General features: G+C 37.4%; 3 protein-coding genes across 3 annotated transcripts; 2 read left to right on the top strand and 1 right to left on the bottom strand.

Annotated features, from left to right (window-relative positions):
* The first annotated feature begins 13803 nt into the window (after window positions 1–13803).
* On the top strand, window positions 13804–14831 carry LOC131604278 (uncharacterized). Its single transcript, XM_058876731.1, has 4 exons — window positions 13804–13863; window positions 13978–14190; window positions 14361–14654; window positions 14754–14831. Exons 1-4 carry the CDS (start codon window positions 13804–13806, stop codon window positions 14829–14831), a joined length of 645 nt encoding a protein of 214 aa, XP_058732714.1.
* A 2792-nt stretch (window positions 14832–17623) lies between these two features.
* Window positions 17624–19441, bottom strand: LOC131606343 (uncharacterized). Its single transcript, XM_058878591.1, has 5 exons — window positions 19156–19441; window positions 18833–19075; window positions 18464–18755; window positions 18263–18370; window positions 17624–18161 (listed from the first exon to the last, which is right to left on the bottom strand). Exons 1-5 carry the CDS (start codon window positions 19363–19365, stop codon window positions 18046–18048), a joined length of 969 nt encoding a protein of 322 aa, XP_058734574.1. The 5' UTR covers window positions 19366–19441; the 3' UTR covers window positions 17624–18045.
* Window positions 19442–50650: 31209 nt separating this feature from the next.
* On the top strand, window positions 50651–51328 carry LOC131604277 (uncharacterized). The gene has a single exon (XM_058876730.1). It carries the CDS (start codon window positions 50651–50653, stop codon window positions 51326–51328), a length of 678 nt encoding a protein of 225 aa, XP_058732713.1.
* Window positions 51329–72089: the final 20761 nt, after the last annotated feature.

Genomic DNA, 72089 nt, shown 5'->3' with positions numbered 1-72089 from the left:
CATCATGCTCATTTCAAACTCAGCCTGCATAGACTCAGCAAACTCCTTTCCAAGTGTAGCATTAGATGTTCCAAAAATAATATCATCTACATATATTTGACAAATTAAAATATCCTTTTCAAAGGTTTTACAAAAGAGAGTAGTGTCCACTTTTCCTCTAGTGAAACCATTATCTAGAAGGAAAGAACTTAAGCGTTCATACCAAGCTCTGGGAGCTTGCTTCAATCCATATAATGATTTCTTTAGTTTAAACACATGATTCGGAGACATAGAGTCTTCAAAACCAGGAGGTTGATGGACATAAACTTCTTCATCTATATAACCATTTAAGAAGGCACTCTTAACATCCATTTGATAGAGAGTGATGTTATGTTGAGTGGCAAAAGAAATTAATAGACGAATAGATTCTAACCTGGCCACTGGTGCAAAGGTTTCTGTATAATCAATCCCTTCTTGCTGACTATAACCCTGAGCCACCAGTCTGGCTTTGTTTCTTACCACTTCACCTTTCTCACTGAGCTTGTTTCTGAAGACCCATTTTGTACCAATTATATTGAATCCATCTGGTCTAGGAACAAGATCCCAAACATCATTCCTTGTAAACTGATTCAGTTCTTCTTGCATAGCAATTATCCAGTCTGGATCTTCTAGAGCATGATCAACAGAAGTTGGCTCGATCAAAGATACAAGACCTAATTGACAGTCTGCATTGTTCCTAAGGAATGCTCTTGTTCTGATTGGATCATCCTTCTTTCCAAGAATGACATCTTCTGAATGACCAGAGATGAGTCTGGATGATCTTCTGACAGATGGTTCTTCAGAAATACTTAGATCCTCCAGAGAAGCTGATACTTGATCTTCTGGTTCTTTGCTTCTGAGGAGCTCTGCTTCTGATGCGTTGCTTCTTGGCTCAACAACTTCTGATATATCAATATCACAATCTGCAAAATTATCAGACTGCTTTGGTTTTTCAGAACCAAGCTTATCATCAAACCTGATATTGATTGATTCTTCTACAACCAATGTTTCAGTATTGTATACTCTGTAGCCTTTTGAGCGTTCAGAATATCCAAGAAGGAAACACTTTTGAGCTTTGGAATCAAACTTACCAAGATGATCTTTAGTGTTCAGAATAAAGCATACACATCCAAAAGGATGGAAATATGAAATGTTGGGCTATCTATTCTTCCACAATTCATAAGGAGTCTTATTTAGAATAGGTCTGATAGAGATTCTATTCTGAATATAGCATGCAGTGTTTATAGCTTCTGCCCAGAAATGCTTAGCCATATTGGTTTCATTGATCATGGTTCTGGCCATTTCTTGCAGAGTCCTATTCTTTCGTTCTACAACCCCATTTTGCTGTGGAGTTCTAGGACAAGAGAAATCATGGGCAATACCATTCTCTTTGAAGAATTCTTCAAAGGATCCGTTCTCAAATTCACCACCATGATCACTTCTGACCTTTATGATTTTACACTCTTTTTCAGATTGAATCTGAATGCAGAAATCAAAGAACACTGAATGAGTCTCATCCTTGTGTTTTAAGAATTTTACCCAAGTCCAGCGGCTATAATCATCTACAATGACTAATCCATATTTCTTTCCTCTGACAGATGCTGTTTTGACTGGTCCAAACAGATCAATGTGCAAGAGTTCTAATGGCCTTGAGGTAGAAACAACATTCTTAGACTTGAATGCAGGTTTGGAGAACTTGCCCTTCTGACATGCTTCACAAAGAGCATCTGATTTGAATTTCAGATTAGGAAGTCCTCTGACCAGATTCAGTTTGTTAATCTGAGAAATCTTTCTCAAACTAGCATGACCTAATCTTCTGTGCCAGACCCACTGCTCTTCAGAAACAGACATAAGACAGGTCACCTTCTGACTCATAAGATCTTGCAGATCTGTCTTATAAATGTTGTTCTTCCTCTTGCGTGTAAATAGGATTGAGCCATCCTTCTGATTTACAGCCTTGCAAGACTTTTGATTAAAGATTATATCATAACCATTGTCACTTAATTGACTGATAGATAAGAGGTTATGAGCTAATCCTTCTACAAGAAGTACATTAGAAATGGAAGGAGAGTTACCAGACTTTATAGTTCCAGAGCCAATTATCTTGCCCTTCTGATCTCCTCCAAACTTGACTTCTCCTCCTGACTTAAGCACCAGGTCTTGGAACATAGACCTTCTTCCTGTCATGTGTCGCGAGCATCCAGAGTCCAGGTACCATGACATGTTGTGCTTTGTCCTTCTTGCAGCCAAGGATATCTGCAATAGGAATAATCTTATCCTTAGGTACCCACATTTTCTTGGGTCCTTTCTTGTTAGATTTTCTCAAGTTCTGATTGAACTTGGGTTTAACATTATAAGCAATAGGAGGAACAGCATGATAATTTTTAATGTGAGTTTCATGATATTTCCTAGGTTGTGTCACATGCTTCTTGGTGTGTGTTATGTGAAAACTTTGAGCATGTGAAGTGTGCCTAATATCATGAGAGTGGCCATACTTGAACTGATCATACAATGGCTTGTATGTAATTTTCATTTCATCAACAGGTTCAAGTTTGTATGGGGTTTCACCCTCAAAACCAATGCCAACTCTTTTGTTTCCAGATACGGCATATATCATAGAAGCTAGCTGACTTCTGCCAATACTTCTAGATAAGAACTTCCTGAAACTTAAATCATATTCTTTCAGAATATGGTTTAGACTAGGAGTGGATTTTTCTGAATCAGAAGGAGATCCAACATTATTGGATAATTTTAAAAGTTTTTCTTTTAATTCAGAATTCTCCAACTCAAGCTTCTTTGTTTCAAATTCAAATTGCTTTTTCAGCTTTTTGTATTTGAGACTAATCTGAGACTTGAGTTCCAGAAGTTCAGTTAGACCGGAAACTAACTCATCTCTAGTAAGTTCAGAAAATACCTCTTCAGAATCTGATTCTGATGTAGATTCTGATCCGTCATCTTCTGTCGCCATCAGCGCACAGTTGGCCTGCTCATCTTCTGAATCATCTTCTGACTCATCCCAGGTTGCCATAAGACCTTTCTTCTTATGAAACTTTTTCTTGGGACTTTCCTTCTGAAGATTTGGACATTCATTCTTGTAGTGTCCAGGCTCATTGCATTCATAGCACATGACCTTCTTCTTGTCAAATCTTCTTTCATCAGAAGATTCTCCACGTTCAAATTTCCTTGAACTTCTGAAGCCTCTGAACTTCCTTTGCTTGGTCTTCCAGAGTTGATTTAGCCTTCTGGAGATCAGGGACAGTTCATCTTCTTCTTCAGATTCTGATTCTTCAGGATCTTCTTCTCTGGCCTGAAAAGCGTTAGTGCATTTCTTGATATTTGATTTTAATGCAATAGACTTACCTTTCTTTTGAGGCTCATTTGCGTCCAGCTCTATTTCATGACTTCTCAAGGCGCTGATAAGCTCTTCCAGAGAAACTTCATTCAGATTCTTTGCAATCTTGAATGCAGTCACCATAGGACCCCATCTTCTGGGTAAGCTTCTGATGATCTTCTTTACGTGATCAGCCTTGGTGTATCCCTTGTCAAGAACTCTCAATCCAGCAGTAAGAGTTTGAAATCTTGAAAACATCTTTTCAATGTCTTCATCATCCTCCATCTTGAAGGCTTCATACTTCTGGATTAAAGCTAGAGCTTTAGTCTCCTTGACTTGAGCATTTCCTTCATGAGTCATTTTCAAGGACTCATATATGTCATAGGCCGTTTCCCTGTTAGATATCTTCTCATACTCAGCATGAGAGATAGCATTCAGCAAAACAGTTCTACATTTATGATGATTCCTGAAAAGCTTCTTTTGATCATCATTCATTTCTTGCCTTGACAGCTTCACGCCACTGGCATTTACTGGATGTTTGTAACCATCCATTAGAAGATCCCATAGATCACCATCTAGACCCAGAAAGTAACTTTCCAGTTTATCTTTCCAGTATTCAAAGTTTTCACCATCAAATACCGGCGGTCTAGTATAACCATTGTTACCGTTGTATTGCTCAGCAGAGCCAGATGTAGATGCAGGTGGATTTGTCGGAGTTTCACCAGCCATCTTTTAGATGAAGCGTTTTTCTCTTCCTGAATCTTTTCTAAACACGGTTAAGTGCTCGCACCTTAGAACCGGCGCTCTGATGCCAATTGAAGGATAGAAAAAACACTTAGAAAGGGGGGGGATTGAATAAGTGTGACTTTAAATCTTGGACGATAAAAATAAATTGCACGATTATTTTTATCCTGGTTCGCTGTTAACGAAGCTACTCCAGTCCACCCCCGCAGAGATGATTTACCTCAACCTGAGGATTTAATCCACTAATCGCACGGATTACAATGGTTTTCCACTTAGTCCGCAACTAAGTCTTCCAGAGTCTTCTGATCACACACTGATCACTCCAGGAACAACTGCTTAGATACCCTCTAAGACTTTTCTAGAGTCTACTGATCAACACGATCACTCTAGGCTTAGTTCACTCCTAAGACTTCCCTAGAGTATTCTGATCAACACGATCACTCTAGTTACAAACTGCTCAGCCAACTGCTAAGACTTCCTAGAGTATACTGATCACACTGATCACTCTAGTTCCTTACAACTTAATGTAATTCTAAGAGTATTACAAATGCTTCTTAAAAGCGATAATCACAACTGTGATATTTCTCTTAACGTTTAAGCTTAATCTCACTAAAATATTACAACAGCAATGTAGTGAGCTTTGATGAAGATTCTGAGTTTTGATTTGAACAGCGTTTCAGCAAGTTTGATATAAGTTGTTTTGGTGCAGAATCGTTAACCTTGCTTCTCATCAGAACTTCATATTTATAGGCGTTGAGAAGATGACCGTTGAATGCATTTAATGCTTTGCGTGTTCCGTACAGCATTGCACTTAATGTTATACGCTTTTGTCAACTACCTCGAGCCTTGTTCACGCTGTGTCTACTGACGTAGCCTTTAGTAGCTTTTAACGTTCCTTTTGTCAGTCAGCGTAGTCTGCCACCTGTACTTCCTTCTGATCTGATGTTTGTGAATACGACGTTTGAATATCATCAGAGTCAAAACAGCTTGGTGCATAGCATCTTCTGATCTTCTGACCTTGAAGTGCTTCTGAGCGTGATACCATCTTCTGATCTTCAGTGCTTCTGATCTCATGTTCTTCTGATGCTTCCATAGACCCATGTTCTGATTCTGCTTCGACCATCTTCTGATGTCTTGCCAGACCATGTTCTGATGTTGCATGCTGAACCATTTGAGATACAACTTCTGAGCGCTGAATTATGCGTACTCTTTATATATATTTCCTGAAAGGGAAATTGCATTGGATTAGAGTACCATATTATCTTAAGCAAAATTCATATTATTGTTATCATCAAAACTAAGATAATTGATAAGAATAAATCTTGTTCTAACAAGGTGGTGTATTTCGGAAGTGCATTTCCGAACTGACGCAGTTTCTTTAACAACAAATTAGTATCAATACAGTGGAATAAGAGATGAAATAAGGAAATTTTACCTCAAATTATAGCTTTCTATGCTCTTTGGTATGATGAACCACTTGATTGAAACTTGATTTGGAAAAAAAATGGATTAAAAATGATTGAGGTTTTGGAGAGGGTTTGGGTTTTGTTTGGAGGAAAATGAGTGAAATAGTGAAGGAGGGAAAATGATATGTGAAGGGTTTTTTCGGAGATGCAACTCAGAAAAAATACCTGACATTTTAAATCCAATGTTTAAACTGAAATATAGGTGCTTTCAGAGATGCATATCCGAAAAAACCCAAAAATTGGTGTTTTCGAATATGCATCTCCGAAATAATTGAAAATGTGAGAATGGTGATTTCGGAGATGCATCTCCAAAATATAGGGGTATTTTGGGGTTTCCAGCAGGGATTTTCACCTCATGGGGGTCTATAAAGAAATTTTCTATATCAAATTACTCTCACATCTAATACATTGTTCACATCAACTCTTATTCCAACGGATACTTCCTAAAACGGCCCAATCAAGCAGATTTACATATCAAGGTTATCAGTGGAAAAAAGAAATTTTTCCCTTAGTGAATTGAACCTGAGAGAAGAACTTTTAAGAACAAACTTTTGAGAACAAACACTACTCAAATAAAAAAAATAGAGCTGTCAAAATGGGCTCGGCCCTTCGGGCCGGCCCATAAGCCCAACGATTTAGTCGGACCGGGCCGCAAAATACCTTAAAAAACACGATCCTGTCTTTTTGGACCAACCCATCTGGCCTATGTTTTTCATGGGCCGGGCAAAGCGGGCTTCGGGCTGGCCCATTAAAAAAAATTGGTAAATTTTTTGGAAAATGGATTGAGATAAGATATGATTTCATAAATGTGTTTTCAAGTGATAAAGAAAAGTTAACGAGGATGAAGATATATTTTCAAGATGATGTGATCAAGGAAATTGTTGTGAGATGAAGAGAAAATTTGATAAGTATTCACTACGCCAAATTTGGCTTTTAGCAGCACAGCTACGAAAGAGCTTTTAGGCAAAAGCGCTGCTATAGGATTCGCTAAAAACAAAATTAAAAAACAAGGGAAAAAAGCGCTGGTATAGGGGATCCTACGAAAGCGCTTTTGAAAAGCGCTTTCTAAGGCTACCTTAAGAAAGTGCTTTATAAAAGAGTTGCTATAGGTAAGATATGAAAGAGCTTTTAAAAGCGCTGGTATAGCCGTATAGGGGTAGGATACGAAAGCGTTTTTATTCTAAAAAGCACTAGTATAGGTCTGGTTACAAAGGCGCTTTTGAAAAATGCTCTCGTAGCTTATTTAAAATTAAAATTTTTAAAACAAAATTAACAAATCTCGCGTTTTGCCTTCACAGTTCCTCTTCCCTACAACGACCACACGCGAAGAAACCATATCTCCCTCTCGCCAAAAACGTCGTTCACCCTTGCAACCATCTCCTTCTCTCCCTCTTGCCAAAAACCCCGTTCACCCTTGCAACCATCTCCTTCTCTTTCTTCTCTAATGAAAATCCCTTCAGCGAATTCGAAAAACCCTAATCTGACCCGCGGTTGCGATTTTCTTCTTCTACAAAACGAAATCTCTTTCATTTGGGTTTATATCATTCTTCTTTGGTATTATAGGTATGAATTTACTTTGGCATTATTTATAGAATTTCAATACAAGCTCGTAGCATAAGTGCTTAACAAAATAAGTTCAATAAGCTTATAACATAAGTGCTTAACACTTTTCTGGAACCTGAAATCAGAATTAACTCTAATCGTTTTTTTATTTTTTGCTGCTAGATCTTCTGACAAAGGACTACAACTCCGATCAGAAACTCACCGTTAAATCTTACAGCGCCACCGGAGTGGTAAGCTATTCGAATTTCCATTATATTTATTCACATGTTAATTGCATTATTATATGTTAGGTTTTTGAATTTTAGAAGGTTGCTTTAAGTCAATTATATCATATGTATATGTGTAATTCAGAATTTTTCCTTTTATTGTTGTTTAATTTTGTTGTCGGTGATTCATTTTCTCGAGTCTATTTGACTCTCTATCCTTTTGCTATGATATATGCCTTAAACATGGTTTAGGGTTTGAGAATGACTAGTTTTGTATATTGAGATGTTTGTTTTGAATTTTGAGTTATCAATTGGAATCACAACTAATTGGAAATAAAGTTGTGACAGTATCAATGGTCGAACGGGATCAAGTGCATTTGTATGTTCTGCACAATGTGATTGAGGTTGAGTCGTATGTTGAAATGCACAAGGGTGTTCTCCGAGGTTTAAATCCGAATAGAAATGAGAATAGGATAGTACGAGAGCACAATCGAAGTTTCATACCGTGGTTTAAGGAACATATTTATTCAAAGTATCATTCAGATCATGCTTCAGTAACAGAAAGGTTGAGATGTTTTGCATATGGTCCAAGTATAATTGTGTTTTCTTATAGCGCATACGCAATTAATGGATACACATTTTATACCAAAGAACATGATAATAAAAGTACTATGCAAAATAGTGGTGTTGCCTTGGTAGCTGAAGCAATGCACATATCAAGTGCGAATGACTTAAACCCAAAATTTGCAAATTTGTCATATTTTGGGGTTATCGAGCGCATTTTGGTGTTTGATTGCGCGAAGTTTCAGATTCCTGTATTTGGTTGCAAATGGGTTGAAAATAATAATGGCATACAAATGGATAAGTCAGAATTTTTGCAAGTGGATCTCAAAAGGGTGGGGTACAAAGATGAGCCTTTCATTCTAGCCTCTCAAGCTAAACAAGTGTTATATGTCAATGACCTGACTAGTATGAAATGGTCTATAGTGCTTTTATCTAACAAAGTAATTGATGAAAACATTGGAGATCAAGGTGATATTGGTGTTGACATAGAATCTTGTACAAGAAACGATTAAAATGAGAATGAATCTTGTACTAGAAATGATCATAATGAGGGTATTTGGATCAATCCAACCGTCCGCGTTGTTAAGAGACGCGTAGAACATATTCCTACCAAAAAAAGAAAGAGACGTTATTGAAAAAGGTAATAGTATAATTATAGCCTATATCATTAAATAATATATATATATATATATATATATATATATATATATATATATATATATATTCAATTTGTATAGTTTTTTTTCAATTTTGCGCCGATTGTTACAATACTTGTCATTTGAGGTTTATGTTATGTACCGACGAGTTCAAGATAGTTGCTAAACCATTTCCAAACATCAATACTCGAGCTAATCGGAAAATGACACAAATATCCGATTTTGGTACATATTCTCATTTTGTACATAACTTTTGAACCATGTATCCGTTTGTCGACTTCTTTACATGTAACTATACTATTTAGACGATTCTGGAGCTGCTCATGCACTTATCATTGCATTTCGGGACTGTTTTTTTTTATCGGTTTTGCTTCTGTCCATAATCAAAAGTCGGGCTTAGGGTCTGAATTTCGAAAAACTGACTTCATTTTTGAGTCTGTGAGGACGTTTTACCATAGCCATGTAAATTTCGTTCAATTCCGACAACTTTCTTTTTTTGACACTTATTTCAATTTCATCGATTTCGGTTCCAATTTACTTGTACATAGTTACTTTGACTTCCATTTGACTTGTATACATGTTTAAATAGTAATAATGTACTAATGTGCTTTAGTTTGTTTGATTTGGATATCATTTGTGCATACTTCGTTAATTTGACATCGTTGTTGTTAATCGTTAAGTGATGAACTTACTAACATTGTGAATTTGTATAGATTTTTATATTTGTCATTTCATTTCATTTTTATATCCATTTTTATTTTTATACAGGTCAAATGGCTAGTAATCAAGAAAACTCACAAGATAGAGAAGCTCCAGATACAAATTCTCTAGCTGATACTTCAGCAAGAGAAGTTGCACGAGGCATCACCATTATGAAGGGAATCATTCGTGATAGAGACAAAGGATTAATATATAATTTAGAATGGGATCTTGATAACCAAGCAATTGGGACTAATGCTGCAAAGTTGACAAGCTACATTGGTACACTTGTTCGTATGCATGTTCCAATCTCCGTATCTAAATGGAATATGGAAAGTAAAGAGTTGGATGAAAAAAAAGATATGTTTTGGGCTGAGCTTAAGGTATCATATATGGTTGTTGTTATTATCTTGACGATAATGTGTTTAAATTACTTATACTAACACACTCTATGCGTATGTTTTTTCGTAGAGGTCTTTTAACATACCAGATGAGTGTAAACGCTAAATATTTGGTTTGGCCGGAAAAAGACATAGAGGGTGAATTTTTTTTTAACAAACACCTATCTTACGGATAAAGAAGGAAATTTTGTTGAAGAGGCCCCGGGACGTCCAGAAAAGTATGCGATCTTCATTAAAGATGAAGATTGGGTTGAGTTTGTAAATCAAAGAGATGAAGATTTCCGGAAAAGGAATGCCAAAAATAGGACGAGAGCATCAAAACCCGCGTATCCATACAGAAAAGGGCGTTTGTGATATGCACGCTTAGAGGAAAAAATTGTAAGTAAATAGAAATGCTACGTTCTTATTAATTATCTAAATGTGTTGTAATTGACGATCTTATCATTTGTGTCAACGCATAGTTAGAGGAGACGAAAAATGAGGAAACCTCACTTTCAGTACATGTGTTGTGGAAGGAAGGTCGTGTGAGCAAGAATCGAGCTGTTGATCCCGATGTTCAAAAAGTTTATGATGAATGTGTAAGTATAACATTGTGTCTTTAATTAAATTAAATGTTTATTAATATATAATTGATTTTTTTATCTCCACTAATAATTTTCGAAATGTAAATGAATTACAAGAGACCATGTCGCAATCGGTATCCACCGGTGAGGACCAGGATAATAGGAGCGTACTTAGTAGAGCACTAGATGTTCCTGAGTATCCCGGTCGGGTGAGGGGTAAAGGTCATGGTGTGACTCCAACCTCTTTCTATAAGCATCCTAGGAGAAGAAATCTTACCAATGAAGAAGTGATGCAAAAATTGCAGGATTTACAAGCACAAGTCTCTGAATTGCAAAGAGATAAAGAGATATATATGAGGGAAAAGTGCAATACTTCATCGGTGAAAGAAACTAGTGATAAAGCTAGTATCAACTATCAAAATAAATTTCCCGAGGTAATTATAAATTCTTTTTTCTTATAATTGTTCTATTTCTATAATGATAATGACTCTATATTGTTCAAATTTCTCTTTTTTTCCCACCTCTTTCTATTATTGAATTAACAGTAACATATTTATTATTGGTTTAGGGCATTTCATCTTGCCAAATATACTTCTCGTCACCGGATTATCGCCTAGTTGGCAAGGAAAAAGTGCACAACACTTTGGGAGATTTACTTCACCATAGAGTTCCCGGATGGAGACCTGAAAGTATCGGTTGATGTTGTATTAGATCACGATGTGTTGCTACCGGTACCTGACATGGTCTCAGACACAACATTGCTGCGAGATGCAATAGGGTCATTTGTTGCATGGCCCTCGGAACTCATTTTCATTGATGATGAGATATGTTGAAAACCATTATGAATCATTTAGTTTTCAAATGTCAATTTTGAACCGTTACGTTAATTATTTTTTAACATGATAATTTTAGACTCCTACGAAACCTGCAATTAAGGGTAAAGGAATTTTGCTGCACGATGAGTCTGTTGCATCACTAAAAGAGGTACATTTAAAGTGTTAATTATATGATCTGAATCTAAAACTGCATGACTTTATAATTTACCTAAATTATATGATTTTTAGGTATCTTCTCAAGGGTCACAACAAGTGAGCCAGCAAATTCGTAGCGTACCACCCAAGGAAAAAGAAAAGGGTCCTCCGAAGGCCGTGGCAAAAAGAGGTGCTTTTGTGCCACAATACTGGCAGGCGCTTGGAACACTTGTGGATATGTCAAATTTAACGACAGGTGCTATTCATGAAATTAATATGGGTGAAGCTATCTTTGGTTTTGAATTCAATGTAAGAGTTGCATTAAAGGACATGGAAGAGATTTTTAAGCATAAAGAATTAGGCGTCAGTAATATTCACGCATACATCCGGTAATCCGATCAATATATTATTTAATTAGTTGAACAATTTATTTACACATTTCAATAAAAATAGTCTCATGTTTATTATGTTTTTATTTAAGGTTGTTGTATGACAAAATAGTGTGCGGGACTGAATTGTCAAACAGATTCCATTTCGTGTCTTCCTACCATGTCAGCGGAGCGACAATTGATAGGGAACCGGATTCAGTTAGATAGCACTTAGTCAAGAGATTCATGGCCACCGCCAATACAGAAAGCTTGTATCTTTGGGCGTATAATACTCAACCAATAGGGTTAGTTTTTCATTCTTGGTTCATCTAATCTTTGTTTCTTTTGCGTAGAAAAATTTTCATATAAACTTTTGTTTTAATTTATAGAGCACACTGGTTGTTGCTTGCTATCGATCCTATAAAAGAAATGGTCTATTATCTGAATTTGGTAGATGGTGAGTGGACCAATTATCCGGATATGAAGTCAATGATTGATAGGTAAGTGAGATTGTTCTAAATATTCGTGTATATTTATATATTTAATTATTTATGTGAGATTGATCTAAATATATGTTTTTATTTTGTTAGATCAATACAAGTATTCCAAAGTCAAAGAAACGCACAAGTATCACTGACTAAATCAAACAACATTACTTGGATCAAAGTGCAGGTACATTAATTTTCACAATTTTGCTTATAATAGTTATGCTACTTGATAAAACAAGACAACTATAAAATCTTATTTGTTTTTCTATGTAGTGTCCGCGACAGCAAAACGATACAGATTGCTGATACTTTGTTTTGAGGTTTTTGAAAGAAATCCTTCAAATGAATCAATTAGAGATTCCAATCACGGTATGGATTTATAACTTAGGATAATTTCTTATAATTTATTACATTTAACTAAATCATGCATGTTATGTTTTTGTTATGTAGTACTTTGATGAATTCTATTCTGCTTCTTACACGAAACTTAAGTTGGAAGAAATCAAAGAGGAATTGTGTCAATTTTATTTTCAGCAAAGAATCTTATAGGTATGAATACATTATTGTGTGAAAAGTGTTATGAATACATTATTGAGTGACGGATTTTGATAATGACTTTGTGTTGGAGCCTTTAATTGTGTTTGAGCAAAGTTAGTTTAATTGATCGTGTTGTTCTGTTCATACTTTGCAGGACCAGGACCGTCCACTCGTCGAATTTTGAGAATTTCGGACTTATTCTGATTTAGTTATTGTTAGAGATGATTTAGTTATATGTATCTGTTGCAAACATGTGAATTGAACTATAATGGTGTATATGTTTTTATTTTGGATTGTAATGGTATTATATTGGTATATAATGGTATATAATGTCCTACATACGGGTTTTTGTTGAAATAATGGTATATATATATATGTAAGGCTTGAATTACAGGTTTAGGGATTATTTCCAAAAATATTACAGGTTGAAAATAAAAATAAATTACAGGTCGAACTGGGAGGCTTAAATTACAGGTTGCACTTTAAAATATTGCGTTTAGCAACGAAAGCGCTTTTAAAAATGCTTTTAAAGGCCTACCTACGAAAGCGCTTTTTAATAAAAAAGTGTTGCCTAAGATGATAAAAGAAAGCATAAAAGCTGGAGAAAAAGCGCTGCTAAAGGCTACTTTAGAAACTGCTTTTTCTAGAAAAAGCGCTGCTACAGACCCACCTCTAGAAACTGCTTCTTCCTCAATTCTCTTTGCGCGTTGTGATTGGTGATAATATTAAGTTACTTTGTACTTTTACATGGACGTTTTTGTGGTATTCATATATATTTATCCCTCATTTTTGTGAAGATATAATTGATTTTATCTTTAGAATCGAACTTAAACGTGATTTTTACATTTTAATTTGTTGTTCAACTCACTTTACATAAATATATTCTAATATAAATCCCTTCAATTCACTTTTAATAAGAATTAATTCTACAAAATTAATTAACTTAAAAATCAATTCTCCTCTCCAGCTATGCAGAATCAGACATTACTCAAAGATATATAAAAATAAAATAATGATAAGGGATTCCTGATGCCATGTGAGTTGGTCTAAATTTTAAAGCGGCCAATTTAAATTAAAAATGTGTGTTTTAATCAATTATTTGTAATTTGCTTTTGGAAAACATTTATTAAATATTATTGACTATTTTTTATGAATGGCGGAAACAATAGCTTGAAACACAAAGCTTTCAGTATTTGATGGAAAGAACTGGAAGTGGTGGATAATTCAGATGTGTGTGTTGTTTGACGCTCAAGATATTCTTGATCTCGTCAATGACGGTTACACGCCGGTTGTAGTGGATGCGACAGAAGCACAAAGAAACGCGCAAAGAGAATTGAGGAAGAAAGATCATAAGGCGTTGTTTTATATCCATTAGTGTGTGGATACGAATGTGTTTGAGAAGATCGTTGATTCAACAACGACGAAGGTTGCGTGGGACACATTGGTATGGTGCTACGACGGTGACGCATCCGTGAAGAAGGTGAAACTTCCGAGTCTACGTAAGCAATATGAGAATCTCAACATGAAGAACAATGATAAGGTACCAGATTACATCTCTAGTGTGATTATGGTCACCAATCAGATGAAAGCTTATGAAGAAACACTCTTTGAACAAGTTATTATTTAAAAGGAACTCAGATCCCTTACACCTCAATTTGATTACATTGTTGTAGCAATTGAACATTCTAAGAACTAGAGCACCATGAGAATTGAAGACTGTATAGTAGTCAAGAGGCACAAGAGTTGCGTTTGAATGAGAAAAACTATGAAAGAGAGGTGGAGTAGGATCTGAAAGCGTCTTCTGGTAAGAATCAAAAGTTGTCTTGGTCAGAGACCAAGAAGAGACATGGTGGTTCTCAGAAGTTGGAAGCCTCCAACTCTGATAAGAAGAAACATCATAAGGGAAATGAGAAGTTTGCAAGAGAAAGATTCAGAAAGAGGAAAAAGATCGGATGTGCTAATGATAAGTACCTTAATGCTGAAGGAATGGGAAATGTCAAAGTCAGAGTGAAGAATGGAAAAATTGTTCTAATCAAGGATGTTTGTTATATTCTTGGTATGAAGGGCAATCTGATGAGTGTAGGTCAGCTAATTGAGAAAGGTTTCCCATTAACTATGAAGAACAATCTCTTGAAGTTGTATGATTCCGATCAGAAGTTGATTATGCAATCTAAATAGGGAAATAAGAGAACATTCAAGGTGAATGTAGGGACAACTGAAACTAAATGCCTTAGTGGACAAGGTGATGAAAGGTGACAGTGAGTTATGGCACAAGATATTGAGGCATCTGAACTTCAAAATCTTAGGGTATATGAGTTATATAAAGTTGGTACATGGCATTCCTAAACTGGTACCAGTCATCACATCTGTTCCAATCACCTCAACCGTTCTAATATCTATTTTTGAACCTAGAGTTTCAACCTCGTCCACCTCAACAATCTTTGATCATGTCTCCTTGATAATGGCATTTGCTTCCGCTTCAAACAATCCAAAACCAATTTCACTTCCACCCTTAACTCTTCTCATTCCATCAACACCTCTTCAACCCTATACTTCACTGGTTCTCGCCCTTGTTTCGAAAGTATTCCACTCTACCACTCAATCTGAACCAATCGATATTGCATCACCCATTTCCATACACTTTGATCCTTAATCACGACAATCTGAGAATTCTTTTGAAGTTCTCGATGAGGAACCCCTTGTTACGATTCTTGCTGAACAAACTCATTCAACTACATCTACACCAAGTCAGTCTATTCCATTTGAAATACCAACAATTGAAACCTACAATGTTTCTGACCTTCTTGATCTAACCGAACAACATGCTGAAATTTTTCTTCTTGATAAGGATCTACCTCTGGCCCTTTATCAACCATCTGCTCCCAAACTTCCCATTAACCTGGATAATTTTATTAATAATTTTAGTAAAAAGGCTAAGAATCAGGTGGCCATGTTAAAAGAAGAAGCTGGTATAAGCTCTGATCACCGGGCTCTGGTCGCCTCTTGGGATAACATTAAAAGATGGATGTATACTGAATTTGAAAGGCTGATGAGCTTTTGGGATGCCTTAAAAGTAGCTGCTATTCAAAAAGTTGCTGACAGAGAAGAAGAAAGGAAAGAAAGAATTAGACGCTTCACTCTTCTTGCTACTCAGCTAAGAGAAGCTGAAGCTAGAGCACTTCAGGAAGCTGAAGATGCTAAGGTTAGAGTTGATGAAGAAGCAAAGCTCAAGAAAGAAGAAGAAGAAGACGACAGAATCACCAGAGAGGCTGAAGTAAAGGCAAAGGAAGCTGAAGCTGCTGCAATTGTTGTCTCTTCTACTAATCATGTCATCATGCGCTTGGAACAAGCTATTGGTGAAATCAGAGAAGAGTAAACTGAATTCAGAAAAAGGTGAGTGTAGTAAAAAGTAGAGATCAAGAATTATATCTTGCTCTTAATGTTTGAACTATTTTTATAACTTACATCAAGTAACGTGGATTTAAGATAAATTGAGTCTTGGTCATCGTACCGGTCTAAAACAAAACTTTTTATTTTTCGAGATAAATTATAGTATTAATAAGAACATTGTCATAAAAAATATTTTAAAATTTATTGAAAATCTTAATTAGAGAATAAATCAAAGTTTTTGAAAAATCTTATAATCATTAATAGAAAGCTACTTTATTTTGGTACATAAGAATAAACTACTTTATTTTGGTATTGAAGAATGAACTATTTAAGTTGAATTTAAAATAAAATATTAAACTCTCATCATACACGATGAATCAAAATTTGAATCTCAATTAAAAATCATCTACATTTAATATTCAAAATGCTTAGAATATGATATGATGCAGATGAAGTACTATTCCTAATCAGAAGGAAAATGGAAGGCACGAATTGGGAAAAAAAGCACAACACAACAGTTTTGGGTAGCGAGTGTCCCACAGACACAAACTGAGCGAGTCAAATACACTTTACACCTAATCCAATGTCACACATCGTTTCACACAGCACGTTCACATCACTCTCCTCACCAAAGCATTGAACCCCTCCCCTCATCTCAATTCTCAACCATCATCCTTAATGCGCGTGAGATAAAACCAAAACACTTTTTTTTACAAATAATCTAAAATAACTTTCTTTTTAATCAAAGTATAAGATTTCACCATAAAATTTTATATATATATAAAAGTTTCACATCGGATAATATATCATCAATAATATACAGTCAATTTTGTAAAATTGAATTGAGCCAAAACATTTTTCTTTAACATAGTATTAAAAATCTCGTTTAAGTTCCGATGAGTCCACCATTTATTTTCATATTTCAGTTGTCTAATCTTGAACGTGAGAAGTATTTTAAAAGATTAACAATTAAGTTGGCTTAATTATAAAATTATAAAATAATTAAATTTAATCTAAAAAAAATATTTAAATTTATACTCACTTCCACCATTCTGGATGTTGTAGAGCATTGTTTAAAATTTATGCCGTCTGTCATGTACTATTTGCATCTCTTCCCTAATGGCTGTGTGTCTTTGTCTTGAAAACAGAGGACACAGCGCAGGCATTGGCAACATGGATAGTAGATAGCTACATTTCATTTCAAATCCATTTTTAGCCACCGCTCAGTAATGAGTGTTGCAGAGTGGATTTGTTTTGCCATAAATAAAAAGCATGATCTCAAATTTATTTCGTAAATTTATTTTATTTTAAGAGAAAAAAATAAAGAACATACATTATCTGAATTACACGTGTTAGTTATGGCCCACTAGAAATGAAGATCTACATGGCCCACAATTAACAAATTTTTGAAAGAAACTTCTTTGATAAGTAAAGTTGGAAAAAAAGTTGGAAAAAGAAAAGGGAGTAATTGCCCTATAAAAATAGTTCTCATTGCTCTACACAAAGTGTTTAAAACATTTTTATCAACTCTAAAATATCAATTAAGGCTATTAATTGAGCATAAAAAACCTAAATACAATTAACAAGATCAATTAACTTCACCACAAGGCACAAAAAAACATGATTAAAATCGCTAAACAAAATTTAAGAGGTAATCATTGAAATACAATTGTTACTCCATTCATTTATTGTAATTTGGGTGGGACAGGTTGCAACATTATGATCTTTACACAAAATGTAATTCCCCAGAAATGATTACATCAAACTGTAATTACATCTTCACCAAATCATCTCCAACCTCATTATGCTTCTTCATCTTCCCAATTTTGCATCAATATTTATTTCTCCTAAATCTAATCCACCTCCCAAACATAGTGACTATAATAACATCACCCATTTCCCAAAATACCCCCCAAAAAGCCATACTAGACCCTTCCCTTACCCTAATTCTTCTTCTGTACTACAATTTTCCTGAATAATGAACCTAAACATTTATTCACCCAGTGTTTTAAAAACCAAACTGAACCGGGTTCGGTTCGGTTCAATTTTCAAAACATCGGTCCCGGTCCCACCTAATATATCAATAAGTCCATTCTTGAGGTAGCTGAATCTCACTGTTCACCACCTCTGTCTGCTGTGCTTTCACGTTCCGCTTTTGCTGAAAAAAACCATCATCACTCCCATTCCTTGCAACACCTAAATAATAAATATAATAAATTATTAAAAATAATAAAGATAATAAATTAATAGATCAATAAATTAAAAAAATAATAATAATAAAGAAAAACTTTACCAACCATTTTCAAAGCGATTCTTCTGCTGCATGTAACCTCTAATCACACCTTCATCAACCTTACGATTCAATTCATGAACAACTCTATCAGGAACAACCACATTTCTACTCACTGCATACACAATAACAAAATCATAAAAACAATAAAAATAAACAAATGAAGCAAATTTAATTAAAATTAATTATTAATTATTTTATTTTTTACCTGGTTTTTTTCTTGATGACTCGGTATCAACAACCCGAGGCAAAAAAACTCCGGTTCCGTTTCTTTCCTTTTTCAAATTAGGGTTTCCAGGAAAAACGGGTTTATTGTTGTTTCCAATCTTTTGCACAGAAGGCCATGCAGATGGCGACAAACCAACTTTTCCCGGAAAAACCGTTTCACTGTTCGTTCCTCTTCCAAGGACATTTTGGTAATTACACCTCTGAGGAAAAATGCTACAACCACGAGCGAGTTCATCTCGTTCCTTCAGCCACTGCTTCTTCAACATCTCAAACTAAAACAAAAATAAATTAATTTCAATAAATAAAAATTAATATACAAATTTCATAATATTTTATGTTTGTTATTTACTTGTGCTATTTGAAGCTGTAACTGTAACTGTTTCTGAGAGTTCGAGAGTGGATAATTCTGAGAGTGAAATACAGAGGGCTTTTTCGGGAGAAAGCCGTAAAAAGCTTCATCGTTGTTAACTCGATGAACCTTATCGACTTCTCCTGCATCCGCATGCAGCAGATCATTCCTTGCTCTCTGTGAGTTCGAGTAGGAGTTGAAGTTCAAAACGGCGTCGTTTTGCCTTGATTGTGGTGAAGATCCCTAAAAGAAGAAGAAAAACGGTTATAAATATTTTTAATGGTGAAAATGATGTAATATAACTTTTTGCATGTTTTGGTTACCTTGAAAGAATTGTTGTTGAGAGCGAGTTGGTGATGGATAGATGAGTTGGCCATGCGACGAGTCAACTCGTTGATGTAGTCTTTCTCATTGGTTGAAAAGGAGTTGAAAACGTCGTCGTTTTCGGAGGGAGTGAAGAGGTGATCGACGAACCGTTTTTCGTCGTCGGTGAGAAACTGAGGCGGGAGGAAGAACTCAGAGTTTTGAGCCATTTGGGTTTTTTGAAAGAGTGATTTGAATTTGAATTTGATTTCGGGTTTACGAAGAGGTTACGGTTTATAATAGTGTAAAAAAATGGGACCCAAATATATATATATAGGAAAAAAAAGAGAAAGGTAAAGTAGAATGAGTTTTAAGAATTCACTTTTTGTGTGAAGTTTTTTAATTTTAAAATGAAAAGAAAATAATTTAAAATCTTTTATTTAATTTTTTTGAGAAAAAAGAGTGGGAAGAGATTTTGAGAAGGTGGTACTAGTACAAAGAACGATAAGAGGCGGTGCTGCTTTTTATGTAACGCTCACGCGCGTTGTTTTTGTTTTGTACCCACGCGTTTTCTCATATATTTTTTATATTTATTTTTTATTATAGATATGATCATCAATAATGTGATTATATTATCCAAGAACAATCCTTTGAGATAACACAGAATCTCTTTCCGTTTAATTAAAGATTTTAGCTTCGAATTTAGTCTTAAATTTGAGATATTATTAAATTTTTCAATTTACCATTTATTATAATTTTATATGGTTCGAAGAATTAGTTTATACAGTTGGCGCGCAGATGAAAGTAACTTTATAAAAAATAGTAAATGTAATTATTATATTAATTAAAATACTATTAAAATTTTTAAATTTTTTTATATTATTCATTATAATTTTATATGGTTCGAAGAATTAGTTTATTCAGTTGCCGCGCAGAAAACGGTAAGTTTATAAAATATAGTAATGCAATTGTTATATTAATTGATATATGGATTTTTGAAAGATATGGAAGGTGTGATACACTGTATGGAAGGTGTGATACACTGTATGGAAGGTGTGAAGGTGACAGGTATGTATGGAATGTATTGAAAAGGAGTGACTGGGAAGCACGACGTGACTGATGATGGAGTTGCGTTGCACTTGCGTTGCACCCCTTCACCCCATTCCTTGTTTTGCTTGGCGGTTGAAGCATTGTTTGTTGCAAACAGTAGTAGTATATTACTGATTTATGGGTCCCATCAAAAAGTTTTGTCAATTGTTTTAAAATTGATCTAGAATGAATTTGAATGTCAATTAATTATAAAATTTACTTTGATTAAAAGTTTATTAAAAGAGAAATACATGTTAGAATTAATCTTTAAAAAAATTGGGAAATTATTAAAAATAATTCTAATACTACTATTAAGAGAAATTATTTACAAATTAGTTAATGGCATTAGTCTAAGATATTTTCAACAAGATAAAATTGTCTCTATTTTTATATAACCTAAAAATAGAATAATTGCTAATTTCAAAAATAATAGATAAATGTTATTGGTTTGATACATTATAGAAACAAATTAATATAGTATAATATATTAATATTTCTTTATAATAAAAATATGTACACGTTTAACGCGGGAAATGGCTAAGATCAATGTTTTTTCTTATATGGTTAACGCGGGAAATGACTAAGATCAATGTTTTTTCTTATATGGTTAACGCGGGAAATGGCTAAGATCAATGTTTTTTCTTATATGGTTAACGCGGGAAATGGCTAAGATCAATGTTTTTTTCTGAATAATCATTTCTATAACATTTCAGAGAAATATTCAAACGTAGAACTATCACACGGGGGTAATTAAGGTTGGAGAAGAATAGGATAGTGATTCTCTTTTTAAAATTTATAGTATCTACCGAAATATTTTACTGGTAAAATGATATCCACATTGTGTTAGTTTTGCATAACACATTTGTATATGTTGAAAAGATTTACCCTTCAGTTCCTTAACAAAGTACAGAAAGAAGAATCGAGGTCATTCACTCGTCGTTTTCTAAGATTTTCATTGTCCAAAAGAGGCAATGTGTTATTCACTTAAAAGGAAACAATGGGAAGGACTAGTCATAGACAAAGTCGAGAAGGAGCAATATTCCTTTATTTTTCTATGATGAGGAATTGATCACCACGATATCCACGTCATGGCTTGCGTTACAAAACAACTTTGTAAAATTTAGAAAGATTTACCCATTAACGCCCCCAACGAAGTACAAAATAAAAAATAAGATCATTAATTTATCCTTTCTAAGATTTTCCCTGTCTAAAAGAGGCAACATATTATTCACTTGAGAGGAAACAATAGGAAAATGTTGGTTTGAATATAAGCGTAAAATGGTCTAGAAGTGGAGGTTATAGAAACAAATTAATATAGTATAAATATATTAATATTTCTTTATAATAAAAATACTTATACGTTTAACGTGGGAAATGGCTAAGATCAATGTTTTTTCTGAATAATCATTTCGATAACGTTTCAAAGAAATATGTAAACGTAGAAATATCACACGGGGGTAATTAAGGTTGGAGAAGAATACGACAATAATTCTCTTTTTAAAATTTATAGTATCTACCGAAATATTTTACTGGTAGAACGATATCTACATTGTGTCAGTTTTGCATAACACATTTGTCTATGTTGAAAAGATTTACCCTTCAGTTCCTTAACAAAGTACAAAAAGAAGAATCGAGGTCATTCACTTGTCGTTTTCTAAGATTTTCAGTGTCCAAAAGAGGCAATGTGTTATTCACTTAAGAGGAAACAATGGGAAGGACTAGTCATACACAAAGTCGAGAAGGAGCAATATTCCTCTATTTTTCTACATGAGGAATTGATCACCGCGATATCCGCGTCATGGCTTGCGTTGCAAAACAACTTTGTAAATCTTAGAAAGATTTACCCATTAACGCCCCCAACGAAATATAAAATAAAAATAAGATCATTAATTTGTCCTTTCTAAGATTTTCGCTGTCTAAAAGAGGCAACATATTATTCACTTAAAATGAAACAATAGGAAAATGTTGGTTTGAATATAAGCGTAAAATGGTCTAGAAGTGGAGGTTGAATAAACATTTCCCCAATATAAATTGTTTTCAAAATTAGAGTTAAAAAGTGCGGGAGCGAATGTTTAAAAAGCGTTTTAAAAAAGACTATGTAATCGAATTAATGTACAAATGAATTCAAAGATAACAAGATGATGATGAATCAACTATTCAAAAAACGATAACTAATCCTAGATTCAAACAAGAGTGTTTGAATAAAATTTTATTAATTGATACAACAATCCAGAATTATAGTTTTTCATGATAATTACTAGAAAGAAATGTTTAGTAGACTGTTTCTAACACAAACTTGAGCTTAAACATTAAATAGTTATGAACAATAAAACTCAACCACGAGAAAACTATAAAGAAAATAAAACCTAAAAACATACAAATTATTTACATTACTTAAAAAGGAATGGATAGAAAAAATGTACACCTAGTTTTATATTGGATTGGTGTGTCGCCCTCACTTTCACTTAATCTAGTATTTAATGTAAAGTCATTAAATATTATTGAGTCTTCCAGTAATAGAAAATTTACACAGTGTCCTTTTTTGTACATACGATAATCACAGATACTGAAAACTTAGATCTAATAGCTATGCTATATGAATGTTATTCTTGATGTTCCTTCAGTTGTACACAACTTAACCTCCAAGACCTACAATCTTGAATCAATCTACCTTCTAATAACCAATGCACTCCTAAATTTCGTTTGCAACGATCTTCACTCCATTATAACAAAACTTCCTTGTCCGAGTCTTTGAATTTGTTGAAGGAGTTAGAAATCCCAAGACCTCTAGGAGAAGAACTTCTTCTTCTTCTTCAATGGATATCAATCTCCAAAAAACCACAACCTAATTCTTCTATTTGAAAAATAATATTCACAAGAATATTAGCACACCTAAATATCCTCTCAAATAGAACACACACGATCTCCTAGAGTTGAACAACACCCATCAGTGGTTTTTTGAATTGAGGGAGAAAATGAAATTTTCAGGAGAAAAAAATGCACAACTAAAATTGTCCTGTCAATAACAACATGCTTTCATTTGTATTTTGATGTTCTATCACATTTTAGATATTTTTAATTATCGTTTTTTTGTAATTTCAATTTTATCATTTATCATAAGGATGTATCTTATAGTTATCCTTAATCTCCACTTAAGTTGAAACCGTGCAATGTTTTTTTAAGTAGAGCAAAATGATCAAAAGTCAACTATGTATGACTTAAATCACAAGCTAGAAGTCTTAAAACAATATGTTTTTTTAGCTTGATTCAAATCACAACTTTAGCTGATTTAAATTAAGAGTAAAAGTGAAATTTGGAAATCAATGATGTAAGCTTGATTTAAATCAATGTTTTTCCTGGATTGAATCAAAGGCACGTTGACTTAAATCACAAATATGGTTGTTTTGAATCATGCATGAACAATTTTTTTAGAAATCAACTCCCGTTGTATGATTTGAATTAGGTGATTGATTGACTCGATGTCCACTATTATTTTGAGTAACATAAAATAAAGGCCAAATAGACACATAGCTCTGAGAATCCTTTCAAGAACACATTCAAGATCAATTATCTTTAATCATTGTCTTTATCTATTTTCTTCCTTTCGTCTTCTCGACTATATTATTTGCCTTCATCGTCTACCCCTGACTTGGGGCTTGAGAGCTATCTTCCGAGACAAAAATGGTGAAATTCTGGCCATGAGCACTCATCATACTATCAGTGAAGATAACCTTATCATGGAGGAAACAGTAAAATTTCTAAACGCAATTGACATATCGATTCGGTTTTGGGTCAAAAGGGTGATCTTGGAAATGGATAACCAAAGCATTGCTAAAACTATGTTAGAAGACGAATTACCCATAAAGGATCGGGGACTAATTTGTATCCAAATTAGGAAAAGATTTGAATGTATTAGGGGTTATTCATGTTTTCAGAGATAAGAATAAAATGACACATGTGATATTATAGAAGCGTCGCCTCTGAGAATAGGGTTTGGGTTGAAAATGGGACGAATTTTATGATGCACCAAATCAATAGAAAAAAAGCCCATTTCAATGATAACTATTGTAATAAAATGGAGAATTTATCCTGCCACCCCCACTATTTGACCTGTCACCTCCATATATTTCCATAATACCCATGTCAAAATTTTATTAAAAAGTCTGGACGAAAATTTCGGTAAGACAAGTAAAATGTGTGAAACAAATAAAAAAATTTGATATAACAGGCATTTAACAAAATGGTATATGGAAAAATAAACCGTTTTTTTAAAGTACCTATCTTTGCCGGATTTTTTGCTAAACATTGAAAAATATGATAGTTTAAAAAGTACCATTTTTTTTCAAAATCATTCTTCATATACCAGATATTTAGTGGATATATTAAAAATCATACATTTTTTTCAAAATCATCCTTCATATACCAAATATTCATGGGTTGAATTTTTTCTGTCAGCTTTGTACGATTGTGATTGCTCCGATAATTTTATGTGATATATAATGAATTCAAAGTTGTATAAATAGGGGTCATGTGTTGTTAAGAAAAACATATTACAATGCCTCACTATTTGTTTGAGGCATAAGTGTACTTCAAGTGAAACCTCGTGTTAAGTCTGGGCTCTCAGAGGACACCACATTTCTCGCTCTTCTAAGATCCAAGTTGAATAATATGTTGCCTCACACCGAGAACAAAAAGGTGAGTAAGGTCGAGTTCCATATGACATTGCCTATGGTCATTACATTAATCCTTCTCTTGTACTCCATAACACCTTATGGATATGCATGCCTCCCCCTACATCTTTTGACCTGTGTAAACCCACTAGTGGTAGGAATAACCGCCTGTCACAAATGAACGAGAAATACTCATATATCCAACATTGCACAATAACTTATAAAAATCAAGAAATGTCATAAATGAACTAAAACAATGAGAAATAGTAATTTTTTATGCCTGAAATAGACTAATTTAACTGGAAAGTTGCCTCATCTTAAAAGCATGTTCCTCTCCAAGTGTAGCGTATAAAAAAGTCAGTGCAACAAACTCCCATACCCAACTGACATGCTTAAGGCGACTAAACTACCACATGTACTTCACATTGATATATACACGAGATTTATTCGCTAGGATAATACATTCTACAAGATGTAGCATGAATAACCTGGCGGCTTGCTCATACATAGACTAACGCACTAGATATTTATTCCTATCCTGGAGCCAAGATAGGCAAAAGTGAGCACCCCTATTAACCTTAAACTCCTCTATCACCTGCTCCACAGTAACCCCTAAATGTTGTACAGCTGTAATACAAGCAACCTCCTGGCTAATGAGAGGAGTAGCGAAGAAACTACCTATCAAGCGAAGATGAAACAGAGAGGAGACATCATCCAAGGTAATCGTCATCTCACCTAATGGAAGATGGAAGGTAGATGTTTCATCACTTAATAAAGGCTGTCAATAGCTGACCGTTGATTATGGTCAGTAAACAGACCACCATTGAAAGAAGAGAACAATCATCAACAATTGCCCGAACTTCCTACGACATCGTGACATCACGACATCTAAGAACTTCTTCGGCTTTCCCCAATGGATGGACACCTCCAGCAGTAGTCGGTCATGTAGCAAACAAAGTAAAAAAATCACAAGTTATTTTCAAATGTATCAATAATAAATAAGGTCACATCATCAACCTATCATATACACACCTCTCCTTACCATTATCTAAATACCATATGATCAACTTATCCAATGAACATAAAACGATTACATTCATGTGTACATACGACTTTATCAAAGTTAGAGCAGTAACCTCCATCTCAAATGGATAAGTAAACTCCATATCATTCGTAGTAGTCGGACCTCTGCCTTAGGAGGATAAGGCTCATGTGTTTGTGCCACCATCTACATGTCATCTTCAACTGCTTCCTAAACATCCTCATCAATTGGCTCATCATCATGATCCCTGTTCCATCCAACAACAGGTCTAGATCCTCTTTGTCAGCTATTGTAGGGTGCACGAAACTGCCCGACCTCCATCTGCCTCGTTTGAGAACCAGTTGGGGCTACTCTCCCTGCTAGGAAACGAGAGTCCTCTACCTCATTCCGCCTCGCACGAGCCCTCGCTGCAGCAGCTTTAGCTCTATCACGCTGTCAAGAAGGAATCGTGCCAACTGGTCCTTAGTGTAAAGAAATCAAAATATTTAACCTACCAGATTTATTGAAAAATCCAAAAAAAAAGTATGTTTTTACCAGATTTTAAAAAAAAAATAGTAAAAATATATTTACCAGATTTTTTGAAAAAATCAGTAAAAACCATATTTTTTATGTTTTATTTTTTGAAAAATTCGATTAACATGTATGCATTTTTATCGCTTATTTTAGAAAATTCGGTAATATCTATGCATTTTTATCGTTTTTTCCTTCAAAAAATCAGGAAAAATGGATGCATTTTGACCTCTCTTTTTTTTAAAAAAAAACTATAAAAAATGCATGAAAAACATGAGTTTTACTGGATATTTTTAAAAATGCGATAAAAAATTCCTGATTTTTTTTTGTATAATCTTAAAATTCGGTAAAAAAGAATACTTAATGAGATGTTGGAAAAAAAGTTGAAATATTCCACTAGATTTTAAAATAAATTTTTATATTTTACAATGTTAATATGATAAATATATAAAAAGTATGGGAAGTGTCATATGTAAGATGAAACTCTGGGAGTGGTAAGATAAATTTTTATAAGACGGACCAATTGTAATAGTGGTGGGCCTAACCCAAATCATCAATAATAGTATTTTTTTTTTAGTAAAAAAGAACTTTGATCTAAATTTTTTGTGAAATCTAGGAGAATTTAACATGTCACCCCTAAAATTAAACACGGCACTCCCCAATTTTTTTATTTCAGAAATGCCCTTAATGAAACACCAACAATGTTCGGACAAAATTCCCGGTAAACACTTGTAAAATTTCCGGCACCCCTTGCTAAATTTACGAAATACCGTAAATTTCAAATTTACGTGATACCGTAAATTTCAAATTTATGTGATACCGTAAATTTCAAATTTACGTGATACCGGAAATTTCAGATATACTGAAATTTCCGGTAGTTTCACTTTAAGGTTTTTCTTTTAAACGGTTTGAATTTTGCCGACACTTTTAAAGGGCTATGATTGCACCTACAAATTATGTGGCTGAGGATTCTCCGTCATGTGTATAAATAAGGGCATGTGGTGTTGAGTAATACTTATTTAAAAAATGTCTATTCCTAAATTTCTGATTGGTGTGCAAGTGTATTTCAATGAAAGTAACCCTGCAGTGGAAAAGAAAAGCTGAACAAATTGCTGCCTGATTCGAATAACAGGAGGGTGACAAAGATTGAGTTTCAGGAGGACTCGATAATGGAAGGGTGAAATTAGAAAACCCGCAAATTACCAGAAAATTTGAAATTTCCGGTATTTTTCAAAAAAATTATAACTACCGTAAGTTTCATAATTCCCGGTAAATGTTTACTGCAAACTACCAAAAATTTTAAAATTTCTGGTATTTTCAAAACTACCTTAAATTTCAAAAATCCCGGTATATGTTTTTCTAAAATTACATGAGATTTTGAAATTCCCGATGGCGATTAACCGGAAATTTTGAAATTCCCGGTTTGAATATACCGTAAATTTCGTAAAAATACCATAATTCTTACTGTTTTAGTAAAATTCCCGGTAAAGCCTCCAAATTCCCGGTATTGCTTGTAAATTTGAAAAATATGGTGATGTCACATAAATTTGAAAATAATTTGTGAATTTACATTTTAGATATTTTGATCTTTTCATAATGTTTGGGGGATGCCATGTTTAATTGGAGAATGACATGTTAAATCGTCGAAATCTTGTGTTGTTATCTTCAATTAAAACAAAAATATTAATTGACCATCGGATTTCAAGCGGTTACGATGAGATTGTTCTAATTAACCAGCACAAAAATTTATTACGAGAATTGCAACTTTGCAAGATTTCTTAAAAAATCATGAAAATTTTAGTGTTATTAACATAACATGGATTTCAGTTTTCATATATGATTATTTTCGTGTTCTTTTTTTTTTCTCTTCCCCTAAACAATTAACAAAAAGTTTTCGTATTTCATTATGGCATGCTATAAGTAGTCCTTTTTTCCTTTTAGAAAATATGTAATATTATATATTATAAGAAAATTCTATACTATACGCAAGTTGTGCAAATAATAAAAAAAAAATATTATGTAATGTCAATGTAAAAAATTTTACACTATTAATTATTATAATATTTCATTTAAATTATTTTATAATTGATTAAAATAAAATTCAAACTTCTTTTAACATATAAAATTTATGATTAATTAAGTAAAATTCTTTTAAATTGTCATTGCATTTTATTTAAAATCTAGAAAAAAAATGGTTAAAAGAGTATATCACACTGCTATAATTTGATCAGACTAAAATGTTTATACTAAACACAAGCAGTGCAAATGATAGAAAAAATGTTAGAGTGTATATTTATCACTGTAACAAATGCAAATAGTATATTTTTCGTTGTAATTTTTAGAGACTTGGGCTCTGTTTGGTAAAACTAGCTGGTAGTTGGTAGCTGTTGACTGGTAGCTGTTATCTGATAGCTGTTGACTGATAGCTGGTAGCTGATAAGTTAATTTGAATGTTTGATAAATTAGCTGTTACAGTAGCTGATAAATACAAAATGACACAAAAGAACATTCGTATTAAGAAATGTGTGATTTAATCTTATCATATTATATTATTAAATTAATTTATAATTGATGAAAATAAACATATTAATATAAACTTACAAAGCTAATATATGTGAAAAATTTAAGAAACATCAAAATATTTTAAATTTGTATATAAATTATATAAATAAATTTAACGAAATATTTGAAATTTGAATTCAGTTAAATTAATCAAAATTAATGATAAAAATAAGTTTATTATTTAATATTATACCATAAAAATATAACAAAAATTTTAATTTTCTTCGTCTCGGTTAATCTCAATGATTCTTTGATTACGTTTCACTAACTTAAGAATTATCAGCACAATTTCAAAATTTATTGTATACTTTAGATGTTATTAAAAATATTAAAGATTAAAAAAAATTAAACATTGAATCATAATATATATATATATATATATATATATATATATATATATATATATATATATATATATATATATATATATATATATATATATATATATATATATATATATATATATATATATATGTATATATAGAGGACAATCATATGAGAATGACATATTTATATGAGAATATGAGAATGAATCTGAACCATTGGATTTTAAAATAAATGGTGGAGATTATGGGTGAATCTTTTTTTCTCTCTCCTACTTCATTTATTTCAAGATACAGGAGAGAGAAAAAAAAGATTCACTCATAATCTCTACCATTTATTTTAAAATCCAATGGTTCAGATTCATTCTCACATTCTCATATAAATATGTCATTCTCATATAATATGCCCTCTATATATATATATATCGAAGGGTAAAAATAAATTTTTGTTAAAATAATAAGGGTATAAAAGGAAGAAAAAGTCACAAGCTAAAAGCTACAAGCTCAAAAGCTACTTCAAATAGCTTTTCAAAAAAAAGACAAAAATTAGTAAAAAAGCTAAAAGTTAAAAGCTAAAAAAAGTTACCAAACAATTTTTTTTTTTTTATTTATATGAGCTGAAAAGCTAAAAGCTCTTTTTAGGGCCTTACCAAACAGACTCTTAGAGTTTATTTGAAAAGATTAAAAACTATTTTTTAGCCTTTAACTTTACAAATCACGTATAGAAAAGAAAATAAGTTTGATATTTCTTAACATGTATATTTCAGAATTTTTAGCTCATTTGAGACACCTTTTTGGTCTAGAGGGTAGACCTGAGGTGCAAGCACTTCCTTAAATAGTAAAGGAATTCGGGATAAAAAAACGAGCCATCTGTTTTGCCTAAAGCCTGCCAAAAAAGAAGTGGGGTGGACAAAGTCGTCAAGTGCAAATAGACATAAAAATTTAGCCCGCTCCGCCAAGGTGACGGGCTGGCGGGCGGGAGACTTGCCCGCATATTTTTTATCATTTTTTAAATTAATTAATAGGTTTTGTTTTTTATACATTTTAATTGAAATTTTCACTTATTTTTTAGAATAATTTTTTATAAAAACATATTTTTAACCAATTTTACGTAGAAAATATTGCATATATTGACAAATAAATATATAAAATAAAACAATCAAGAGTTAAAATTACTAGAATTAACCAAAAGAGAGCGGGCTTAAGGCAGGACATGCTGAACTAAAAGGTGAAGCGGATTTTGGCGAGCGGTAGGCTCAATATACCAACCCAACCCACCATTTTTTGACGGGTACGACCCGTTTTACCACCTATAGAAAGAACCGAGCTCCTGCCTATATGCCACAGTCGTGTATGTGACTGGAGCAAAGTGCAGAGACCAAATATTGTTAGTGATCGGATGACCGGGTTGGTAGCTCACAATAACAGTTGTTGAGTACATTAACCGGACATTGGTAATGATCAAATGACCGGATTTATAGCCCATCGCAACAGTTAAGAGGCAACCCAAGGGTCGCTTGGAGGTTACAAAATTGATGTTCGAACTGATATAACTCATGATCAGTGCTCGTTATGGAGGTGGCAAACATTACCTTAAGCTTTTGAAACATGAGTAGTGTAGGGACGACTCATGATTGTTCATTGATGAAGAAAGCAAAAGGAGGAGAGAACAACTATATAAGAACTATATAAGGGACACAGAGGAGAAGAAAAAGGGCGAGACATTGAAGATAAGTCATACAACCATAGAATTTCCTTTCATTCACGATCTTCCCTGGCCAACATCAATGAGGTTACCCAAACGATGTTTTTGCAAGAACATTTGGCGCCCACCGTGGGGCCTCGGTAAAACTTTTCCAAGCCGCACATAAATCATCAAAGAACCAATAATCTTACCATATCGAGATGTATAGGTCATCACCCAGTAGAAGTGAACCGCGTACTCCGCCAAACACGACACAAATACTAACCATTGTTGAAGCTCTACATCAGTAGAATGAATCACTGTAGGAGAGTGTTTATACTCCAACAGACTCAAAGTCAACGGGAGGGGGAAGCAGAAGAGGAACTTTTGGATCCTCAGCCTCTTTCGGAAGTCATCTGGGGTGATCAGGTGTCAGAAAACTTAAAACAACCGGCCTTGGCATATTTTGATGGCAAAAGTGATCACTAGGAGCGCATCATTGCAATTAACAACTAGTAAGAGACCCGTGCTCCCGCACGGGTAATTTAATTATGATATTGTGTAAATAATTAAAAAATGTAATAGTTTAGAATCTTCAAATAATAATCATGAAATAAAAAAATAAGAACAAATAATTTGTTAATGAGATAACACATGAATGAGTCTTAATGTCATAACACTTAAATAGTATCAAATACAAATGTAAAATTTTAGATATAAATGCAAAATTTGAAATGATTTACTTTTTTTAAAATGAAAAATAATCATATAGATTTAATTATATTAAACAATCATACACAGATAAAGAAAATAAAATTGTGAGGTGGAGAAAAAATTAATATTTAAAAATAAAGATTTTGATATGGTATGAAAATTAAAAAATATATTATACTATCATGCAATTGATATGGTATAAAATTATTTAGATACAAATAAATTTTAAATGAATTACTTTATTATTAAATTATTATACAAAGAAAAAAATTGACCCAATGAGACGGAAAGAGAATAAAAAGAATTTTAACATTTGAAAAAATAAATAAAATATGTATTCTTTTGATAGTGACCCGTAAAATATAGCCTAATAACATGTTAATTTATTTAATATTATATAAAATATATTTAGAAACATGTAAATTTAACTCACATGTCCAGTTTTGATCTTCTAGTATGCTAGAGTAAACTTGAGTTGCTGGATCCATTTTAGATCGCTTGGACAAATCGGTTTTTTAGAATCAATCAAAGTATATTTGTTAAAAAAAATGAAATTTAACAAAATATAAGAGTGTATGTGGATAAAAGCTATTTTGTACCGTACATCTGTACTTAAATGTATATTTAGAGCAATTCTTTAGAATGTTTTCTTGTCTTTCCTGTGCCACTTCATCATATTGTTAAATTGGTTTAAAAAATTCTTATTTTTTAAAAATTATAATTTTAGTATGATGGTCTTTATATATATTGTAGCATTTGGTATCATTGCTAAATTGAATTTCAAAATAATTGAGAAATATATCAAATTAAATAGAATCACTACTTTTAATGTTTATTAACTAAAATTAAAATATATAATGATATATAATTCATATTTACAATTGGACCTTCTCAAAAATTTATATTTTCATTATGATTTAGTAAAACGCCTTTGAAATGTTAGGTGTAAAAGAATTCTAGACTTTTTAATATTGAGTTTATAGAATTGGAAGTAAAGACAAATACAAAAATTAGATAATAAATAATAGATTTTATATTAAATAGATTTGATTATTATTAATTTTATTTTAAAGAAATTTCTTTATTTATCTATTTCTAAGAATTCCAATGATTTAAATTTGATTATAAAAAGACATTGCTATGGTACATGCTACATATCATAGAAAGGATAGGCTGAGTAACATATCATAGAAAGGACATGCTACATATCTTAGAAAGAAATTTCCTTATTTATCTATTTATAATGAAACCTTTTTTAAGTAAAAAAATAACAATTTACAATTCATCTAAAAAAAGGATAGGTTGAGTAACACAGTAATGTGTTTAGAATACTTTTGGCATATGCTGAACCTTATCAGATTGTGAACATAATGTGATTACGTGACAACGAATGATTGTCTTCATTAAGATTACTAAAAAATGTTAACAATAGAAACATGATCCTCTCTACAAAATTGATCTTAATAAGAATTATTCCAATGCAATTGGTTACTATTGTTGTCCATAGATTTACAATTATACACATAAAAATAATAATGAGGACCATTATGAGAGTCTAATAGGCTGTGCAATTCTGGAGAGCCCAAAAAATGTCAAGGCAAAGAAGAAAAACTAAAATTGGTCCATGTAACTGTTTACTATCAAAGTCTAAATATTCTGCATAAAAAATAATTGCATTTGTATAACCGTTTCTTCAAAAATTCTTAATTATGCAGGAATTTCCTTGAGCCATAAAGTTCTACTATATATATATTAATCTGGACTGGGCCGAGCAGGCCCAGCTCTTCTCACTAGCCGAGCAGGCCCAAGTCATTTGGATCCATTTACTGGGTAACCGTCAAGAGTTATCCACGCGCGAAGACCACGCGTCACGCTTCAGCGAAGGATTCGGTCAACCATCTCCGAACCCTACGCTATGCTCATCCAGAACGTGAGTCCCCTGCTGACTCAGCCCTAGCACGGGACGTTCTGCCAGTTCCCTAGTACGTGGGCCTCCAGTTGGATTTGGCCCAATTAGGGAACCTTGGCCCAGCGCTGGGGGCTATAAATACCCTCTTTCACTAGAGGGTCAGGTATTCCATTCTTCACTCTCAACCCTCATTCTCTGATAGCTACTAACTGTTGAAAGTATTTGTGGGTAAATATTTTCGATAATATATCGTATCCACAGGGATTGGTTAATATCACTGCCGTTCTATAGTTAATTATTTTGAGTTAGAAAAAGTAATTGAGTTTGTTTTATGATTATGATACTATCAAATTTAAACAATAATTTAAATGCAAATAATGAACGTTTGTTAACGATTAAGGAAGTATGTTGAGCTTTAGGGTTCATCAACCTATTCCTATACAACTTATCAATTAATTCACAATTGAACAATCATTTGAATTACTATCTTCACTTATCCTCAAATATGATTCCATGTCTGCAAATCAAATTAGATAAACTTTTACCGGTATGAGATTCGATCTCTCCAAATATCAATATCGATAATAGTAATAAGGAACGATAATTATGAAAACTCAATCACAATTCCATCTCTGCAAATTGAGATTGAATCAATATAGTAACCTAGGGCAAAAGTTAAAATCCTTTCTTTCGATCAAAGATTCAACAATGGTGTAAAGTAAAAACAAGGTTTCTTATTGATAATAAATTCAAACAATTGTTCATAGGAAATAATTAATGGCGTTGTATATTCATAAGTTAACTACTACCTTAAACTCAACAAGAGGAATTTAGCTCTCCATAGACATGAAGAACACACAAGAATTAATGGAGGGATTCATCTTCATCAATGGAATGTCTTCGATTGGTAAAGAATTGGCCTTCAATTGTTGTTCTTGAATGCAAAATCAGAATGCTCTCCTAATTTCGCTCACAAAGGACATCCCTTTCACTTGGAAGCTAGGGCTTCTATTTATAAGTTTTGGGCTTTTAACGCCGAGGCCGCGGCGCGGTAACGGAGGTGCGCGGCGCGATCAGAAACAGAGACTTTGGCGCGGCGCTGGCTAGAACTCCCGCGGCGCGGCTTTGTCAAACTTCATCTTTTTGCTTTGCCTTTGAGACTTCCAGCTTCCTTTCCTCTTCATGTTTTCCTAAAGCTTCAGTTCAACTCTAAACCTGCATCAATAATACCCACAAGGGATTCGATTTGCTTTACACATGAACTGAACCTTTTCAGTTTAATTCTCACTAAAAACCTATGGATCTATCACAATTTGCATTAGTTTAGAGAAGAAATCACTTATATTAACACATGAATTTACCATTAATTTACTCCTAACAAACTCTCCCCAACTTAGAGCTTTGTTTGTCCCTAAACAAAATTACTTACCTCCAACAAAACATACCAACAGTCATGCAACAAGTTTTTCAAAAAGGTTTCTCAAGTGGTTCAATTTAGCAACCAAGTCAAAATACTCCTCCTCTTCCTGCAAACTCAGAACATACACATGAAACAAATTTTGAAAGCAAATTACCTCCAGAAGTTCAAAACACTACACAATTGTAATTGAATCAGCACTAATCACTCTCATCAAAAAGTATGATGAATAAAAGAGGGGTTAAACACTCATCCAATCAATTAAATCAACAAAGATCTATATCATACGTTCACCAAATTGTTAGCATCAAGTCTTGTGGAATCTGAGAATCAGAAGGTCTTTCTAAGGTTGTAATGTGGTTTAGATTCAAAGAAAAGAAGATAATCAAGGGTTGTTCCTAATCTAGGGAAGCATCCGAATCATAACTCATTCCTCCTTCTCTATAACTTTTGCTTTCTCACCCGGTCATCTTTTCTCATTCGTAGCTCGGTTTTTCTTTTTCTCTCTTTTTTTTTCCAACAACCGTTATATTCAAACGTTGTTCTTTTTTTTTTTTCATATATAAATATATATATATATATATATATATATATATATATATATATATATTTTTTTTTTTCGAGCTACGAATTTCTTTTGTCCTTCACCGCTTACCACTTGTACTTACTTTTCTTCGGATTGTGATTCTCCCCAACTTGGAGATCAACCTGTACTTAGATTGTGTGAATGCTCCCCTACTTTCTAAGAAAGGTCAAAGAGAAAACACATCACCAAATTTTATGGTTGATGGTTCGAAACAAAACTTTTTTATTGAGATCAAAACTCACCAGGTATTTTCCTTGGTGCATATTATGATGCTTATCTTGACCTCAGGCTCAAAGAATGGTTAGCAAAGGATCACACTCTCACAGAAGAAAATAAGTTTTACGTTGGAATTGGTTAAAAGAACTCTCAGATTCAAACAAGTGCCTAAATCACTTTCACAGATTTCCACAAACGATGCAACAAACGGTTTAGCATGATACAAACAAGTCAAAACAATTGATGGTCTCCTGCATATAGTAAACAATGGAAGGCTTTCCTCACAATGGTTAAGGCTAAACCGATCCAATAAAATAGTGTACCATAAAGAACTTTTGTTAAGTATTTACTAACAACCTAAGTTTCATGCACACATTAGGAGTTTGAGTTCAAAAATCCATACCTGCTTTGTCACTTTATTGAAAAAGTAAGTGAACTAAAAAAATTTCAAAAATTTTCACTTCATTCGCTACCACTTTCACGCATGTTGCTCCGTTGTTGGTGCTTTGCTTGAGATTCTCATTCTGTTGTGGGACTACTTACTCTAAATCGAAATGGATAGAAAAGAAACAACTAATTGCAATACTTAACATAAACTTTAAAGAAATAAACAAGTCATAGTGACCCTAAGGTTCACCAGAGTACAGGTCAGATAAAAAACAAATAAAACAGCAGCAGTATTATCATCACATCAGTTACCAGAAATAAACTCTTTTCACTCCTCTCTCACATCACCTCACACAAACATCGAATCAATATCGGCATCAATGTCTTCATCCTCTTGCTCTGGGTTATTATTCCCAGCGCCACCTGCACCTGCATCACCTGCACCTGCATCCCCCCCCAACAGGAAAAGGGTTGGTCTCCGGCCAACCACAGTAGGTGAAATAGCTTTCCCGGGTTGGGAAAGTTCTCTCTTCAGGGGCAACAGATAGGTTCCTGAATTGCTGCTGCATGGCATCGTGCAGGAAAATCTGGGACCTCTTATTCGCTTCAAACATAGCCGAATAATAGTGATGAGCCACTAGAGGATCAAAAGGGGCTGCACCGCCATTAGGTGGTGCTGCAGAGACAGAAGGTCCAGCTTGAGAGGTGGCTGCTGATTGATCCCTGTAATATGGCTTTGCACAGAACCTGTCAATAAAAACATCATCAATAAAAGTGTGAATCACATGGTGTCCCTGTCCTGAAATTTCTACCCCTGCCTCTTTGCACAATCCCATAATCAAACCGGGTAGGGGTAGCACACATTTGGCATTAATGCCATGCTGTGTGTCACTCAATGCAGCTCGGCGCAGTTCATTCGAGAGAATGAAGGCAACATCAACAGTGTTTTCGGTCATGATGGCGGTTGTCAAGAATGCCACATCGAGCGGAACCGTGGTAACGTGTGTCCTTGGCCTGATGTTGTACAGGATCACAGATAAAATGCCCCTCGCATGGATGCTCAGATCCTTCCTGTTGTAGTGGGTTGGATTTCCTTGTCGGCTAAGTTCTGGTCCTCTCCCTGGAATACAAATTGTTTCAGACATCAGGTCCACAAGATTTGCGCAGTTAGTTACATTTTGCCTGTAGAAACACCTCTCATTCTCCGTCAATTGGAGGGGTTCTCCTAAAAAGTCACTGATTGAAGCTCTATCAAATTCCACAGTTTTTCCTCTTACATAGGATTGATATGTGTAGGCTACTGATTCATCGGTGGTTTTGATAGCATTTGCATAGAATTCCTTTACTATGTCATAGTCAATGACGGTGTGTGGTTCAAACACACGTTGCCAGTTCCTATTCTCAAGATAATCCCACATAGTAGCATAAGGACCTCCTCCTTGTCCCAAGGGAACAACCACTTTCTCAGTTAAAATGGTTCGGGAACCCAGATTTTTGAACCTGTCCGCTTGGGCCCGACCTAGAAATCTATCAGATTGGTTTGCCGTAGCACGCGTTCCTCGAGGACCAGAACTTGTTGACTTGGTGCGTACTCTCTTGGCAGGATTCATCTGCAATTATCACAACAAATGACAGAGCAGCAGATAGGGTCAGAAAAACAAAACAAACTTTCTCAAATTTCTCCAGCCGCGGCGCGACTGCGGTTTCCCGCGGCGCGGCTGCGGCGCATCTGAAGGGTTTTCCCTGCATTGGGTCCTTCTTTGAAACCCTAACACCCTTAATTAGGCCAGGGCAGAGTAATTGAACAACAAATCAATGTCATCTACCCTAGGATTTGCACAAATGCCATTAGATTCCTAATACCTAAGATTTAGGGTTACCTTCATCAGAGAAAAAAAAATGGCTAGAACACAAGAGTAGAGAACGAAGAACATACCTTGCTGTAGATTGAGTAATGATAAATGAGAATGACCAAGATTAATGGGTGATACTGCAGATTCGTGGTATTTCGCTCTGAGGAGTTGGAAGTTTAAAAAAAAACAGAATGAGGGGGAAGTGAGCAGTTTCAAAATAAAATCTATTTTTTCCACAGTACCGCGGCGCGTGTTAAGTGCCAAAATGTAGTTATTTTGTGTTTGTAAATAGTGGCACTTATCGATACTTTTAGTTAATACCGTTTGAATAATTCCCCGTTTTTGTGTATATTTGTATCGTTTGTGTTTTGTTACGTTTTCACGTAAATATGTACCGTTTGATAGTTTTGTTGTCTTTTTGTAGGTATTTATGCGTGTTCAAAGCTTTGAGGAATAAAGTGTCGAAGACACGGCGGCGAACACGCGATTTTACCAATTCATCGGCGGACAAGGCTCAAAATAAGGATGATCAAATTCATCAATTTGGTTGCAATTTGTTCATTGTTAGATAGATCATGGAATAAGCTTTCCAACGCTTCGAACCGGGCGCAAATCGGAGTTACGGTTCTCAAGATATGACCAAAACAAGATTTGCTGTTCTGTTGAGCGCGCTAAGCGGGCTTGACCGCGCTAAGCGGGCTCTGGGAGCATTTTTGACCCATTTGGCAGAAAGTTGGGCGCTTAGCGCGGGTTTTTGGCGCTAAGCGCGGTCTGGCGGTCTAAGAAAAATAAAAAGCAGCCCGCTTAGCGCGCTGGGCGCGCTTAGCGCGGTCTGCGACTTTCAGACTTGTATATATGTTGTAAAAACACTTTTTTAGGGTTTTTTATCATCCATTTCCCCCATGGAGTGGCTCTGGTCCAATTTTGATAGTTTAGAGGCTTAGGAAACACCATTGGGTGCGACGTCATGTGGATTGATCATGGATCTGTCTCGATTTCATTGTACCGGTGAGATCTTTCCGGTTCATCTTCTCTCTTCCCTTTGTTTCATTCCAATGGTGGGTGTTGTATGTATGTTTCTACTCTTATTGTATGTATATTTGTGGATCTTGGGATCGTTTATATATTCGCTTTACAAATCATCATTGTTGTTGTTCTTGATCTTTTTGCTTAAATGCTCTGGATTTGTGTTGTTGCAGACATAGACACCATAGATCTTGATTAGGAATGATAACTGTTAGTTTCTGAGTTGCAGACATGGATTTAGGACTAACAATCATAGTGGGTATCGAGTCTAATGCCTCCGTGTTGTTTGTGTCGGTGGAGAAATCGCTGATGTGAATAGTACGGTTGAGCTTTCGTCGGTGTTGCAGACATGGACACCGATGTGGCATCTCGAGTGATGCCCGGTGATGTTGATGCGTATTGTGAGTGTCGAGCGATAGATCTTCAGATTTAAGTATTCGACGGGTAGAACGAAATGCAATTCCATAACTATTTCTCTTAGACTATTGAGATTGTTTATCTGCTTTTATTTACTTTTCCCGCATTTACTTTCCGCACCCAAATCATGAAACTTAGAACGCGAGATAGTCGAACGGCAGTTTTTCTCAACCAATCTCTGTGGACTACGATACGATATAACCTATATCACCCGGTAATAAATAATACCTATTACTTTTTGCTTGCCGCTTTACCGCTTCAACAAAATGGCGCCGTTGCCGGGGATTGGTTTTGAGATTAATCGCATTGCGATGGTTTCGTGTTTTAAGTTTCGTAAATATGTCCATATTGTATATTTTGTGCATAGATGTATACTTGTATAGTTATGCTTGTTTCGTTTTGTTTGGTGAACTTACTAAACAAGTTGAACTCGGATTAGCTCTTAAATTACATATCTTCAATTTTCAACTTGTTTAGTCAATTTCACCATTCCTTGTAAATTGGTGTTTTTACACATACTTGTATAAACTTTTGCTTTTGATTCGTTTGTTAAGTGTTTGGGCAGGACGTTTTCTTTAGGTGGCGTTTGAGGCGAAAGCATTGGCGTACCGTGAGGAAGTTTCTTACCATTCGCGAAACAATAAAAGGCGTCGAGCTAACGACGTAAAACGAGCGCTTGTTGGGAGGCACCCCAACGGTTTTATTTTTCTGTTTTTCTGTAAATGAGATGTATATGTGTTAAGTGGAGGCACACTGGAATTTCTATTTTGTTGCACTGGTTTTTGTCTTTCTGGTGTAGCGCGCTTAGCGCGCTAGACCGCTCTTAGTGCGGTCTGTAGCTTTTAGCTAATGAATTCTTTTTAATGATTCATTTGCCTCACATTTTTCCCACTTACACCAAGGCTTTATAGTATGTATTTTATAGTTATAATTTTAATTCTTCTGTTGTTGTTTAGACTCAAATTTTGGCTCGATTACTTGAAGTCGCATTTGGTAATTCTTCAATTTTGATTGATTCAACATGCCAATTGTGCGGTAATGATTGTTCGAATTTGTACATAGCAAGGTACTCGTTTATCGCTTTCTATAGCTTAGCATGATTAGGAGACTTTTCATTTGTACAATTTTCATATTACTCATTCTTTTTGCATAACTTGCTCATTACTTGAATCACAATTAGTTTATCCTTTTTACCATAAATGTGAGGTGGCTTTCCATTGTGTATATATGTGAGTGACCGACATTTCTTGTTTTAACTGGATATTATTATGTTTAATCTTTCGTCTGTATTGATTTTGTGAATGCACGAAAGTGATCAAGGCACTTGTTTGATTTTGAGCGCAACTACCATAAGCCAAATGTCATTTTACCTTGTGAGTGTGTGACCATTAGTACCCCCTTTGAGCCTTTTTGTCATTGTCCATTTTGTTTTTGAACTTGAGACATAGTTCACCCTTTTTGATGGATTTTGATTATCTTTGTTTTCTTGACCTATAATTATGATGTTTAGATGGATTCTTATCTTGCCTTAGAAAGTAGGGAGTATTCACTTTATGTTATGGTTGAATTCAAGTTGGGGAGAAGGTGTTTGCCTCTTTATGATGTGATTGATATGAGGTAGTGGAAAGAAAAGAAAAAGAAAAAGAAAAAAAATTGTGAAAAAGAACGAAAAGAAAAAGAAAGAAAAAAAGAAAAAAGTTTGAAAAAGAAAAGAACAAAAAGAGTTTGGAATAAGAGTGTGCTAATAAGTATTATGTTTTGGTTTGACAATTTGTGATAAAGAAGAAGTTTGATTGAAATTATATTATTTGAAACTTTGTGGAAGTAATTACTCCCTTAGGTTTAGGCAAGTTTTTTTGTTTCGATTAGCTTTAGGACTTATCACTTGTTTGTTAACCGAGCCACATTACAACCTTTAAAGCCCTTGTGATTCGTGCCGTTGCGTTTTCGATACTATTTTTGGATGAACGCATAATTTTGTCTATTGTTTGCAAGTTTGTCGGGTGTGTGTCAAAGTCCTCGCCTTTCGGTGTTTTCCATCTACCGATGAGTTTTTGCTAGGCGTGATTCATTATTGAGCTTGTTTTTGTTTAGAATGTTTTGTATGATTATTGTACTTACGATTGGTTTCATTTTCATGCGTCGTTGTAGGATTGTGGTAAGTTTTTACTTTGTTTGTACGTTTTTGGTTTGAACTGTGCAATTGTTTCGTTTTCTAAACTGTGTTGATTCTTGATTCTTTGGATTTTTACTTTTGATTCTTTGAGTGTTTGGCCTTGTTTGAGGACAAACAAATTCAAGTTGGGGAGAGTTGTTAAGTGCCAAAATGTAGTTATTTTGTGTTTGTAAATAGTGGCACTTATCGATACTTTTAGTTAATACCGTTTGAATAATTCCCCGTTTTTGTGTATATTTGTATCGTTTGTGTTTTGTTACGTTTTCACGTAAATATGTACCGTTTGATAGTTTTGTTGTCTTTTTGTAGGTATTTATGCGTGTTCAAAGCTTTGAGGAATAAAGTGTCGAAGACACGGCGGCGAACACGCGATTTTACCAATTCATCGGCGGACAAGGCTCAAAATAAGGATGATCAAATTCATCAATTTGGTTGCAATTTGTTCATTGTTAGATAGATCATGGAATAAGCTTTCCAACGCTTCGAACCGGGCGCAAATCGGAGTTACGGTTCTCAAGATATGACCAAAACAAGATTTGCTGTTCTGTTGAGCGCGCTAAGCGGGCTTGACCGCGCTAAGCGGGCTCTGGGAGCATTTTTGACCCATTTGGCAGAAAGTTGGGCGCTTAGCGCGGGTTTTTGGCGCTAAGCGCGGTCTGGCGGTCTAAGAAAAATAAAAAGCAGCCCGCTTAGCGCGCTGGGCGCGCTTAGCGCGGTCTGCGACTTTCAGACTTGTATATATGTTGTAAAAACACTTTTTTAGGGTTTTTTATCATCCATTTCCCCCATGGAGTGGCTCTGGTCCAATTTTGATAGTTTAGAGGCTTAGGAAACACCATTGGGTGCGACGTCATGTGGATTGATCATGGATCTGTCTCGATTTCATTGTACCGGTGAGATCTTTCCGGTTCATCTTCTCTCTTCCCTTTGTTTCATTCCAATGGTGGGTGTTGTATGTATGTTTCTACTCTTATTGTATGTATATTTGTGGATCTTGGGATCGTTTATATATTCGCTTTACAAATCATCATTGTTGTTGTTCTTGATCTTTTTGCTTAAATGCTCTGGATTTGTGTTGTTGCAGACATAGACACCATAGATCTTGATTAGGAATGATAACTGTTAGTTTCTGAGTTGCAGACATGGATTTAGGACTAACAATCATAGTGGGTATCGAGTCTAATGCCTCCGTGTTGTTTGTGTCGGTGGAGAAATCGCTGATGTGAATAGTACGGTTGAGCTTTCGTCGGTGTTGCAGACATGGACACCGATGTGGCATCTCGAGTGATGCCCGGTGATGTTGATGCGTATTGTGAGTGTCGAGCGATAGATCTTCAGATTTAAGTATTCGACGGGTAGAACGAAATGCAATTCCATAACTATTTCTCTTAGACTATTGAGATTGTTTATCTGCTTTTATTTACTTTTCCCGCATTTACTTTCCGCACCCAAATCATGAAACTTAGAACGCGAGATAGTCGAACGGCAGTTTTTCTCAACCAATCTCTGTGGACTACGATACGATATAACCTATATCACCCGGTAATAAATAATACCTATTACTTTTTGCTTGCCGCTTTACCGCTTCAACAGCGCGCAAGGTTACTCCCGCGACGCGCAAATGTCTCTGTTTGGCGTCGCGGCGCCCACATAAGGGCCGCGACGCAGTCTTAAATTTTTTTTGACTATTTTCTGCTTGTGCTTCCCCACTTCAATGTTTTATAACCTTCTTTGCGCTTATTGCACTGATTTGATGATAAACATATAGAACTAACAGAAAAATTAAAAGGACTTACTTAAAATTAAAGGAACTTACTCTGTTGGGTTGCCTCCCAACAAGCGCTTCGTTTAACGTCGCATGGCTCGACGGTCGAACTCCTTTGACTAGGTGTTCAAAAGTGAGATTGTGCACACTTCTCGATCAAACTCTCCCCCAAGGTAGTTCTTTAACCGTTCTCCGTTAACGGTCCAACTGTCTTTAGTCTTACCATCCTCGATAGTAATGGCACCGTATGGTTTAACTTCCTTGATTATGAACGGTCCTGACCACTTAGACTTCAATTTGCCTGGGAAGAGCCTGAGCCTAGAGTTGAATAGTAACACAAGGTCGCCCACCTTGAACTCTTTCTTTTTTATTCTCTTATCATGGTACCTTTTCATATTTTCCTTATACATTTTATTAGATTCATATGCTAGGTACCTGAATTCCTCAAGCTCATGGAGTTGATTCTTCCTCTTCTTATACGCCAAACTATCATCTCTATTGAAGAAACGTAAGGCCCATAGTGCTTTGTGCTCCACCTCCACCGGTAAATGACATGCCTTACCATAAACCATTTGAAAAGGTGATGCACCAGTCGGTGCTTTGTATGCTGTCCTATATGCCCACAAGGCATCGCCTCTCCTTACCGACCAATCTTTACGGGACTCTGACACAGTCTTCTCGAGAATATTCTTGATTGCTCTATTTGAAATTTCTGCTTGCCCGTTGGTTTGGGGATGATAAGGTGAAGCTATCTTGTGGTTGATATGATACTTGTCCAGCACTTTTGCCACCTGTTCATTAACAAAGTGAGATCCACCATCGCTTATGATCACTCTAGGCATGCCAAAACGTGTGAATATGTTACGGTTTAAAAATTTTAGCACTGTTTTGGCATCCGCTTTTGGTGTAGCGATGGCTTCTACCCACTTGGAAACATAATCCACTGCAACTAGAATATATTCATTAGTAAAAGAAGGAAGAAATGGCCCCATAAAATCGATGCCCCAACAATCAAAAACTTCTACTTCAATGATGGTTTGAAGTGGCATCTCATCTCGTTTACTTATCCCACCAACTCTTTGACATTTGTCACAATTCTTTGCATGGTGATGGGCGTCTTTGAAAATAGTTGGCCAGAAAAATCCGGATTGGAGGACTTTTGTTGCCGTCCTCCATCCATTAAAATGTCCTTCACTCGGTGAATTATGACAATGCCACAAGATTTGTTGGGCTTCTTCTTCAGTAACACATCTTCTTAGAATTCCATCCTTACCTATCTTGAACAAGTATGGGTCGTCCCACACATAGTATTTTGCATCGGCTAACAACTTTTTCTTCTTGTTCCAGTCAAAATCCTCCGGTATCATACCGGTTGCTTTATGATTAGCCAAATCGGCGAACAATGGTCTTGTTTGTATTTCAAATAGTTGTTCATCCGGGAATGTCTCATTTATTTCAGCTTCTTGGTTGGTGACATTTACATTGACCAAACGGGATAAATGATCTGCTACCACATTTTCTGAACCTTTTTTGTCCCGGATTTCTATGTCAAATTCTTGTAAAAGAAGGACCCAACGAATGAGTCTTTGCTTCGAATTCGATTTGGTGAGCAGATATTTTATGGCCGCATGGTCTGTGTAAATCACCACTTTTGACCCAATGAGATAGGATCTAAATTTTTCAAGGGCATACACTATAGCTAAAAATTCTTTTTCTGTGGTAGCATAATTGACTTGAGCGTCGTTTAGCACCTTGCTTGCATAGTGTATGACATGAAAAAATTTTCCTTTCCTTTGGCCTAATACCGCACCTATGGCATAGTCGCTAGCATCACACATGAGTTCAAAATGGTTTTTCCAATCGGGTGCTACTATCACAGGTGCGGTGGCTAGCCGTTCTTTTAGATCATTGAAAGCTTGAATACATGATTCATCAAAATTAAAATGCGTACCTTGGTTGAGTAGATTACTCAAGGGCTTGGCGATCTTTGAAAAATCTTTAACAAACCTTCTGTAGAATCCTGCATGACCTAAGAAGCTTCGTACTCCTTTGACATTTATTGGAGGTGGGAGCTTTGAAATTACCTCCACCTTGGCTTGGTCAACTTCAAGTCCTCTTGACGATACTTTGTGTCCGAGTACAATTCCTTCCGTTACCATAAAATGGCACTTCTCCCAATTTAGGATCAAATTGGTCTCAATACACCTTTCCAGTGCCACGTCCAGATTGTTCAAGCATGTATCAAAAGTCTTTCCAAATACTGAAAAGTCATCCATGAATACTTCAATACTCTTTTCAATAAGGTCAGAGAATATGGCTTGCATACATCGTTGAAAAGTTGCTGGGGCATTGCATAATCCAAATGGCATCCTCCTATATGCGAAAATTCCAAATGGACATGTAAATGCTGTTTTCTCATGATCCTCTGGGTTGACCACGATTTGATTGTATCCGGAGTATCCATCCAAAAAGCAATAGTAATTCTGCCCCGATAACCTCTCAAGCATTTGATCCATGAAAGGTAGTGGAAAATGGTCTTTTCGCGTAGCTTTGTTGAGTCTTCGGTAATCTATGCACATGCGCCACCCGGTCACAGTTCTATTTGGTATGAGTTCATTTTTGTCATTACGGATTACCGTCATGCCTCCCTTCTTCGGAACAACTTGTACCAGACTTACCCATGCACTATCAGAAATTGGGTAGATCATTCCTGCTTCTAGGAGTTTGATCACCTCTTTTCTTACTACTTCTTTCATTGTTGGATTTAGTCTTCTTTGCGGTTGGGCCACCGGTTTGAATTCTTCCTCTAACATGATCTTGTGCATGCAATATGCGGGGCTGATACCTTTCAAATCTGCTAATACCCATCCGATTGCCGCTTTATTCTTTTGAAGGATTTGGATGAGTCTTGCCTTTTCTGTAGTATTTAACTTTGAGCTAATAACGACCGGTTGAATTCCCTCTTCATCTAAAAAGACATACTTCAAATGAGTTGAGAGTAATTTTAATTCCATCTTCGACTCTTTCACTTCTTTTTTCAGCCCCAAATCTTCCACTTTTTCTTCCTTGTTGGATGTGTTGCCGCCTTTCTCTAATTCTTTTAGGAACAACTCAATTTCTTTTTCTTCTTCTTGAGTAAGTACATTAAACGAATCAACAAGAGATCTCTCTAAAGGGTTAGAAAGATGAATTTGGCTTGCCACTTCTTCTACAATCTCTTCAGTTACATCCATGCGAAAGCAATCATTCTTGTCTTTGGGTTGTTTCATGGCATCAAAAAGATTAAAACATACCTCTTCATCTTGGACTCTTAGCTTCATTATACCATCATCAATATCGATCATCATCCGGGCTGTTTTCATGAATGGCCTTCCAAGAATGATAGGTGAATCTTTGTCTTCTTCCATATCAATCACCACAAAATCCACCGGAAACAGAAATTTGTCAAATTTCACTAACATGTCTTGTGCAATTCCATACGGAAGATTGGTAGATTTATCTGCTAGTTGCAAAGTCATTCTTGTTGACTTCATTTCAATATTTCCCAGCCGCTTCACTATTGATAAAGGGATTAAATTGATGCTTGATCCTAGATCAATCAATCCATTCCCAATGTTTTGATTCCCAATTGTGACCGGCAATGTGACTCTTCCGGGATCTCTCGCCTTTTGGGGGAGGCGTGATATGATAGCACTACATTGTGCATTAAGTATAATAACCTCTTCTTCTTTCGGTCTTTTCTTCTTTGTCAAAATATCTTTCATAAATTTTGCATATTTTGGCATTTGAGCAATAGCTTCAGAGAATGGAATATTAATTTGTAGTTGCTTAAAAATTTCCATAAACCTGGCATATTGTCTAGAGTTGTCTTTCTTTGATGGCGCATGGGGATATGGCAAATGTTGACTTGGAATCGTGTTGTTCGCCATCTTATCTTTAGCACTCCTTATTTTTAATTTCTCCTTCTTGACTTCTTTATTCACATCTTCTTCTTCATCCCCATTGTTAATAATTTCATATTCTTCGTCTTCTCCATCATGTTTTTCATCTTCCTTTTCTTTATCATCCTCAACCTCATTCGTTTCCGTTTCATCCTTGCCACCTTTCTGTCCAGTCCTTGTCACCACCGCTTTGCAATGCCCCTTTGGGTTCTCTTGAGTGTTGGCCGAAAAAGTTGCATTTGATTGATTAGTTGCAATCTGCTTAGCAAGTTGACCCACTTGAGTTTCCAAATTCTTTATAGCTGCCTCTTGATTCTTTTGATTTGTCATTAACATTTGCATGAATTGTGTCATAGTTTCTTCTAACTTTGACTGTCCTCCTTGTTGTGGTGGTGGTTGAGTGTAAGGTTGGAAGGCTTGTTGTTGATACCCTTGATTTGGTGGCCTTTGTTGGTACCCTTGGTTGTTATGCCTTGGTGGATAACCTTGTTGGTATGGCTGATTTTGATATTGATTCTGCCTTTGTCCTTGGTTGTTGTTCATGTAATTCACTTCTTCTTCTAGAACTGGTGGACAGAATCCTGTTTGATGATCTCCCTTGCACAATTCGCACTTAGCAACTTGATAAGAATTAGATACCCCGTTCAGCTCCTTGATTTGTTGTGGTAATTTAGACATTTGTTGTGTCAAAAGTTCCACTTGTGATGTTAGAAGCTTATTTTGGGCCAGCAGGGCATCACTGTTGTTCAATTCTAATAATCCGGGTTTCTTGTCTCTGACAGTTCGATCGTGGTTACCCTGACGATCATTCAGAGCCATTCGCTCAATTATTTGAGTAGCTTCAGCAGGTGTCTTGGACATAAGTGAACCACCAGCTGTGGCATCCAAGAGTGTTTTGTTGGTTGGGGTGAGGCCACTACGGAACATGTGGATTTGGTCAACCTCTGCGAAACCGTGTCATTTGCACTTTCTCAACATAGCTTTATACCTCTCCCATGCTTCATTCAATGATTCACTACTACCTTGAGAGAATACCGCTATTGCCGTTTTTGCTTCAAAAAATCGGTTTTGAGAATAAAACCGCTCTAAGAATTTTTCCTCTAAGGTATTCCAATCAGTCATCACCGTTTCAGGTTGATCCAAGTACCAATCTTTTGCTTTAGATAGTAAAGAGTGTGGGAACAACCTTTTGAATAATGTTTCCTCATCAGCTTGAGCGACACCCGTGGTACCCGCTAACTCATAGAATCGAGTAAGATGCGTGTACGGATCTTCGTGGTCCAATCCGGCGAAAGGACTCGCACATATCAACTGGATGATACCGGTCTTCAATTCTGAAGTCCGCCCGTTGGCGGCAGTTCTAGCGAACTGTGGGTTGAGCCTTGGACTATTAGCACATGGACCATTAGCAGCCATGTTGACAGCAGTAGGTTGTATAATAACTTCCGGTTCTTCTTCCGCAAATAGTTCGTGAAAGAAAAGTCCTTCTTGCGACTCGTCAATGGTTTCAAGTTGTTGTGACGATGTCGCGGTTGCGTTGTCTCTTGCTTTTGCTATGTTTGCTCTTCTTCGTGCTTTGCTATTTAGCCTCCTAGCGGTCCTTTCGATCTCGGGATCAAAAAGAAGTTGATCACTGGGAACTTTGCTGCGCATACACGATCTTCTGCAAAAACTAGCAAACAAGTGAAACAACCAAATCGAGAAAATAAAAATTAAAACTCGAAACAAGAACTATTGCAATGCGTGCAATATTGACACCAATCCCCGGCAACGGCGCCAATTTGTTGAAAGTATTTGTGGGTAAATATTTTCGGTAATATATCGTATCCACAGGGATTGGTTAATATCACTGCCGTTCTATAGTTAATTATTTTGAGTTAGAAAAAGTAATTGAGTTTGTTTTATGATTATGATACTATCAAATTTAAACAATAATTTAAATGCAAATAATGAACGTTTGTTAACGATTAAGGAAGTATGTTGAGCTTTAGGGTTCATCAACCTATTCCTATACAACTTATCAATTAATTCACAATTGAACAATCATTTGAATTACTATCTTCACTTATCCTCAAATATGATTCCATGTCTGCAAATCAAATTAGATAAACTTTTACCGGTATGAGATTCGATCTCTCCAAATATCAATATCGATAATAGTAATAAGGAACGATAATTATGAAAACTCAATCACAATTCCATCTCTGCAAATTGAGATTGAATCAATATAGTAACCTAGGGCAAAAGTTAAAATCCTTTCTTTCGATCAAAGATTCAACAATGGTGTAAAGTAAAAACAAGGTTTCTTATTGATAATAAATTCAAACAATTGTTCATAGGAAATAATTAATGGCGTTGTATATTCATAAGTTAACTACTACCTTAAACTCAACAAGAGGAATTTAGCTCTCCATAGACATGAAGAACACACAAGAATTAATGGAGGGATTCATCTTCATCAATGGAATGTCTTCGATTGGTAAAGAATTGGCCTTCAATTGTTGTTCTTGACTGCAAAATCAGAATGCTCTCCTAATTTCGCTCACAAAGGACATCCCTTTCACTTGGAAGCTAGGGCTTCTATTTATAAGTTTTGGGCTTTTAACGCCGAGGCCGCGGCGCGGTAACGGAGGTGCGCGGCGCAATCAGAAACAGAGACTTTGGCGCGGCGCTGGCTAGAACTCCCGTGGCGCGGCTTTGTCAAACTTCATCTTTTTGCTTTGCCTTTGAGACTTCCAGCTTCCTTTCCTCTTCATGTTTTCCTAAAGCTTCAGTTCAGCTCTAAACCTGCATCAATAATACCCATAAGTGATTCAATTTGCTTTACACATGAACTGAACCTTTTCAGTTCAATTCTCACTAAAAACCTATGGATCTATCACAATTTGCATTAGTTTAGAGAAGAAATCACTTATATTAACACATGAATTTACCATTAATTTACTCCTAACACTAACTTAAGCATCGGAGAACCTTGCAGGTACCCCCCATCTTGCTCTCCGAGCCAGATTCCGCTGCCTTGACGATTCTTCTGATCAGGTACGATCAGTGGCGCCGTCTGTGGGAATCTTGCCCCCCCTTCTTTAACAAAGATCAAAGCATTACCTTTCACGATCGTCATGGCCAACAACAACAACATCCCAAACCCTGATCCCTTCCTCCTGGAATAGCTGATCGAAGATTCCACCCGCGAGGTGACGAATCGTCATCGGCAGGAAGGACCACAACATGCTCTTGCCGGACAGAGAAGGCCGAGACATGAGACCTCGCAACCCCGGAGGCAACAGAATCAGAACATCCAACATGTGCACAGTTTTCAGCAAGTTCAGAACGTCGAACAAGTTCCTCCCGAGGGACACGTTCAGAACGGGGAAGACGAGCAGACTCGACCCCCAGACTGAACCTGATCGACCCCAGAACGAGAACGAGACCGACGCCAGAGATGGACATGCTGCCTCCTCATTCACCCACACCTCTGAGAGGCGAAGAGTTCACAGCCAAGACGAGGATGAGCAGATCAACATCCTCGAGGGCGCTGACCCTACAGCCATCCTCCTACTCAAAGAGCTGCAGAGAACCAACCGTCTCATCCGCCAACAGGGCGACCGCATCCACGAGATGGAAAGGAAGCGACGATATCGTTCCCCTCCGCGGAGACGCCATCGGTCGCGTTCCTATTCCTCTTCACGCTCGCCTCCAAGGAGATATCGCAAGCGCTCCCCGTCCTCGTCTCGTTCCCCGCCTAAGAGGAACCGTTGCCAGAGGTCTTACTCCCGCTCTCCACCTCGAAAGAGTCAGAAAAATCAGAAGCCTGAAACCATTGAAGCCAGGAGCCTCTCACCCGAGCAGGAACGCCGAGGCCCCTCCAAAGCTGTGTTGAAACCCCGCGAGCATTCTCCTCCATAAGACAACCGCAGAATCTCGGGCAAAACACACACAAAACCCAAGCGGGGCAGACATTCAAACTCCCCGGGACCCAGCGACGAAGAAGATTTCCGCAGTCCTTTGTCCGAGCACATCCGACGAGTTCGTCTTCCGCGAGGTATGGAAAAACCACCCGTCTTGGATCAGTACGACGGAACCACCGACCCCGACGACCACATAAGGAGCATCGAAGCTGTCATGGACTACCATGTTGTCCGGGGATCCATCAAGTGCCGCATCTTTCCGACCACCTTAAGGAAAGGAGCGATGACATGGTACAGGAATCTGCCTCCTGACTCCATCCACTCCTGGACTGAACTGAAAGACCTTTTCCTAAGCCACTTCACGACGTCTCGTCGGCAACCAAAGTCGGAGGCGAACCTTGAAGCGGTAATCCAAGGCACCAACGAACCTCTAAGAGATTACCTCGACAGGTTCAACAAAGAAGCCGTCCAAGTGCAGACGACAGACTACATGAAGAGGTACCTCCTGGAACGGGGGCTCCTCCCCGGAAGTGACTTTAAGAAGGCCATCAAGATTGAGAAGGTCCACTCTATGAACGCCCTCATTCGCAAAGCTCAAGCTTTCATCGCATTCGAGAAAGGAGAGGCTGCTGCCATCAAAGCCTCGCGAGGTAATGACGCCGCTCGCAGTTCAAACTATGAGCACTCAGGCTCGAAGCGAGGGCATGAAAAAAAGGAAAGACGACAGGTCTCTCGACATCAAAGAGCGCCGAGGACCATCTGGTCGCTTCAACGACTACACCCTTCTGAACACCTCACGGGAGAGGATCCTGGCCGAATGCCAAAACACCGACTTCAAGAAATCGAACATCAGGCCCCCGAAGTCGAACCCCGCAAGGCCAGGAACCGACAAGTCAAAGTATTGCAAATACCATAAAAGTCACGACCATCTGACCGAGGAATGCATCCATCTCAAGGATGCCATTGAAACACTGATCAAGGAGGGTCGCCTTTCGAGATACACAAAGAAAGGGGAACCTTCCCGAAGGGACGACCAAAGAAACTCTGACGAAGGGAACTCGCCGGATAACAGGCCCCTGCAAGTAGCACTGTCCGTCACCCGACCAGAGGATTTCATGCCATCGGTCGGGATCCCTACCGCACTCAGCAAATGGGAAAGATTCCCATTCACCATGGTCGTCTCCAACGGCGGGGATCCAGGCTCCCTCACCATCAGTTCAGTGAAGAGAAAGTTCGATGAATTGCTCAGCGCCAACGCGGACCTCGGCCCTACGCTGCGAAAGTTCCGGGGAAAGTCAGAACCAATCACCTTCTACCTGGAAGAACTGCCCGGCGGAGCTCCAAACGCCACAATTCCCCTGCTCGTCCGAGCTAGAATGGCGAATTTCGACGTCCGACGGGTCCTGGTCGACGAAGGCAGCTCGGTCAACATCATGTATTCCCACCTCTTACAGACACTCCAGCTGGACGACTCACACCTCACTCCCTATGTGGGTTCGGACCTCCAAGGTTTCAACGGAGCTACCACCAAACCCTGGGGTTACGTCGAGCTGATTGTCACCTTCGGAGTAGGGGAAGCCTCCAGGCAAGTCAAAACCAGATTCTTGGTGATCGACTGCAAAACCCTGTACAATTGCATTATCGGGCGCCCCACTCTAGCCGAGCTAACCGCCGTACCCTCCACTGTCCACCTAAAGATGAAGTTTTACACGAGGACAGGACGAGTGGCCACCATCAACGTCGATATTGAAGCTGCCAGGAGAATCTTCGACGCCTCCGTCAAGGGACTAGAACTGATCGCCCCTCCAACCAGCTCCAACAAAAAGCCAAGGGCCGAAGACAAACATCCTCGAGAAGACCAGCATCAGACAACCAACGTTAGCTCAGTCGACCTTGATGCACGGTTCACAGAAGAAGAACTGAAGATCGGGGAAGAGACGCGATCAAAGGCACCTCATCCCGTCCGACCTGTCCCAGACAGAGATTTCGAGCTGGTCCCCTTGGGCGACAACCCCGACAAAGCGGTAAAGATCGGCAAGGGCATCCCAGATCTACCAAGGAAGCAGCTCGTGGCCTGCCTTCGAGCCAATGCAGACTTGTTCGCCTGGAGCGCCGCAGAAATGCCCGGACTCGACCTCGAGGTCGCCTGCCACCACCTCTCCATCGATCCAGCCGCGAAGGCCATAGTTCAACGTAGGCGTCGGCAGTCCCCCGAGAAAGTGGAGGCTGCCGAGAAAGCTGTAAAAGACCTCCTAGAGGCAAATTTTATTTCCGAGGCTAAGTATTCAACTTGGCTCTCAAATGTTGTACTTGTTAAGAAATCTAATGGAAAATGGAGAATGTGTGTTGATTACACTGATGTTAACCCGGCATGTCCAAAAGACGCCTATCCTTTACCTAACATTGATAGACTGGTCGACAACTCGGCCGGCTATAAACTATTGTCTTTTATGGATGCTTATTCAGGTTACAACCAGATCCCCATGGCGAGGAGCGATAAGCAGTGCACAACGTTTATGATAGAGTCGGGAAACTATTACTACAACGTAATGCCCTTCGGCCTCAAAAACGTTGGGTCCACGTATCAACGGATGATGAACAAAGTGTTCCGAGGAGAGATCGGCGACACCCTCGAGGTATATATGGACAATATGATCGTCAAATCTCGAGAAGACACCGACAACACCTTCCATCTCGAGCGGGTGTTTGAGCGGGCCAGGTCCTGCAAGATGCGCTTCAACCCGGAGAAGTGCACCTTCGGCGTCCGAGCAGGCAAATTCCTCGGTTTCTATTTGACCGAACGGGGAATAGAGGCCAACCCGGATAAATGCCGAGCATTCTCTGAACTCCCCACTCCTAACAATAAAAAATCCATCCAAGTCTTAAACGGGATTCTCACCGCACTATCACGTTTCGTCGCGAAATCCGCCCAACACGCGCTCCCTTTCTTTAAACTGCTACGCAAAGAAGCGGCCTTTGAATGGTCCGAAGAATGCGAGCAAGCACTTTCACACCTCAAGCAAGTGCTCTCCAAACCGTCCGTCCTTTCTCGACCCGATGACAACGAGTCTCTGTATCTTTACTTAGCCGTTTCAAACGAAGCAGTCAGCGCGGCTTTGATCCGAGAAACCGAAGACGGACAAAAACCCGTATATTTCACCAGCAAAGCCCTGCAAGGACCCGAGGTGCAATACCAACAGATCGAGAAAGTCGCCATGGCCCTAGTGATAGCGGCCAGAAGGCTGCGATACTATTTCCTCGCCCACACCATCTTCGTTCGAACAGATCAACCCATCAAGCAACTCCTCAGCCGACCAAATATGGCCGGCAGAATGCTGAGATGGTCCCTCCAGCTCTCGGAGTTCGACATACAGTACGAAAGTAGGAGGGCATTAAAAGCTCAGGCGTTAGCAGACTTCGTAGCAGAGATGACCTCGATCGCCGACTCATCGGACCTGACCAGGAACAAATGGACCATCTACGTAGATGGCGCCTCAAGCAGTTCGGGAAGCGGGGCAGGCATTATCTTAGAAAACGACGAAGGACTCATCATCGAAGTATCTTTAGTCCTATCTTTCAACACGTCGAACAACCAGGCCGAGTACGAAGCCCTCTTTGCAGGCCTGAGACTTGCCGAGGATGTGGGCGCACGGGAGGTCAAGATCTACACAGACTCCCAACTCGTCGCGTCCCACATCAGCGGCGATTACCAAGCCAAAAACGACGTACTCGCCGAGTACCTCACGCTCGTCAAGGATAAGATGAAAAAATTCGTCAAAGCAGAAGTCGAGCATATCCCCCGAGAACACAACTCGCGTGCCGACATATTATCCAAACTTGCGAGCACAAGAAAGAAAGGGGGAAACAAGTCGGTTATCCAGGAAATCCTACCCAGACCAAGCATAGGCGAAAACGCGCGAGCTCTACAAATATTCGCTATCGGGGACGACCATTGCTGGATGACCCCAGTATATAACTTCCTCACGAAAGAAGAACTTCCCGCTGACGCGAAGGAAGCGTCAGCGATTAAAAGACGAGCCTGTTCGTATACTATCATCGAAAACAAACTATACCGACGAGGCTTCTCCATCCCTCTCCTTAAATGCATCGACGCCTCGCAATCACTTGAGGTACTCCAAGAGCTTCACGAAGGAATCAACGGCCAACACCTCGGCGGACGATCACTAGCGAGGAAAGCCCTCAGAGTCGGCTACTATTGGCCGACCATGCAGCAAGACGCCAAAGAATACGTCCAGAAATGCGACAAATGTCAGCGTCATGCCGACATGCACCTGGCTCCCCCGAACGAGCTCAAATCTCTCTCCTCGCCTTGGCCTTTCTCCACCTGGGGAATGGACCTCCTCGGACCTTTCCCGGTTGGGTCTTACCATAATAAATACCTAGTGGTCGCTGTGGATTACTTCACGAAATGGATAGAAGCTGAAGCGCTCGCTAAAATCACGTCCCAAAATGTACTCCGCTTTTATAAGCGGAACATACTCGCTCGGTTCGGGGTGCCACAGGCGATCATAACCGATAACGGCACCCAGTTCACGGACAGAAAATTCCAAGAATTTGTAACCAAACTCGGGACGAAACAACACTTCACTTCGGTCGAACACCCTCAAACAAACGGACAAGCTGAAGCCGCCAACCGGGTCATTCTCCGTGGACTAAAGAGAAGGTTGGGCGAGGCGAAAAAGGCTTGGGTCGAAGAGCTACACAGCGTCCTTTGGGCATACAGGACGACCCCACATTCGAGTACAGGTGAAACACCGTTCAAGTTAACCTATGGCACCGAAGCCGTAATCCCCGTGGAGATACGAGAACCCTCTCGTCGGACCGAGTCACCTCTCGAGGAGGAACTCAATGACGAAGCTATGAGAGAAGAGCTCGACATGGTCGAGGAAATCCGAACAGGATCTTCCCTCCGAGAAGCGAAATTGAAACAACAGATAACCTTACGCCATAGCACTAAAGTTATCAAACGCGGATTCGAAATCGGAGACTTAGTTCTCCGCAGAAACATGAAAGATTCGCGCGAGGGCAAACTAGCCCCGAACTGGGAAGGCCCGTACCGAGTTCATGATAAAACCGAAAACGGTGCGCATTACCTCGAGAACCTTCTCGGCGAAAAACTTGCTCGACCTTGGAACGCTGAAAAACTCAGACGCTATTACAGTTAGAAACAACCTAACGCTACCCGGCCGCTCGTAGCGAACACGAGGAAAGGCTGGGCAAGGACTCGCGCCATGGTACAAGCGCGTATGCTCCACGACAGCGTCGCTCGGATACCCCCTATCAGGAGGCAAAGCCGACTACGCGGCGGGCCTTACACACAGACCCTCCGCGGAAGTACCTGCACGGCAGAACCCCAGCTCGCGATGGGATCGTTCACGTCGCGAGCACGTGGCCCCGGCCGCGGCCTCGAGCTCGCTTATAGCGCACACCTGCTCTGCGCACCCAGACCGTTCCCTACACGCCCGGGCTATAAACCTCGGCCGAGCACAAACATAAATATTCGACAATAAAAATCAGATAAGCACAAATAAACATTGGAGCATAAAACGCAGAATAGTATTAAAAACCGACCAAACTGGCCGGAGATATCCAAATATTACAAAAAATTATCCGGGCATCGCCCAACTAACTTTACTTTGGCACGCAGGCCACAAAACATTGGCACGCAGGCCACTATCAAAAAGAAACTAGTCAGACGTCGCCATCCTCCTCCTCGGCACCGTTGTCCTCACCCTGGGGCTCCTGCTCATCTTCCCAGTCTTCGAACTCCGGATTTGACTCAATCTGCCCGTCCACAACCTTATTGTATGGACCGATGCCCTTCGTCACCAAGCGCGGATTGAGGACTTTCAGCTGATCCACCGCGGCTTTAAATCCAACCCCCAGGGTGGCAACACAGTCGACCTCCAGCTCCCTCACCTTGCCCAGAAGCTGGGAGCGGGTCACCAAGGCTTTCTCGTCTTCATCTTCCTCGGCAGCAGGGAGATGAGACCTCTCTAACTCAGCAATTCGCTCACGGAGCCTTTTTCCCTCGGCCTCCAAAGTCATGACCTTGTTCTGCTCTTTACAGAGGTCTTCAACAATGCCGCTCTGAACCTCATACTTATCCTTGTACTGTTCAAACTCGTGCTCTAGCTCATCATATTTGGTCTGCAGAGCATCATAGTCCTTCTGAGGGCAGACCCTTTGGGCATTGAGGGCCAAGGCCAGGGCGGCCACCCTCATCATCCCTTCAAGATCCTCGGACAAGTCCTTATCCCGGGCCACCCGATCCCGCCTGACTATATGCCTCACCTCCTCGCGCTCCAGCAGCACATTTCTCTTCGAGAAGATCCCCCTGTGCAGAGTACATGAGGGCAGCACTATGTCATCCTCAGAAGGGTTGTCGTTGATAAGGGGGCGAAGTTCGGGGGTCCCCTCGTTCTTTTGTTTTTTCCCGGCCGGAGAACCTCCCGAAGTCGTCCCAATCGACGAAGGGGAGCCACCATCAGGCGCGCCCGCAGCAGCCGCCTTGACCTCCTCGACCCGCGTTCGCTTCACGGTCAGCTTGACGGCCGCCTTGTTCTTTGCCCTCATCTTCACAATCTTGTCATGCAGGTCGGCCATTTTTCCTGCAAAATAAAGAGTTAGAACCAAAAGGATATTGTTCGAACAAGAAATAGTTATCTCACCTAACAAAATTATCGCATCCCCGTAACTCCCACACTCGAGGATAACTTTTGTGTTGATATACCGAGGCTCCAGCATAGGACCTCCATCTTCCTCGAATAAGGGATCCCCGTTGGGATATGTACATACTGCCGGTCTAAACCCGTCCACGAAAGAAGCGAGCCGCTGATACCCCCCCGTATCGCGCTCATTGAGATCCTCATCCCGGAAGATGTAATAGTCGGTCCCACGCTCGAAGTGGTCAGGCTGCCACTCCAACGGGAACCGAGCAGATGGGCCCACTCTCCTCACCCCGTCCTCAATATACTCGCGTTCCTCGAACAAATGGTTCTCGGCCTCAGGAGTGAGCGGATTGATCATAAAATACCGACTCTTGAAATGCTTGATAGAGTCCTGATAAATGGCGAACAGCTTCTTCGGCTGCTTAAAGGACACCCAACTCCACTTGCCGTCCGGATCGCGCAACCTCTGCAAATGAAACACTCTGAAGAAAAGAGGCAGAGTCTCTTCGACCTCCAAGAACCCACATACAACTTCGAAGGCTCTTAGGAACGCGAAAGCGTTGGGATGAAGCTGAGACGGGCACAAGCGCAACCAACTGAAGATACTCCGTTGCAAATGAGTGAAGGGAAGCCGGAGACCAACCTCCTTAAAGACGAACTCATACATTGCGAAACGAGGACCAGGGAATTGCGAGCAGATCCTCAGATGAGATTTAGGCACAAAGGCGCCCCAAGAAGGCTCCTCGTCCTGGTCAAGGTCCTCGATGACATTAAAGGCTTCCTTAGGACGCGTCGAGAAACGCGACGCAATCGTCCTCGGAGCAACAACCACCCATTCCTCAAGTTTCCTCGGGGAAGTCTCGACGACGGGAATGCCCTCGTCCTGCGAGCAACCAACAGCTTCATCCCCGTCTGATATGTCGAAGACGACATCGTCTTTGTTCTCGTCGGCCATTTACCTGAAAAGCAGAGGAAACAGTGAATTCGACTGGTCAAATCCACCCTTCCACCGCAAGTCAAGTGAAAGGGCGAGGAAAAGAGACGAGGAAAGAATTCCGCCTCCCATCGAATACCGACGAACTAAATTAGAAGCACCCACAGAATAGTCACTAGGTGCAGCGATGGACGGTGAGTGCATCTAGCTCTCCGGCAAACTCATACCCTAACTGAGGCATGCAACCACCTTTGCTCGTCGCTTTCAAACTATTCTTGATTGATCCTAAAGCCTAGACGTCTCATACAACTATTCATGCCCCGCTCACTCAAGTCTCACTCGGCAAACGCATGGGAATAGTAACGATCCCCTAGAACTACTCGGCAAACGCATGGGAATAGTAACGATCCCCTAGAACTACTCGGCGAACTCGTAAACCTTGCTCGATACATTCATCAATCCTGCCCGCCGCGCTCAAGGCTAAAAAAATAAAACTTAAAGAAAAGCAAGAAGAAGACGAGAAACTTACTTGAAGGAGCGGAGAAGGGATGTACGAGACGAAGAGGAGAGCAGTGAACGATCTTGAGGGTCTGAAAAATGTTAAGTGACAAATGAGTGAGCTCCTCACTCCTTATATAGGAAAAGAAGGCCAAAGGGTGTCATGATGGCCTAGGCAGCCTAGGAGGCGCCATCATTGCCTACACCCCAAGGCGGCTCCACCCACGAAAAGAGGCCACGTGTCCTGAAATAGCTTGGGAAACCCAAAGGGCGCAGTCAGCTCTCATGCCTAAAAACGGCGCAACAATAATGGCAGTCTCCATAGCTGCCACCTGTCAATCACGCTGACAAACGGTAACCGAAACGTGTCAAGTGGAAACCAAGGGACAGCCGCCTCCCCGGTTCCCATGGGCACCGGCCGACCACCATTCGGTCTAATGACCGGCAGCAACTCCTTTCCCCGTCAACCTAAGCGTGCGAGGAGTCCACCGTTGAAAACCATTGCTCGTGCTCTTGCTCGGCTAACCTCCTGGTTGAAGTCATCACCCTTACAAGACTAATGACTTGGGGGGCTCATGTTCTGGACTGGGCCGAGCAGGCCCAACTCTTCTCACTAGCCGAGCAGGCCCAAGTCATTTGGGCCCATTTACTGGGTAACCGTCAAGAGTTATCCACGCGCGAAGACCACACGTCACGCTTCAGCGAAGGATTCGGTCAACCATCTCCGAACCCTACGCTATGCTCATCCAGAACGTGAGTCCCCTGCTGACTCAGCCCTAGCACGGGACGTTCTGGCAGTTCCCTAGCACGTGGGCCTCCAGTTGGATTTGGCCCAATTAGGGAACCTTGGCCCAGCGTTGGGGGCTATAAATACCCTCTTTCACTAGAGGGTCAGGTATTCCATTCTTCACTCTCAACCCTCATTCTCTGATAGCTACTAACTTAAGCATCGGAGAACCTTGCAGGTACCCCCCCCATCTTGCTCTCCAAGCCAGATTCCGCTGCCTTGACGATTCTTCTGATCAGGTACGATCATATATATATATATATATATATATATATATATATATATATATATATATATATATATATATATATATATATTGTATGCAAACAATAACACATTTTTGTAGCAGCTTAAACAAATGCATAATTATATAAATGGAACCACAAATGATGGTTAGAGATATCCAGTATTCTTAAATAACAGAACAGTGATTCACAAAACTACAGTCATCATCATGAATTCACTTGCACAAACCTCTACTAAAAACGTCATCACTATTCACACACCATCCACACCAACCTGTAGGTAGCATGGAGCTTCATTCAGCATTTTTCATGAAAGATTAAAATCAAGAGGTGTTTTTATATAATTAGTTGGTGAAGAGAATAATGTTTTTATAAATCTTAAAAGTTAGCAAAATTATATTAGGAGTGCTACCTTCCTCAAACATTTCATCAAAGAGGCCAAACTGAATTCTTATCCTGCCACTGAGGTGAGGTTACAGAAGGCATTGAACTAGAAGCTATAGACGCAAAACGCCAAACTGGGACTTTCAAAACCATTCTATAGACGCAAAAACGCCGTTACCGCGCCACTGCAAATGCAAACTACATGAATATATGCACAGTAAAAAACAATTATCAAACTCATTTAAACAATATTCAAATGGCATGTTAACTACTACCGTAAAACAGTTCCTTTCAACATATTTATTGATTATATTTTCTAACACGAGTTATGTTCAACAAATAACTTTTTGAAAAGGAAACAACTTTACTGAGAATTTAAAAATCAATAACATGTGATGACTTTGAAATGTACTGAAACTGGGCCTACCATAGTGCAGGAAAATCCATACATTTCATTACATTCTTCAATGCTAGAATTCCCACTTATATAAATAGCTCACTGTCATACCCCAAAATTTGCCATCTCATTTTTTAAGACAAAAATCTTCAAGTGAGAAAATAATTGAAGAGGACATCCTAAGCTTCCCGACAAATTCGAAATTATCCTCAAATAATGAAAATTGAGAAAATTATGGTTGGTGAAAGTTGGGAAATTTTGAGTCTGTGCATAAAGTCCAAATTGAGCAAATTCATTAATGGGCCACCGTTTTAATCCAATCACCTCTTAAATTATTTTATTTCAATTGTTTTGATTTATTCATTTAAAAAATTCAAAATAAGGAAAATAAAATAAATTAGGCTCTTAGTGAGGTCCAAGCCCATTTTCCTTTTAACCTAATATTTTCTTATAAATAACTAACAACCCTTATTTTTAACCATTCACCAACCATTCACCTCTACCAAACAACTTTCTAGCCCTCATTCTAACAATTATCAACAATTCTCATCCTCTCCCAACCAACTATTTTCTAAAATTTTCTCCATCAAAAATTTTTTAAAGATCAACAATTTTCACAAACCCTGTCACAAACATTTTCAACTTTTTTTTATATCTTTTCAAAAGCTTTCAATATCTCTTATTTTGGCCAATGATGACACTTGAGACTTTCCTTTTTTTCAAAAGATTTTACTATATTCCAGAAGACTTCGGTTTGTGGTTTTTGGCCAATGATAATACTTGAGGCCACCTTTTATCAAAATTTCTATGTTTTTTTGACCCCCTCTTTATTTTTTGAAACACTTTCTTTCAACCCTTTTTAAAAACCTCTTTCAAATACTTTGTCTAGAATTACAATATTTTTGGCCAATGATGGTACATGAGGTTTGTTTTTTAAAATCATTGTTTTGGCCATTATTGCTGCATTTTAGTTTAAATTTATGTTTTTACAATCATAATTTTTGTTAAACCCTTGGGGTTTTTGCCCTTTTAGCCCTGATGTAACTTTCTGAACCTTTTTTTATTTCTTAGTGAAATTGTAGATTATATGAGGCCAAACCCTTTTTATAATATTTTTTTATTTTTTTTACTTTTTTTTATTAAAACTATTATCATTACTAACCTTTTTTTTAATTATAATTATTATTATTAATATTTTTGTTAATTGCTTCTATTATTATTATTATTATTATTATATTATTGTCATTATTACTGTTATACTATTATTATTTTTTTATACTATTATTATTACTATTCTTATTCTTATTCTTATTCTTACTCTTATCCTATTTTTGCAGGTACTTCCTTTGGGTAAAGAGGAGCGGTGTAGGAATATGAGTTTACCATTGTTAGGGCATAAAGCTTTTGCCTCTTCGAAAATTCCATTGACATCCCATGTACCTCCAGCCATACCATATCAGATCAAATCCTGATTTTTCTTTAATTCATTTTTTTTTAATTATTGGTTTATTGTTTTATTATTTAAATTTTCACTAAAACCTTAATCTTTTTTTTCTCAAACCATAAAATTCATGTTATTTTCATAAATCACTCTAAAATCTTTTTTTATAAAATTAATTTGTTTTTTAATTTAAATTAATAATTTAGAGTAATATTTATTTATAGGTTTAAATAATTAATTTTTAAATTTAGGTTAATTCAACAATAACATTTTTAGACTTAGGTTAATCAAATTATGATTTTTAGGCTAATTTATTTTTAGGTTTTCTAACCCTGATTTTATTTTTTGGCTAACTATTTTTCATCATGACTACTAATCACTATTTTCCCTAACCCTTTTAATTTTTGATCTGTTACCTTATAATTGTTGAGGTTTTTTATGCGTGAATTCTTTCCTCACCCTATACTCTGTGATTGTCGAATGCCTTCTGTTAAATATTTTGCCCCTTTTAATTTTGCCTTTTATTTCTGCCTTTTTATTTTATTATCTGCCTTTATTTCAATTATTTAATTTTCTGTCTTTTAAATATTAGAAAATATGTATAGGTCGCAATAAGTTTTCTTGTAATAGTTGTAGGTTTTATTTCCTGCCTTTATTTTTCTGCCCTAAAGGTGTTTATTGTAATAGCGTAGGAACTTTTAATTATGCCTTTATTTTAATTGTGTGGTTAGTAATCTTAGGGAGTGCAAGCCTTGTTAAAATGAATTAGCCCACTTATCTACAAGATAAATATCTGAATTTAACCACATGATTGTGCGACACACACCTTTAGGGTAACCCTTCTTATGCTTCCTGTTGCCTTCTAATTACGATTCTAAAATAGTCAAGTCCCTCGATTCTGAGGATACCTAAAGCAAATGCTGCCTTAATTCATTGAAATCATCATAAGATTTTTCGTCCCTCGATGCTGCCTCGGAAATAAGATGATTGTCCCATTGCTAAGGTATCCTCGCCGGTTGCCAAAAGATTAAATGACTATTCTATCCTTCCCTGAGACTACCTACCCTCTATATGGTAGGGACAGTTTTATGGCGAACGATAATTTCTCGGTGACCCTTAACATCCAATGAAAGGACTTCCTACCCTCTCATGGTATGGATAGCCTTTTCAAACTGAAAAGCTTAAGGAACAGAAATCTTAAAATTAGGGTAGTTGCTACTAATTGCTTGCTCTGATTTAAATTCAAAACTCTTTTTCCCACTCATTTTCAAATACTTTCAAAAACAAGGCTACGCTTATTTACAAGCTAAAGTCCTTAACAAAGTTTTTCAATTCACACACGACACTTTTCAAACAATTCAACCAAACAAGTGAGCTAAGCAATTAAGAGCCCATGGATAACCATGGATACAAAGGATGCTTACACCTTCCCTTTGTATAACCTACCCCCGAACTCAAAATCTTTTTAAAAGGTCTTTTCCTGTTCTTTTAGCCTTTCTATATATTGGATAAAATAAATGTCAGCGGCGACTCTTGATATCCGCAACATTTCAAAAAGTCAGTTCTCCCACCGTATTACAGAACTGGTGACTCTGCTGGGGACTAATAAATAAAAAGAGGGGTTACATTAAAGTTTGGGATTCACTTTAAATGTTTTCAATTGTTTGTATTATTTGCTTTATATTTGTGGGCCTGTTTGGATTTACTTGTGTGAAAGATCCTAACCCGAATCTGAGTACCTTAGGTAAATGGCACGAGACCAAGGAGACTACACGGCGTATACTGCTGCAGTTGATATGGTGGCCATCGTTAGTGTGACACATTGGTTTGTCTTGGTGCTCCTTGGGATCCGACTTGAGGAAACACTTGGCTGCTGCGTGGTGTCATTAAGCACTAATTTGCCCTTAGAACCCTAGTTGAACTTGACTTTGGCCTATTAGGAAGTAGCGAGATAGCTGGCTTTGGTTCCGACTGAAGTTGGTTGATACTCGATGCTACACTCATATGGACTGGACTTTAAGGACGTTTTCAGTCGGTAATTCGATTGCTGAACTGAAATAGTGCCTTCGAGAAAGGTCAATGATATGAGCTCCCTAGAACCCAATCTTTATCTAAGACAGGTTGAACCAACTAAACTTCAGTGGGGAGGGTACTTACCTACAGACTTCATGCAAGCTTTTAAACCTAAGGACACTTGTGTGACTTGCTTGTGTGTGCCACTAACCCCTTGACTTCCATGCATGTTTTGTCGTGGGACTCGCTTGCCCTTATTTTCCTTATGCTTTGCCTAATGTACTGCATTCGCATAACATCATGACATCATGACATCATAACATAGAATGATTAACTAACCCTTTCAAGGATCTTAGGAATTTGGGGCGCACAATGTCAGGTGCTCTTATCAAGGACTGAATCCCTATCTAGGGGAAAGAGGATTTATTTTCCTATGGCCATTTGTCTTCCAATTCAGAGACTCAATACCTATCAAGGGGCAAGAGGATTTATTTTCCTCTAGCCATATGCTTTCAAACTCATAAACGAGTATCCCGAATCAGAGGCGATGACTCACTCGATATGGTGAGCTTGATTCTCAAAGAAGGACGTTCCAAGACAAAAGTCAAAATTCTTCAGACGAAGCTGTGACTGATTCAATGTCTAAATGTCGCAAACTAAATTCCTAAATATCCTTGAAAACATTGCATTTGCATTCCTAACATCGCATAACAGGTTTCCACAATAGGCCTCTCATCTTCTTTCGCTGTTTATTTCGGGATCATGAATCTCGAGCAATTTGTCAGAAATCTTCAAGCCCGGCATAACCAGTTCCAAGAGATGATCCTTAACTTGGCCAAGGGGCAAGAAGAATTGAAGACACTTTTAATCAAGAAGGAGAAGGACCAACATAGGCAGCAAGGTGGTCAAGGTAAATGGAAATCCAAACTTAAACGACCATTCACTCCTTTGCACATGCCGCTGTCTCAAGTTCTACAACAACTGCTCAATCAGAACTTGATAACTCTATTGCCTCCATATTCATTTTCTACCAATCCCACTCTCGGGTATAAGTATAATGCAAGATGTGCTTATCATTTGAATAGTCCTATTCATGATACAGAGGATTGTGTACCATTGAAGCATAAGATCCAAGACTTAACCGATGACAAGATCATTGGTTTCAATTCACCTGAGGAACCTCATATGGCTGATGCTGTGCACAACCAGAAAGGTCGTAATGAACGCAACCAATCTGTTGGGGCAGTTCTGATCTCTACACCAGTTCCACAACAACGACGCAAGCCAGATGCACCTAAGCGTCAATTCACCAAAATTAACATGTCATTAGATCAAGCGTTGCAATAGTTGTTGAGAGTATAGCTACTCACACAAATAGTTCCTCATCCAAATCCTAACATTTCATCTCCTCGCTATAATCCCAACGCGAGGTGTGCATATCACCCCAATAGTCCTGGACATGACCCCAATAATTGTTGGGCACTGAAGAATAAGATTCAAGATATGATCGATGATCGGGAAATTAAATTCAACCCTCCTAAGACCCCTATGGTGATCACCGCTCCCATGCCTAATCACGACAAGACTGATTAATGTCTAGAAGGATGGACTATTGGTTCATTAGCTTTACTTTCATTTGTAATTTCTATCCAATTTGTTTAAACATTTGACTTGTGATAAACATTATCTGTTTTAATAATCATCATCAGTGCATTGCATATGTTTGTCTTGAATAAATTATTTCACTATCACTCATTTTAAATTGTGTCTTTACTTTGCATATGTTTTGTGATATTCAACTCCTGCTAAGCTGTAAGCCTTTTGAGGGAGGATGACGAAAAAACGATACTGGAGCCTCATACAATATGCTTTTGAACGGACTATGCTGACGATGTACAGGCATTGTTTCAATTCCTAAACAGTGGAGATATAAGGATGTTAATCCCTCGTCAACCCCTTTGAGTCTAAGAAGTAGAAGTTTTCTTTCTCGTATAGATTAAAACCTTGATTATAGCCTGGGGCAGGGTAGTTACCCAGTTAACTCAATTATACTAGTTGTTGTTTACACAAATAGTGATGGGTTCCCATAACCGTTAAGTCAGGCAGTCACTATCCACCAAAAAGAAAAAGATGTTAAGTCAAAACCTACGAAGGAGACTTATCAAAATCGAGACATCCCGTTGACTGTAACCTCAAAATAAACAGTTCAGGCAAAAATAAGGGATAACAAAGCCAAAAAAAGAGGTCATTACAAATCCTCGACAAAAGAAAATATTATAAAAAGGATGGCTGCTTGTCCAAATAAATTGTCGGTGCTTCAACCATCATCAAATGTCAATGTTACGACTTCAAGACCTGCTAGAACTTAAATGCAAAGTTAACTGAGCATAGTATCGAAGAACATTACGAAGATTGGGATGGGTACAAATAAACTTTGAGCCATTATCCTTTGTTTCTTAAACCGTGAACCAAGCCACGTTACAACTCTTGAAAGTCCTAACTGAAGCATGGTTAGTTCGAAAGCATACTGTCACCAAAAAGGTATCCTGACTCCTTAAGGTTTACCAAAAATGCTGAGTTGATATTTCGTTTTTACAAACATCACACTTTTACATCTCCTGTTTTAATGTTTTTTTAAAAACAACAAGACAGACATATGCATTGCATCTCATGAATTCATTATTATACATATTTTGGTACATAATTTCAAATGTTAGCATCAGGAAGAACTTGCACAGGGTACAACTAATGACCAAAAGTTATCTCGACAGACGAAATCATTTCAGAAGCAACGTCTCCTACTTATACAAGGGGCATGACACAATTTATCCAGTCGATCTGGGGTAATCTGGTCAAGATTCTGAGAATCTCTCAAGAATGCCAAACAATCAGGGGTATGCATCCAAGTGGGTCTGAAGCTACTTCCCAATCGACATGGGGCATTGTCCTAAGTCTATGATTACTTGGGGCATGTCATCCATAATACACATTTCATAAAGTCCTCGCGAGGCGGACCTCTTTCAAAGTCCCTACTAGCTAGGGCAAAGCTATGCAAGGCCAGTTTGACACTTCGGTCAATACTCATCGGTGTGTTCCAATCAATACAAGTCTAGGAATGACAGTCACTATAACTACTGGGGGCAATATTCAAAGTATCCATGCCTTCCCACATGATGGTTTCACAGGATCATATCCCCACAGAGTAATCCTTGAGAAGATATCTTCAAATGTTCCCTTCTCAACAGAGATTTAGTTCCCCAACAGAGTTTACATCTTTGACACTGCCGGTTCTCCGATACCTTTATTTTCTCCAAACAGGGTTATTCATCTCTCTTATCCCTAGTGTGGGTACATCAGGATCAATCATTCAAATGGCTCTCATCCCCATGCAGAAATCATAAATCCCCAACTGAGCATCTTCAAAACAAGATCAGACATCAAAATCACAATGATATAGAGATTTATTTTCTCAATCAAGAAAAATCACTAATATACTCCAGATAGCATAAACATATTCATACATTGCATACATTACTTCATAATAAACATACAAGTTTCTCATTTATTTTGAGAGACTCGTCATATAATACATGCATCATAACATTGCATCAAGACTAACTTTACCTTTTTCAGAATACAGGTACAAACAGATAAACAAAATCAACAATCCAAGATCTAAATTCATCAATACAAATGGTGGAGACAATTATTCCAAGATCTAAATTGGTTGCCCCACAAGGTGCCGAGACGATCAACAATCCAAGATCTAAATTCATCAATACAAATGGTGGAGACGATCATTCCATGATCTAAATTGGTTACCCCACAAGGTGCCGAGACGATCAACAATTCAAGATCTAAATTGGTTACCCCACAAGGTGCTGAGACGATCGACATTACAAGATCTAAATTGGTTACCCCACAAGGTGCTGAGACGATCGACATTACAAGATCTAAATTGGTTACCCCACATGGTGCTGAGACGATCGACATTACAAGATCTAAATTGGTTACCCCACAAGGTGCTGAGACGATCGACATTACAAGATCTAAATTGGTTACCCCACAAGATGCTGAGACGATCGACATTACAAGATCTAAATTGGTTACCCCACAAGGTGCTGAGACGATCGACATTACAAGATCTAAATTGGTTACCCCACAAGGTGCTGAGACGATCGACATTACAAGATCTAAATTGGTTACCCCACAAGGTGCTAAAACGATCGACATTACAAGATCTAATTCAGTTACTACGAACGGTGCTGACACGATCAACATTCGAAGATCTAATTCTATCATCACGAATGGTGTAGACACGATCATCCTTCCAAGATCTAATTCAGTTACTACGAACGGTGCTGACGCGATCAACATTCGAAGATCTAATTCTATCATCACGAACGGTGTAGACACGATCATCCTTCCAAGATCTAATTCAGTTACTACGAACGGTGCTGACGCGATCAAACTCCAAAAATAGATGGCATCTACAAGCCCATCTCCAACAAATACTTCTCAATACAAAGGATCCAGTATAACGTATGACTCGTCCTATCCTACAGCCTAACGTACGGCTTATCCAGACATTTATCAATGCAAATTGGATCCGGTCTAACGTACAACCCATCCTTTAGCCTAATGTACGGCTTTCCAGACATTTATCAATGCAATCGGACCCGGTCTAACATACGACCCATCCTTCAGCCTAACGTACGACTTTCCAGACATCTATCAATGCAATCGGACCCGGTCTAATGTACGACCCGTCCTTCAGCCTAATATACAGCTTATCCAGACATCTATCGATGCAATTGGACCTAGTCTAACATATGGCTCGTCTTAAAGTACAACCTAATGTACGACTTACTTTAACATTTGACATTCATCAATATAGTGAATTCAATCTAACGTACGACTCATCCTAAGTATATCCTTTCAGATACAGCCTAACGTACGACTCATTCTGACTTTCAACCTATCAAGGCAGGTGGCATCTTTAAGCCCACTTCATACTCCCAACATCCAGATGGCATCTTTTAAGCCCATCTCAATCAATTCTCTCAATAACTTGGTGGCATCTCTAAGCCCATCCCTGATAGTGCAAATTTTTGGGTATTCTAGTGTTCAATCCTCTTCCACCCTCAGATACCAAATAAGACATAAACCATTCTACATCCTCCGGTTTAAGAAGATTGAACAGGGGCAGCTGTCATACCCCAAAATTTGCCCTCTCATTTTTAAAGACAAAAATCTTCAAGTGCGAAAATAATTGAAGAGGACATCCTAAGCTTCCCGACAAATTCAAAATTATCCTCAAATAATGAAAATTGAGAAAATTATGGCGGGTGAAAGTTGGAAAATTTTGAGTCGGTGCATAAAGTCCAAATTGAGCAAATTCATTAATGGGCCACAATTTTAATCCAATCACCCCTTAAATTATTTTATTTCAATTGTTTTGATTTATTCATTTAAATAATTCAAAATAAGGAAAAGAAAATAAATTAGGCTCTTAGTGAGGTCCAAGCCCATTTTCCTTTTAACCTAATATTTTCTTATAAACAACTAACAACCCTTATTTTTAACCATTCACCAACCATTCACCTCTACCAAACAACTTTCTAGCCCTCATTCTAACAATTATCAACAATTCTCATCCTCTTCCAACCAACTATTTTCTAAAATTTTCTCCATCAACAATTTTCTAAAGATCAACAATTTTCACAAACCCTGTCACAAACCTTTTCAACTTTTTTTTATATCTTTTCAAAAGCTTTCAATATCTCTTATTTTGGCCAATGATGACACCTGAGGCTTTCCTTTTTCTCAAAAAATTTTACTATATTCAAGAAGACTTCGGTTTGTGGTTTTTTGGCCAATGATAATACTTGAGGCCACCTTTTATCAAAATTACTATGTTTTTTTGACCCCCTCTTTATTTTTTGAAACACTTTCTTTCAACCCTTTTTAAAAACCTCTTTCAAATACTTTGTCTAGAATTACAATATTTTTGGCCAATGATGATACATGAGGTTTGTTTTTTAAAATCATTGTTTTGGCCATTATTGCTGCATTTTAGTTTAAATTTATGTTTTTACAATCATAATTTTTGTTAAACCCTTGGGGTTTTTGCCTAACTTTCTGAACCTTTTTTTATTTCTTAGTGAAATTGTAGATTATATGAGGCTAAACCCTTTTCATAATATTTTTATTTTTATTTTTATTATAACTATTATCATTACTAACCTTTTTTTATTATAATTATTATTATTACTAATATTTTTGTTAATTGCTTCTATTATATTATTATTATTATTATTATTATATTATTGTTATTATTACGGTTATACTATTATTATTTTTATTATATTATTGTTAATATTACGGTTATACTATTATTATTTTTATTATATTATTATTATTACTATTATTATTCTTATTCTTATTATTATCCTATTTTTGCAGGTACTTCTTTTGGGTAAAGAGGAGCGGTGCAGGAATATGAGTTTACCATTGTTAGGGCATAAAGCTTTTGCCTCTTCGAAAATCCCATTGGCATCCCATGTACCTCCAATCACACCATATCAGATCAAATCCTGGTTTTTCTTTAATTCATTTTTTTTAATTATTGGTTTATTGTTTTATTATTTAAATTTTCACTAAAATCTTAATCTTTTTTTTTCCTCAAACCATAAAATTCATGTTATTTTCATAAATCACTCTAAAATCTTTTTTTATAAAATTAATTTGTTTTTTTAATTTAAATTAATAATTTAGAGTAATATTTATTTTTAGGTTTAAATAATTAACTTTTTAAATTTTGGTTAATTCAACAATAATATTTTTAGACTTAGGTTAATCAAATTAGGATTTTTAGGCTAATTTATTTTTAGGTTTTTTAACCCTGATTTTATTTTTTGGCTAACTATTTTTCATCATGACTACTAATCACTATTTTCCCTAACCCTTTTAGTTTTTGATTTGTTACCTTATAATTGTTGAGGTTTTTTATGCGCGAATTTTTTCCTCACCCTATACTCTGTGATTGTCGAATGCCTTCTGTTAAATATTTTGCCCCTTTTGATTTTTTCTTTTATTTCTGCCTTTTTATTTTATTATCTGCCTTTATTTCAATTATTTAATTTTCTGTCTTTTAAATATTAGAAAATATGTATAGGTCGCAATAATTTTTCTTGTAATAGTTGTAGGTTTTATTTCCTGCCTTTATTTTTCTGCCCTACAGGTGTTTATTGTAATAGCGTAGGAACTTTTAATTCTGCCTTTATTTTAATTGCGTGGTTAGTAATCTTAGGGAGTGCAAGCCTTGTTAAAATGAATTAGCCCACTTATCTACAAGATAAATAACTG

Source organism: Vicia villosa, linkage group LG5, assembly GCF_029867415.1.
Source record: "Vicia villosa cultivar HV-30 ecotype Madison, WI linkage group LG5, Vvil1.0, whole genome shotgun sequence".
Taxonomy (NCBI): Eukaryota; Viridiplantae; Streptophyta; class Magnoliopsida; order Fabales; family Fabaceae; genus Vicia; species Vicia villosa.
Note: the sequence above shows the minus strand (reverse complement) of the source record. Positions and strands in the feature narration are given on the sequence as shown.

Coding starts and splice junctions, on each gene's coding strand:
- LOC131604278 (XM_058876731.1), top strand. CDS start 13,804: ATGTGTGTGTTGTTTGACGCTCAAGATATTCTTGATCTCGTCAATGAC. Junction 13,864..13,977: donor TCAATGACGGTTACACGCCG/GTTGTAGTGGAT, acceptor GTGTTTGAGAAG/ATCGTTGATTCAACAACGAC. Junction 14,191..14,360: donor AAGAAACACTCTTTGAACAA/GTTATTATTTAA, acceptor GAGGTGGAGTAG/GATCTGAAAGCGTCTTCTGG.
- LOC131606343 (XM_058878591.1), bottom strand. CDS start 19,365: ATGGCTCAAAACTCTGAGTTCTTCCTCCCGCCTCAGTTTCTCACCGAC. Junction 18,756..18,832: donor TACAGCTTCAAATAGCACAA/GTAAATAACAAA, acceptor TTTTTGTTTTAG/TTTGAGATGTTGAAGAAGCA. Junction 18,162..18,262: donor GAAGAATCGCTTTGAAAATG/GTTGGTAAAGTT, acceptor TTTATTATTTAG/GTGTTGCAAGGAATGGGAGT.
- LOC131604277 (XM_058876730.1), top strand. CDS start 50,651: ATGCTCTTGCCGGACAGAGAAGGCCGAGACATGAGACCTCGCAACCCC.